Source organism: Triticum aestivum, chromosome 2A, assembly GCF_018294505.1.
Source record: "Triticum aestivum cultivar Chinese Spring chromosome 2A, IWGSC CS RefSeq v2.1, whole genome shotgun sequence".
In the NCBI taxonomy this organism is placed as follows: Eukaryota; Viridiplantae; Streptophyta; class Magnoliopsida; order Poales; family Poaceae; genus Triticum; species Triticum aestivum.
Window position 1 is genome coordinate 715688547 of NC_057797.1, and position 72089 is coordinate 715760635.

A 72089-nucleotide genomic window follows, 5' to 3' on the forward strand; every position below is an offset into this window, starting at 1 on the left:
TCTTCCAACAGCATTTCGGGCATCAAGATGAGCTCAAATGGAAATGATGCAATGAGATGAAATGATGTACTCGTCGAGACGAACATTTTGATATGCTACACGCACGAACGGAGCCACGATGAGAAAGTTATGATGCGATGAAGATAGCAAAACGTTACTGGAAATTAGGGCAAAAGTTAGGTCAACCTCGAAAACGGATCTGGATCTCGCCAGAGGCTTCGCCGGAACCGGGACCGGAGAGAGATGGGGAGGACGCCGGCAGGCTCGAGGGCGGCGGAGGAGGACGAGGCCGGAGGGAGACGGCGGTGGGGAGGCGCGCCGGAGCGGCGAGGCGCGGCAGGGAGGCGAGGCGGTCCGGCAGCCGCGTGGAGGTCGCCGGCGGCGAGCTTGCGGGCGGCGCGGCCGGCCGGTCGGGGCGCGGCAGGGAGGCGAGCACCTGGCGGTGGCGGGGAAGACTAGGCGCGGGACGGCGAACAGGCCAGGCGGCGGCGCGGATTTGGGCCTGCGCGGGCCCGCGGCGGCGGAGGAGAGAGAGAGGGGCCGGCGGCGGTGATGTGGCGACACGTGGTTGGCTGTTGAGGGCGGCGCGGACATGTCCGGTGCGGTGAAGAAGTGTCCAGTGGCGCGAGGAGGACGAAGTTAGGGTTTCATCCGCGAATTTTTGGAGGGGAACACATATTTATAGGTAGAGGGAGCTAGGAAGCTCCAAATGAGGTGCCGTTTGCGGCCATGCGATCGTGATCGAACGCTCTAGATGATGGAGAGGTCTTAGGTGGGTTTTGGGCCAGTTTGGAAGCGTGTTGGGCTGCAACACACACGAGGCCTTTTCGGTCCCTCGGTTAACCGTTGGAGTATCAAACGAAATCCAAATGGTACGAAACTTGACAGGCGGTCTACCGGTAGTAAACCAAGGCCGCATGACAAGTCTCGGTCCAATCCGAAATCGTTTAACACCCGCACACGCAAAGAGGTAGAAAGGGACACCGGATGACATAGGAGCGCCGGATTGCAAAACGGACAACGGGAAAAATGCTCGGATGCATGAGACGAACATGTATGCAAATGCAATGCACATGATGACATGAAATGAGATGCATGACATGCAAGCAATGACAAGGCAACAACAGCGAATAACTGGAGGACACCTGACACATCGGTCTCGGGGCGCTACAACGTACCTCCACAGATGTCTTTTCGAGGCGAAATTTTGCAGAATGTTAGAAAATTTGTTGATGTTCAACCGCAAAAACAGTCAGATTTTTTGATTGTTTTACTTTATTTTTTGAAATTTACTGTCGATGCGAGTGCATTTGTATTCGAGATTACAGTAGCACTTTCCACCTCCTTCCTCTTTCTTGTGATCTCTCTGGGTGATTTTGCGTTTCTTTCTCGGCCAGCCGTCGGGTCGTTCCGTTTCATTTTGTCAGTACTGATTCGAAAGTAACATCTCGAACTACTGATACTGAATCAGGAATTCATGGATATATTCTGCAGCTAATCAACTCCTCCCCAGATAGATCAGCCACTTGATCAGTTCATGTCTTGTTACCTTTTTTGATTTCTCATATTCCCTATCAAACTATCCGGACGATATTCAGTTCATGTTAAAGCGTCTTCACTCTTCAGAGAAAAAACAGAGAATCTATTTCACTGCTTGGCAGACAGATGGACTGCAAACTGACAATGAATTGTTCGATCAGGGGCACGGATATAATCATGAATGTGTCCGAGTACGAGAAGCTCGCCAAGGAGAAGCTGTCGAAGATGGTGTACGACTACTACGCCTCCGGCACAGAAGATCAGTGGACGTTCAACGAGAACAGGGAGGCCTTCTCCAGAATCCTGTAAGCTATCCAAAGTAGAAGGTCTCATGCTTTTAGCTGCATCCATTGATTTTGATTTGAACTTCTTAGCAGAATGTATTTGGTAGTATGCTGCTAGATGAGTTGTACTTGTTTTTATTACAACCATAGAGGGTGTGACATTCCAGGTGAAATGGATAATTTACTTCGGACGTTGCAGATATGGTAAAAATGAGTACTTGAGTTGCGGCCAGTTGAATTGACGTGCCTGTTGATGTGGGCAGGAACGATAAGGTTTGGAAAGTAAAGCACATCAATAAAGCTCAACGGAGGCTTTGAGTGACAAATGCGGCTATTTTTCAATAAAAAAAGAAGTCATGATTCTTGAGATCCTACAGCGAAGGCAACAATATCCAGCAATGTGAAGGACAGGCTAATCCTATTGGGGAAAGTCAAATAAATTCGACCACTAAAACAAGGAAGCTGGAAACAACAAATACTACGTATTTACTTAAGAAACTTGCTGAAATAACTAGCCTTGATGGCCTCATCCATTAGGCCTTCATATGTCAGTTTTAGATCAAACTCATTTTCTGGAAAACTTGACATAATTTCATCACTTCTTGCATTGCTCTATGAGGAGGGCCTTCCACAGAGATCCCATAGCGTTTGCATAGTGACCCCAAGTCATGGAGATGTCTCTTATCTGCAGATAACAGTAAAACTCTGTAATTATGGTTATTTCTGTTGTGGATTTACCAAATGGTACAAGCTACGTAACAAACTGGGACTGCAAAAATGATATCGACATAACGACAAAAGCAAATAAACTTAGCCACTTCAACAAAAAAGGTCTTCGCATTCACAGAACCAAAGGCCAACAAGTAAATACTACTAAATAACAGCACAAACATGGGAAATGGAGTTGCATTACAAATAACATGGAGTAAAAGAAAGAACTACCAAAACAAGGTTTTAGCTAAAATTGTACTTTGAAAAGTGAGAGACAGAAAACCACCCTTGCAAGCAAAAGTGTTATACCCTAAACACGATGATATGAAGTGTTTTATACCCAACAGCTCTGGAGTAAAAATGATGTACCATTTGATGCCGAAAGCTTCGGCAACTTCCTTGCCAAACAAAGGGTGTCAACAAACAGCCAATCTTCGGGCATCTGAGCTGAACAACGGTCAAACTCTTGGTCCAAGAAAGGGCCATCAAATTGTTTTACATTATGAGCAACCCATATAACTGGTTTGCCAGGAGTTTGGCGGCTTCGAACTAACGCCAGTAGTAATGGAAGTACATCACTGAACCTACATTATTCAGATTAAGATAACACTTAGAGTAAGTTCAGTGTTAACAGAGTCAGATGTACAAAGAACCAAATTTCCATTTTAAAAACTTGCGAAGTGCACAAGATTCCTAAAAATAAAGACTTAGAAACGCCTACCATACTAGTAGTATGGATGGTTATCAAAACACGACAAAGAAATTTACTGCACAAATAGACTTACTTCCATATGGTCTTTGTGACAGCACCATGTTGAGGAATGAAAAGGTTGGGCATGCATACAGGCGTGCGAGTGCGAGTGCATCCTAATTAGTGACAATTTCTTTACATTCAGGCTCGCCGACTAATGTGAAGGGATGGGGTGTCGTGATGGAATTGGAAATAACATGAATGCATTGGAAGAGAAACACACCTCGGGACATCAGGTCGGCAGACCAAATCATTGTTGATGTTAGTGACAGCTGCAATGTACTTCGGAACATCCATCTCAGGATTGAGGAGAGTTTCAAATGTGTTATTCTTTCCTGCCCAAAGATCATGGACTGCAAACTCAGTGATTCTATTACGCTTCTGGAAAAAATCAGTGGTCTTAATATCAAAGATAAGAAGAGGCCCAGATTTCTCATGTTCAGAAGTCTGTTGAAACTCTAATGGCTGAATCCGGGAAATACATGTTCTGTCCAAACTAGCTGTCTCTTGAACCCTTGTTGAGAAAAGGCGCCTCTCATAGCTTTTTGGATCAAGCAACTTTCCAGATGACAATCCAGCATGTGGCATAAGCAACCTGGCAGGACAACTACTCCATATGCTGTTCCTCAGTTGATTGAAGCGAAGAAGCAATGCCATTTTGCGTGTCAGAAGCGTGCTTAGATATTAACAAACAGAGTGGACGTCCTGTGGCTTAGATGAACCACATCAAACGCCTGCATCAATAAAACAACCCTATATAAGAGTAGATAGCAAAGAGCCAATGAGTTGGTTTCACAGCACCAAAGTTTTAAGCTGGAAAGCACGAAATGTAATCTTTCGATTCTGATATCAGTCAGGTCGGACAGTTTGATGTCGAAACTGCCAGCTCTAATGTGGCAGATGAAAGATACACGACATCTAAAAGACAGCCCATAGATCCAAATATACCATTTTGAATGGAACCTAAAACTATGTACTACCTCTGTACCAAAATATAAGACTTTTTTGTAGTTTAAATTAAACTGCAAAAACACGTTATATTTTGATACGGATGGGGTACTTTTTAGTATCCTTGAAAGGAAAAAAATGTACTTTTGACGAACTAAAAGCACAACAACAATTATGGAACTTAGGGAGTATGTATTTATTTAAACGAAATATGTATATGGCAACCGTGTGTCAGATTGCGAAACTGCCACACGCCTCCCGATCTCCTTCCTTTCCCGCACGTCCTTCCCGATCTCCCTCCCGATTTCTTTCCTTTTCTGCACGCCTCCCGATCTCCTTCCTTTCCCGCGGGCACACCTGCTCGTGAGTTCCTAATTTTCGCAATCGTCAATTATGGCCCCATGGGACTTCCCAATTTTCGGGCAAAAATAATGGTTGGACTAGGATTTGATCTCTGGTTTGCAGGTAATCAACAAAGGGAACTAACCACCTCACCTATGACGCTGATTGTTGAACAAGCTAAGGGAAATACTATTTTTGACATGTTTTTGCCTTTAATATGTTAGCACTGAAAAACTTTTTGTTTCAAGCATCATGGTAACTTTGATCATTGGGAATAAATTTGTTGAACCCGCCCCCCGGTAATTTCTGTAAATAGCACGATAACATTCACGCCATAGACCTGATAATTTAGATACAAATATCGTGGTAACTTTAACCATTGGGAAAGATAAATGTGAAAAGATACCCGCTAATTTATGTGTAAATAGATGGTAATATACGCAGCGCACATCTGATAACTGAGGTAGAAACTGATGGGGAACGTTGCAGAAAACAAAAAAAATCCTATGTTTCACCAAGATCAATCTATGGAGTCAACTAGCAACGAGAGGGAGTGCATCTACATATCCTTGTAGATCGCGAGCGGAAGCGTTCAAGAGAACGGGGATGATGGAGTCGTACTCGCCGTGATCCAAATCACCGATGACCAAGTGCCGAACGGACGGCACCTCCGCGTTCAACACACGTACGGAGCGGATGACGTATCCTCCTTCTTGATCCAGCAAGGGGGAAGGAGAGGTTGATGAAGATCCAGCAGCACGACGGCGTGGTGGTGGATGCAGCAATGATCGCAGCAGGGCTTCGCCGAGCTTCTACGAGAGGGAGAGGTGTAGCAGGGGAGAGGGAGGCGCCGAGACTTTTTGGTGCGGCTGCCCTCCCTCCCCCCTTATATAGGACCCCTAGGGGGGCGCCGGCCCTGGAGATGGGATCTTCCAAGGGGGCGGCGGCCAAGGGGGTGGAGTGCCCCCCAAGGCAAGTGGAGGCGCCCCCCACCCTAGGGTTTCCAACCCTAGGCGCAGGGGGGCCCAAGGGGGGGGGCGCACCAGCCCACTATGGGCTGGTTCCCCTCCCAACTTCAGCCCATGGGGCCCTCCGGGATGGGTGGCCCCACCCGGTGGACCCCCGGGACCCATCCGGTGGTCCCGGTACAATACCGGTGACCCCGAATCTTTCCCGATGGCCGAAACTACACTTCCTATATATAATTCTTCACCTCCGGACCATTCCGGAACTCCTCGTGACGTCCAGGATCTCATCCGGGACTCCGAACAACTTTCCGATTACTGCATACTCATATCTCTACAACTCTAGCGTCACCGAACCTTAAGTGTGTAGACCCTATGGGTTCGGGAGACACGTAGACATGACTGAGACGACGCTCCAGACAATAACCAACAGCGGGATCTGGATACCCATGTTGGCTCCCACATGCTCCTCGATGATCTCATCGGATGAACCACGATGTCGAGGATTCAAGCAACCCCGTATACAATTCCCTTTGTTAATCGGTACGTTACTTGCCCGAGACTCAATCGTCGGTATCCCAATACCTTGTTCAGTCTCGTTACCGGCAAGTCACTTTACTCGTACCGTAATGCATGATCCCGTGATCAACCACTTGATCACATTGAGCTCATTATGATGATGCATTACCGAGTGGGCCAGAGATACCTCTCCGTCATACGGAGTGATAAATCCCAGTCTCGATTCGTGCCAACCCAACAGACACTTTCGGAGATACCTGTAATGTACCTTTATAGCCACCTAGTTACGTTGTGATGTTTGGCACACCCAAGGCATTCCTACGGTATCCGGGAGTTGCACAATCTCATGGTCTAAGGAAATGACACTTGACATTCAGAAAAGCTACAGCAAACGAACTACACGATCTTTTGAGCTAAGCTTAGGATTGGGTCTTGTCCATCACATCATTCTCCTAATGATGTGATCCCGTTATCAATGGCATCCAATGTCCATAGTCAGGAAATCATGACTATCTTTTGATCAACGAGCTAGTCAACTAGAGGCTCACTAGGGACGTGTTGTGGTCTATGTATTCACACATGTATTACGATTTCCGGATAACACAATTATAGCATGAACAATAGACAATTATCATGAACAAAGAAATATAATAATAACCATTTTATTATTGCCTCTAGGGCATATTTCCAACAGTCTCCCACTTGCACTAGAGTCAATATTCTAGTTACATTGTGATGACTCGAACACCCATGCAGTTCTGGTGTTGATCATGTTTTGCTCTAGGGAGAGGTTTATTCAACGGATCTGCTACATTCAGGTCCGTATGTACTTTACAAATCTCTATGTCTCCACTTTGAACACTTTCACGAATGGAGTTGAAGCGATGCTTGATATGCCTGGTCTTCCTATGAAACCTGGGCTCCTTGGCAAGGGCAATAGCTCCAGTGTTGTCACAGAAGAGAGTCATCGGGCCCGACGCATTGGGTATGACTCCTAGGTCGGTAATGAACTCCTTCACCCAGACTACTTCTTGTGCTGCCTCCGAGGCTGCCATGTACTCTGCTTCACATGTAGATCCCGCCACAACGCTTTTCTTGCAACTGCACCAGCTTACTGCCCCACCATTCAAAATATACATGTATCCGGTTTGTGAATTAGAGTCATCCAGATCTGTGTCGAAGCTAGCATCAACGTAACCCTTTACGACGAGCTCTTCGTCACCTCCATAAATGAGAAACATTTCCTTAGTCCTTTTCAGGTACTTCAGGATATTCTTGACCGTTGTCCAGTGTTCCATGCCGGGATTACTTTGGTACCTACCTACCAAACTTACGGCAAGATTTACATGAGGTCTGGTACACAGCATAGCATACATGATAGACCCTATGGCCGAGGCATAGGGGAGGACACTCATATCTTCTGTTGTGGTCGGGCATTGAGCCATGCTCAATCTCGTACCTTGCAATACAGGCAAGAACCCCTTCTTTGACTGATCCATTTTGAACTTCTTCAATATCTTGTCAAGGTACGTACTCTGTGAAAGACCAATGAGGCGTCTCGATCTATCTCTATAGATCTTGATGCCTAATGTATAAGCAGCTTCTCCAAGGTCCTTCATTGAAAAACACTTGTTCAAGTAGGCCTTTATGCTTTCCAAGAATTCTATATCATTTCCCATCAACAGTATGTCATCCACATACAATATGAGAAATGCTACAGAGCTCCCACTCACTTTCTTGTAAATGCAGGCTTCTCCATAAGTCTGCATACACCAAACGCTTTGATCATCTCATCAAAGCGAATGTTCCAACTCCGAGATGCTTGCACCAGCCCATAAATCGAGCGTTGGAGCTTGCACACCTTGTCAGCATTCTTAGGATCGACAAAACCTTCCGGCTGTATCATATACAATTCTTCCTTAAGGAAACCATTAAGGAATGCCGTTTTGACGTCCATTTGCCATATCTCATAATCATAGAATGCGGCAATTGCTAACATGATTCGGACGGACTTTAGCTTCGCTACGGGTGAGAAAGTCTCATCGTAGTCAACCCGTTGAACTTGTCGATAACCCTTAGCGACAAGCCGAGCTTTATAGATGGTCACATTACCATCCGCGTCTGTCTTCTTCTTAAAGATCCATTTATTTTCTATGGCTCGCCGATCAACGGGCAAGTCAGTCAAAGTCCATACTTTGTTTTCATACATGGATCCTATCTCGGATTTCATGGCTTCCAGCCATTTGTCGGAATCCAGGCCCGCCATCGCTTCTTCATAGTTCGAAGGTTCACCGTTGTCTAACAACATGATTTTCAAGACAGGGTTGCCGTACCACTCTGGTGCGGAACGTGTCCTTGTGGACCTACGAAGTTCAGTAGCAACTTGATCTGAAGTTTCATGATCATCATCAACAACTTCCTCTCTAGTCGGTGCAGGCACCTCAGGAACATTTTCTTGAGCTGCGCCACTTACCGGTTCAAGAGGTAATACTTCATCAAGTTCTACCTTCCTCCCACTTATTTCTTTCGAGAGAAACTCTTTCTCTAGAAAGGACCCATTCTTGGCAACAAAGATCTTGCCTACGGATCTGAGGTAGAAGGTATACCCAATAGTTTCTTTAGGGTATCCTATGAAGACGCATTTTTCCGACTTGGGTTCGAGCTTTTCAGGTTGAAGTTTCTTGACATAAGCATCGCATCCCTAAACTTTTAGAAACGACAGCTTAGGTTTCATCCCAAACCATAATTCATACGGTGTCGTCTCAACGGATTTTGATGGAGCCCTATTTAAAGTGAATGCGGCAGTCTCTAAAGCATAACCCCAAAATGATAGCGGTAAATCGGTAAGAGACATCATAGATCGCACCATATCTAATAGAGTGCGATTACGACGTTCGGACACACCATTACGCTGAGGTGTTCCAGGAGGCGTTAGTTGTGAAACTATTCCACATTTTCTTAAGTGTGTGCCAAATTCGTGACTCAAGTATTCTCCCCCACGATCTGATCGCAAGAACTTGATTTTCCTGTCACGTTGATTCTTAACCTCACTCTAAAATTCCTTGAACTTTTCAAAGGTCTCAGACTTGTGTTTCATTAAGTAGACATACCCATATCTACTCAAGTCATCAGTGAGGGTGAGAACATAACGATAGCCACCGCGAGCCTCCACGCTCATTGGACCGCACACATCAGTATGTATGATTTCCAATAAGTTGGTTGCTCGCTCCATTGTTCGTGAGAACGGAGTCTTGGTCATTTTACCCATGAGGCATGGTTCACACGTGTCAAATGATTTGTAATCAAGAGACTCTAAAAGTCCATCTGCATGGAGCTTCTTCATGCGTTTGACACCTATGTGACCAAGGCGGCAGTGCCACAAGTATGTGGGACTATCATTATCAACCTTACATCTTTTGGTATTCACACTATGAACATGTGTAGCATTACGCTCGAGATTCATTAAGAATAAACCATTCACCATCGGAGCATGACCATAAAACATATCTCTCATATAAATAGAGCAACCATTATTCTCGGATTTAAATGAGTAGCCATCTCGTATTAAATGAGATCCTGATAAAATGTTCATGCTCAAAGCTGGCACTAAATAACAATTATTGAGGTTTAAAACTAATCCCGTAGGTAAATGTAGAGGTAGTGTGCTGACGGCGATCACATCGACCTTGGAACCATTCCCGACGCGCATCGTCACCTCGTCCTTCGCCAGTCTCCGCTTATTCCGCAGCTCCTGCTTTGAGTTACAAATGTGAGCAACCGCACCGGTATCAAATACCCAGGTAAGGTACACATCAATTACATGTATATCACATATACCTTTAGTGTTGCCGGCCTTCTTATCTGCTAAGTATTTGGGGCAGTTCCGCTTCCAGTGACCACTTCCCTTGCAATAAAAACACTCAGTCTCAGGCTTGGGTCCATTCTTTGGCTTCTTCCCGGCAGCTTGCTTACCGGGCGCGGCAACTCCCTTGCCGTCCTTCTTGAAGTTCTTCTTACCCTTGCCTTTCTTGAACTTAGTGGTTTTATTCACCATCAACACTTGATGTTCCTTTTTGACTTCTACCTCTGCTGATTTCAGCATTGCAAATACTTCAGGAATGGTCTTTTCCATCCCCTGCATATTGAAGTTCATCACAAAGCTCTTCTAGCTTGGTGGAAGCGACTGAAGGATTCTGTCAATGACCGCGTCATCCGGGAGATTAACTCCCAGCTAAGTCAAGCGGTTATGTAACCCAGACATTTTGAGTATGTGCTCACTGACAGAACTATTTTCCTCCATCTTACAGCTGAAGAACTTGTCAGAGACTTCATATCTCTCGACCCGGGCATGAGCTTGAAAAACCATTTTCAGCTCTTCGAACATCTTATATGCTCCGTGTCACTCAAAACGCTTTTGGAGCCCTGGTTCTAAGCTGTAAAGCATGCCGCACTGAACGAGGGAGTAATCATCAGCATGTGTCTGCCAAGCGTTCATAACGTCTTAGTTCTGTGGGACGGGTGCGTCACCTAGCGGTGCTTCTAGGACATAATCTTTCTTGGCAGCTATGAGGATGATCCTCAGGTTCCGGACCCAGTCCGTATAGTTGCTGCCATCGTCTTTCAGCTTGGTTTTCTCTAGGAATGCGTTGAAGTTGAGCACAACGTTGGTCATTTGATCTACAAGACATATTGTAAAGATTTTAGACTAAGTTCATGATAATTAAGTTCATCTAATCAAATTATTCAATGAACTCCCACTCAGATAGACATTCCTCCAGTCATCTAAGTATAACATGATCCGAGTTAACTAGGCCGTGTCCGATCATCACGTGAGACGGACTAGTCAACATCGGTGAACATCTTCATGTTGATCGTATCTTCTATACGACTCATGCTCGACCTTTCGGTCTTCTGTGTTCCGAGGCCATGTTTGTACATGCTAGGCTCGTCAAGTCAACCTAAGTGTATTGCGTGTGTAAATCTGTCTTACACCCGTTGTATTCGAACGTTAGAATCTATCACACCTGATCATCACGTGGTGCTTCGAAACAATGAACCTTCGCAACGGTGCACAGTTAGGGGGAACACTTTCTTGAAATTTTACGAGGGATCATCTTATTTAAGCTACCGTCGTTCTAAGCAAATAAGATGTAAAACATGATAAACATCACATGCAATCAAATAGTGACATGATATGGCCAATATCATTTGCTCCTTTGATCTCCATCTTCGGGGATCCATGATCATCGTTGTCACCGGCATGACACCATGATCTCCATCATCATGATCTCCATCATCGTGTCTTCTTGAAGTTGTCTCGTCATCTATTACTTCTACTACTATGGCTAACGCTTTAGCAATAAAGTAAAGTAATTACATGACGTTTATGTTGACACGCAGGTCATAAATAAATAAAGACAACTCCTATGGCTCCTGCCGGTTGTCATACTCATCGACATGCAAGTCGTGATTCCTATTACAAGAACATGATCAATCTCATACATCACATATATCATTCATCATTCATCACAACCTTTGGCCATATCACATCACAAAAACACTTGCTGCAAAAACAAGTTAGACGTCCTCTAATTGTTGTTGCAAGTTTTTACGTGGCTGCTATAGGTTTCTAGCAAGAACGTTTCTTACCTACGCCAAAACCACAACGTGAATTGCCAATTTCTATTTACCCTTCATAAGGACCCTGTTCATCGAATCCGATCCGACTAAAGTGGGGGAGACAGACACCCGCCAGCCACCTTATGCAACTAGTGCATGTCAGTCGGTGGAACCGGTCTCACGTAAGCGTACGTGTAAGGTTGGTCTGGGCCGCTTCATTCCACGATGCCGCCGAATCAAGATAAGACTAGTAACAGCAAGATAATTGACAATATTGACGCCCACAACTACTTTGTATTCTACTCGTGCATAGTAACTACGCATAGACCTAGCTCATGATGCCACTGATGGGGAACGTTGCAGAAAACAAAAAAAATTCCTACGTTTCACCAAGATCAATCTATGGAGTCAACTAGCAACAAGAGGAGAGTGCATCTACATACCCTTGTAGACCACGAGCGGAAGCATTCAAGAGAACGGGGATGATGGAGTCGTACTCGCCGTGATCCAAATCACCGATGACCAAGTGTCAAACGGACGGCACCTCCCCATTCAACACACGTACGGAGCGGATGACGTCTCCTCCTTCTTGATCCAGCAAGGGGGAAGGAGAGGTTGATGAAGATCCAGCAGCACGACGGCGTGGTGGTGGATGCAGCAATGATCGCAGTAGGGCTTCGCCGAGCTTCTGCGAGAGGGAGAGGTGTAGTAGGGGAGAGGGAGGCGCCGAGACTTTTTGGTGCGGCTGCCCTCCCTTCCCCCTTATATAGGCCCCCTAGGGGGGGCGCCGGCCCTGGAGATGGGATCTTCCAAGGGGGCGGCGGCCAAGGGGGTGGAGTGCCCCCCAAGGCAAGTGGAGGCGCCCCCCACCCTAGGGTTTCCAACCCTAGGCGCAGGGGGGGCCCAAGGGGGGGGGCGCACCAGCCCACTATGGGCTGGTTCCCCTCCCCACTTCAGCCCCCTTCGGGATGGGTGGCCCCACCCGGTGGACCCCTGGGACCCATCCGGTGGTCCCGGTACAATACCGGTGACCCCGAATCTTTCCCGATGGCCGAAACTACACTTCCTATATATAATTCTTCACCTCCGGACCATTCCGGAACTCCTCGTGACGTACAGGATCTCATCTGGGACTCCGAACAACTTTCGGATTACTGCATACTCATATCTCTACAACCCTAGCGTCACCGAACCTTAAGTGTGTAGACCCTACGGGTTCGGGAGACACGTAGACATGACCGAGACGGCTCTCCGGACAATAACCAACAGCGGGATCTGGATACCCATGTTGGCTCCCACATGCTCCTCGATGATCTCATCGGATGAACCACGATGTCGAGGATTCAAGCAACCCCGTATACAATTCCCTTTGTCAATCGGTACGTTACTTGCCCGAGACTCGATCGTCGGTATCCCAATACCTTGTTCAGTCTCGTTACCGGCAAGTCACTTTACTCGTACCGTAATGCATGATCCCGTGATCAACCACTTGATCACATTGAGCTCATTATGATGATGCATTACCGAGTGGGCCCAGAGATACCTCTCCGTCATACAGAGTGACAAATCCCAGTCTCGATTCGTGCCAACCCAACAGACACTTTCGGAGATACCTGTAATATACCTTTATAGCCACCCAGTTACGTTGTGACGTTTGGCACACCCAAGGCATTCCTACGGTATCCGGGAGTTGCACAATCTCATGGTCTACGGAAATGATACTTGACATTCAGAAAAGCTACAGCAAACGAACTACACGATCTTTTGAGCTAAGCTTAGGATTGGGTCTTGTCCATCACATCATTCTCCTAATGATGTGATCCCGTTATCAATGACATCCAATGTCCATAGTCAGGAAACCATGACTATCTTTTGATCAACGAGCTAGTCAACTAGAGGCTCACTAGGACGTGTTGTGGTCTATGTATTCACACATGTATTACGATTTTCGGATAACACAATTATAGCATGAACAATAGACAATTATCATGAACAAAGAAATATAATAATAACCATTTTATTATTGCCTCTAGGGCATATTTCCTACAGAAACACCATGGTAACTTTGACCATAGGGATTTTTTTGAAAAGATACTCCGATATCTTCTGTGTAAATAGCACGGTAGTATACCTCCCTCCCCTAGCATTTTTATGTGTAAATAGCATGAAAATATACGCACTGCGATAACTAAACACCATGATAAGTTTTTGACCCGTGGAGGAGAATTTGCTGAAACATACCCCTGATAAATTTTGTGTAAATAGTATGATATCTTAAGCACTACGGGCTTGATAAGTTACCTAGAATCACCGTGATAACTTTTTGCCCCAGGAAAAAGTTGTTCAAAACATCCCCAATAATTTTTGTGTAAATAACATGTTAATATAAGCACCGCATAACTGATAACTTGCAATATAAATATGATGGTAACTTTTTTTACCAAAGGAAAATAAGTTGTTAAAAACATACACGCGCCTCGCGCGTGGGCCTCTTGGATGAACACAACACATGGCGTGCCACGGGAAAGTGACATAATGTTTAGTGTCATGAGGGGCACACGTGCTATAGGCGTGATAAGTTACGCAAAAACATCATGGTAATTTTTGACCTATGGAAAAAGCTACCGAAACACACACAGGTTTTTAGGTGTAAGTAACATGATAATATACGAACTGTAAACCCGGTAACTCATGTATAATCCCCCATGGTAATTTTGACCAGGGGAAGGTTGATGTTGATATACCCTGATAACTTATGTGTAAGTACCACGGTATTTTACACATCGAAGACCTTCTAACTTGTGTACAAAATACAGCGGTGACTTTGAAGGGTGTAGTTGTTGAAGCATAGTACCTGGTACGTTCTATGTAAATAGTATGGTAAGTTACGCAACACAGGCCTGATAAATTGCATACGAATATCATGATACCTTTGTCCTGAGGAGAAATCATGTGGTAGACGTGAAGAAGTGACAGTTTTCTTGGAGGTGGGCGCGAGATGTGCGGGAGAAGTAGGTTTCTCGGGTGAGCCTCCGAGATCGTTTGGGAGAAGGCGAGGTCAAATGACAGGGAATCGTGTGATACTTTAAAATAAAAGAAGTAGATGTGTGGCAGTTTTGCTTATATGACACACGTGTGTCAAATATCACAATCCTTATTTAAAACATACTTTCACTTGTCGCTGAATGTACAACCATGTCACCGTACCAATATAGAACAACAGAGCATCTGACCCATCCAACCTACCATCCATCCAAGTGAGCGTTATCTATTATGGACCTCGTGCGGTTCTCCTCTCAAAAAAATTGACCATGCTGTTCGCAGATCAAGAATGGTCCAGTCCAGGGAATCGACGTATAGCTTTGTGGACTTGGAGAATGTGAATGAATGGAAGCTCGTACCTCGAAAAACCAATGCCCAAGGTCGCGGGCCGGGCGGGGGCAGCAGCGACGCGCGCGAGAGGTGGAGGGGCGGGGGCGGGCGAAGCGTCGGCGGCGCCGCTAGGCTGCGGCAGGGCGCGGCGATGGTGGGCAACGAAAGGGGTGGGGTTTCATACTCAGGGCATCTCCAATGCTAGACGCCTATATAGGCGCTTGTGGCGTGAAAAATAAATATCCAAAAAATAAAAAGGGATCTACAGCCCTCTCTTCCAATGGGAGGCGCTAATAACAGGCTCTAATTACCAATTAGAAAGAAGTGCCCAGCTCTGAAAGGAAACAGCCTAGCACTCGATGCTTTTCTTTGCATCGATGCCACACTAGGCGTTGGGAATAAACAGCCTAACCGACGATCTACTGGGATTCCTTTCCTGGTGCCTTGGCCTAGCGTCTCCCATTGGAGATGCCCTCATGGCCGCATTGGGTGGAATGACATAGCGAGAGCGGCATGGGAGAGGGGCTCGATCTCGGCCACTCGTTTTCGGATCCGACGGTCCGGTCGATCATTGCAGAAGTAGTTCCCGCACGCCTTCTGCTAGCGGCCCACGACTGCACGATCTCCATTTTATTTTCCCCCCAAAAAACAATTTTTAACCTGATTCCCCCCAAAATTGTTGTTGCACACAAATCTATATCTATACTATCTATACTATCTATACTACTCTATAGTATACGAGTAACTTATGATCTGGACCGTTGGATAGTTTGAATCGAATGACTCACATTTGTTTGCTCGGGTCCTGGTGCAATATGTACCGTTGGATAAAAATGATCCTACGGCTGTCTTTCCAGGGATTCGCGGTGGTGCAGCCTGCATGCTCACATGGCATAGGCTGGCACTGAGGATGTGACATATGGGGCCCATCTTGCACCTTTCCCGTGAACTCCAGAGGATTTCCTTCTATTAAAAACTCTCAGCTACTCTGCCCGATTCTCTGCACAATCCGCAAAGGCAGGAAAAGGCCAGCTCAGTGGAAACCTCCACAAAATAAATCAACCTCAAAGTGCTTCAAGTCTCCACGATTCGGTTGGATAATAAAAGATACACACCTATTTGTGTTGATGTGTTGGTCGCAAAAATAAGTCCTGCTGGTCCATCGGCCAATATAATTTCTTTTTTCTTTTTTTTGGATTATGTGCTTCTCTAAAGTAAACATAGGTTTACTTTTCTTCTATTACATTGCTTGTCGATTTATATTTAAAGCAATATGTGTTATTTTCATGAAAAATTATTTAAGTTTCATACCTTCCAAACTACGTACGTCATATATATAGGCATAATATGAATAGCGGATGATTTTTGTATTATCAAAATCAATAATTGAACAAATATATGTTGATGATACAATTATTTCATTAAGGAACACATGTGTCTTAGATAAAATGCGAACCACATATTTGAGAACGCCTCAAACTAATTTATAATCGTTTTCGTGTTTATATTCAAGATGAGTGAGTTGTGATTATTTTAATATTGACGAAAATCTCTGTAAATATTGTTAGCATTTAGTTATGTTGAACCTGTGTACCGTTCGCATCATCTGTTGTATGGGCCTAACATAAGGATCAAGTCTACATGCAGGAAATCTTTCTAAAATAATAATCAAAAGAATGTAACACAAGTATTGGGTAAAGAGATGAATGGATTATTCGGGGTTTTATTGATATTGTGCTAACTGGGGTAAATGACAGGTCAAAATGTCTCTAGATAAAATGTCAACAAAAAGAAAATTTACAGCTTAGATGTTGAATTAAGGGAAAACCTACATGTCACATCCTAAAAATGATTTATTTCTGTGAGTTTTGTCCGAAGTCCGATTCAAGCCCAGTGGCAACAAAATCGTATTCCTCCTCATTTTGGTGTTATTCTTCCGTCTAAAACAATCACCTGATCAACAACGTACCGCTCCGCCCTCTACCTTGCTCGACTCCACCCCCTCTGCCCCCCCCCCCCCCCGGCCTCCTTCTAAATCTCACCAGATTCTACAGCCGGCGAGCTCCCAGCACCCCCATTGCACCTGAACCCATCAACCTATGACTCCTTTCCACCGACAACAATGTTGTCGCGTCGTCCCCGAGTCCAAGTCACTCCAGGCTTCAGCCTCACCAGCACACCTGTCTCGGCATCAAACACTTGGTGAAATTGATTGGTTTAATTTGCAATTCCACGCAACTAATAAGTATAAAAAATCTTTAAATTAATTATTTATCAGTTTTATTATAACATCCAAGGGCCCTTTTTTGCAATATTCATTGAAAATGGATATTGTTGTATGAATCGTGCACTGCCGAGTTATTTATTATTTATGTGCATGATTAAGTATTGACGTGCAAAGCACATGCAACTAACTAGTTTGTCAAGGAGACTCTGCAACTGTTTTTTTTTCTTTTTGCAGGAAGAGACTCTGCAACTGCACAACAGAGTACAAAATTTCTCAGTCCTGGGCAGCTCGAGTGACACGGGCCGCTTAAACTAATCATCATCACCCTGCCTATTTTGATGCCCTAGTCTACGATCAGAATTTGAGATGCGAACCGAATAATTGGCAGAATCTTTGCCCTTTACGCAGGTAGCAATGCAGTATCAGCACACAGAGATTGGATTTGGATGTATTTCCTCATGGTTGCCGGTCACATGTGGATGTTCTGTACTGTCCTGGGTTTATTTGTTTGTTCCTTTCCTTCCGAATGTCCTAAATTATTACTCCCTCCGTCCCAAAATAAATTACTCGACTTTGTATTAACTTCGTACTAAAGCTAGTACAAAGTTGAGTCACCTATTTTGGGACAGAGGGAGTATTTTTTTGCGGGTGAAATGTCCTAAATTATGAAGCTGTTCTTTGCGCAGTTCCTTCTGGATCCCCCGTCCTCAAGCTGTTTGGTTGGAAAGAAAAAAAAAACGATCAGAGAGAACAGCAGAAATGGAAAGAGCAAAAGGAGAGTTGAATGCCACAGCTCAGAACCCATAAATAAGTTCATCGGCAGTCTGCAGAAGTTAGCATTTCGAATTTGGGACACAAGTTCGGTGTTTTGAGCATGTCTGTCAACTGGAGCATAAACACTGACGGATGAGATGCGCAGCAGCCAATCTCTCCGGGACACGCGACACAACTTGCAGGCCGTTCATGTTCTCTAGCTGGCGCCATTTGATCTGCAGATAAAGATTCCATGCATGCACTTGCAAGTTGCAGAAACATACTGTTCCCGGTTGTGCCAATCAGCATAAATGGCAGGCTGCGTGAGGACGAAAATCTGAAGATGTTTTCTCCCCGAGGCAAGGGCAAAAGAACACGACTTGAGATGGAGACTGATCTTTCGTGGCTTCAACCAAGCGATTTGCATGTGACTGCTGCTGCATTGCAGTGCACGGACATGGAACAACAGTTGGTGGACAATTTCAAGATTATTTTTCAACATTAGCTTTCTAGCCTTAGCATCTCTAGCTGATCCCGAAAAAAACACGTCCCATAAAACCAGTTTCGGGTGCCTCCGAAAATTTGTTTGCGTGCCACACGGGCTTGGGTCGGAACAAATGCCGTAAACTCGCACGACAAAAACTTTGATATCAACTACAAACTTATATAGTAGATGCAATACACCGAATAAATATACAAATATCATACCATACTAGTATGATAATAGTTCACATTCAAAAGCATGCATAATATAAGAGGTAGCAAAGTTTGTCCAAAATAATGCGCAATCAAACACAATTAGGTAATCATCGCCACCACCACAGGCCATAGCACCACCATCATCAACATTGGCGGAAAAACCATCACCACCATTGCCGGAAGCACCACTACCAGCACCTTCATTGGCCGAAGCATCCCACCATTGTCGGAAGCACCACCACCACCACCACTTCCATTGGCCGAAGCACCACCACCACCGGCCATAAGATCATGAAGCTCTTGCCTCCTCCGAAATATGATCTCCATCCTTTTCAACTCCCAAAAACCATTGCCATCGGTTCCATGCCATTCAGCTTCATCATCTAGAGCCGGTCCTCCTCGGTGATCTTGTCTTCTTCCTATTTTTTGCTCCTCGAGAGCGATCTTGCGCTCCTCGAAGACACATCTTATCTCCCACTTTGTCTCCTTTTATAGGATCTCTTCTCGGCCAAGGCCACCTTAGTTTTCCAAATGCTTCTACTTCATGGGTTTTTTTAACTTCACCATTGTACTAATTTGCTCCCTCAAGCTAGAGGCTTCGTCGAACCTCTTCATACTATCTTTCTCAAACTTTCTTTCATCGGGCTTTCCCTTGTTTCTTTCTCCCCTTGGTGCATCGTCACTATCATCATCGTCTTTCAATTAATGAGTGCACCTTTCTTTGGTGGAGCTTCTTAATCCCTAAACATCCATTTCTCACTTACGTGAAGCAAGTTCCAACAATGTTGGAACAAGAATGTTTTGCCTTTGAAAGCCGACATTTGCTTGAACCTTTCATGTGCAATGCGATCATACATTTGGAAAAAAGGCAAGTATATATGAACTCAAATTGTCATCAAAGCAAACAAGACCATAAATGTGTATAACAAAATGACATCAAACTCACATAGTCATCAATTGTGCAAATACTTTGTGGTGCATTCCTCACTTGCTCCAAGCAACCACTCCAACGGCCACACTGTTTTTTGATCACATCTCACCGGGCTTAAAATGATTTTAATTAACACATAGATGGGGTTGGCATGAGCTTATAATACTTGTTCTCGATATGTTTCCAATATGTTTTTCTGGTTTGATGGTGGAGCACAAATGCCGATGGGACCGTGTCATATGTGAGATCTGGTTGAGTGTTAGGTGGTCATGGTAAATAGCCAACTAGAGCAAGGCCGCTAGGTTGGACTTCGCTGTTCATGACCCACTGCAATTCAAATATTTTTTGTGTGTGCCTAGGGTGAGTTAAAATGTTATTATCCACTACCCCTATAAAAGCACGAGAGGCGGAGATCCCGAACATCTTCACCGTTCAGACCATCAAATCCTACGCTTCACGTTGCTTCGATGTTTAACACTAACCATGTTTAGCCACACTTAATTGCCTCACGCTGCCACCAGCGACGTCAAAAAGAACAACCGCTGCCCGCTGCCCACGCGCGCACGTTCGCACGTCTCTCACCCCAACCTACTCGCTCCCGAGAAAAATCATCCCCAGTCCCCACCCGGCCTCGACTCGGCCTCCTCTTCTATGCCTCTCGGCCCGATAATCCTACATCCACTTAAAGCTACGAAGACCTCTTACGTAACCTTCCAATCATAAATAGCCACGTCGCTGATTACGTAAACTACGTAACATCCTCTACGTAGGTGTAGCATCGCTCCTCTCGGCCTCTCGCCTTCTACACGGCCGCCCGCCACACGCCGCCTGCCCACCACTTGCCCCCCACCGCTTCGAGGGCTAGCCTCCCCGCATCCCCCTTCGTTCCCGTCCCCGGTTGGGCCGCACGAGTGCCGCCACCACACCATCAGGGGACACCGCGGGAGTGCAGCCATCGCACCGCCAGGGTACGCCGCGCGTGCCGGTGATGCATGAGCCGCCGCTGGTGCTGCGCCGATTGCCGCTTTCGACGATGCAGGAGCCACTCAATCCGACGAGGACGCGAGGCGCCTTCCGCATCTGAAACTTCCGTAATGTGCTCCTCCACTCCGCTTCTAACATGTCGTTCGTCCCTGGCTCCCAGTGATATCCCTGCTCGAGGAACTCCTCTGCCTCATCAGATGTAGAGTTAAGAGTTCTTCCATCTGCCCTCACCTCGCGACCTCTCCCCACGACCTACCACGCTCCCCCTGGATTGGATCCATCATCCATGTGCTTATTGGTGATTCCAGGCTGTTGTGTGTGTATTTGGTGATGTCTTGTTACCCTTTGGGGGACAACTTTTTAGTTTCAGAAGAATTGGGGTGCCGCTGAGTAGCAGGAAACTGCAATTCGAGAAATATTACCGTGGTTGGGGCGCTTCTAATGGTGGTTACAACAGCGAGGTTCAGATCGACTGCCTAAGCTTACCTTTGTGCGATCTATCAATTTTTTTCTCTATAGATGATGCCTATATTTGTAATCCCCATAGACTTCCTTTTGCAAAATGTTTGTATCGTTCATTTATGTTAGTTCATCCTGTACCTGCTGTAATTTGTTACTGAGTTGAAGGGATTGCAATGTACAAAATGATACTTTTGCCAAGCATCTAGGAGAGAATCAACTTGTATGAAATTTTTAGCATTTACTTCTGGAGAAAATTTTAGTTAGCAAGTGCGGGTAAATATGATGTGATAGGATAGGCCTCCTGCCACGCAGCCTCTTTTGCAGAGAAAATGACAGTGTGATTAGTAATGAATGGTACAAGGTTCCGAAATTGACATGATATTGTGTTTAAATTTTCTTTACTTGATCATGTTACTTATGGGCGATTGCCATATTTTGACTTAGGTTCCTGATTTCCTCACTTCTCCAGAGGCGAAGGCTATTGTTCATGCGCCAATGTGAAGGTACCACTGCTTTTCAATGCAAATGTGAAGGTACAACTTCTAGCCAATGTGAATTCAATATTATGTTTATTTTCTTAAAGCAATACTGGTATCCATGTTAGTACATATCATTTTATCTTTCCCTTTTGTACATTATTTCTTTTAGACTTTATTAGGACTGCTTAAATATTCAAGATTTCCTTTCAGTCTTCTTTGGATTTAGGTGGATATTTGTTCGCAGGCTTAAATATCTTCCAATTGGTTGCGTTTTTCAATTTTTTTCATTGCACACGAGAAAATAGTAACAATTTGAATTTTTTACCTTATTTACAGTTCACTCATGCAAGCTTATTTCACTAGAAATACAAATGAGTAATCAAGAAGACAGAGTTGCTCTTATGGTATATTCATGATGAACATATATATTTCTAGGTTATAGCCAATTCCAATGGTTTCTTGGTTCTTGAATGACAGGCTTTCAAACCTTTTTGCATGGTTTATTTAAGTTTTGTGTGCTCAAACCAATTACATTCAGTGAAGGAAGATCTTAATGAGGAGTCGAACGTGCAGCCCATCAACATCATTGTGACAAACTCTGAGCCTGGCGCTACCATCAACAACCAAATTTGTATGTATTCCTCATTTTTTAAGTCATCATGTATTTTACCTACTTGCCTGCTCTATTCTGCAAGGGACATTCGATTTTTTTTGTAGCATTTCATCTGTGTACTCGCGAGCGCATCCATGCCGCTTTTAATGCTGAAACATTAAAAAGTTATTTTACACCTCCTATGTACCTGCAAGCTCATTCTTCTTATTTGATAACATAGCAACTTGTTGCTCTGTTGATGGGCATTTTCTTTTTGGAGGTCCAGCAAACTTGATTACCTCTTCTATTTGATAATATACTTGCAGCTCCAAGGTCTTCACAGCTCTTTTAACTCATGTATATGTGTTCTGTGAAGAGGTAGCTAAAGTTTAGTACATTCAGAAGTTAAGCTCCTGATTTGCATTCATTTCTACTACATCAACGTAATTTTGGAATAGATAGCTCATGAGTGCCAAAAAGATGAGGTTGAATTTGGTTATCCAGAACATGATTTGGTCTTCTTATTGATAGCAAGGTGAACCTCAAGAAAAAATGTTTTATAGTGGACGTGGAATATTTGTGTGGCCTTTTTCCTGAGTGACTTTCGGGTTATGTAGAGATTTTTAGATATTTTTTCCTCGGTCAGATTTTGTGTGAGATGCCCTTTATCTAATGTGTACCTTTAATTCTATCTTATGTTGTTAGATGCTAATTTTGTGTAATAGTTTTCGACTGCAAGATCACCATAACGAGGCAGCTATCTTGATTTCATGTGTGTTCTTTCGGCACAAATGTACAATGTAACTTTTCATAATAATGATTCCATGCATCGTTGGTACCTTTTAGCATGCTTTTGGAGTTGAGAGATGATTTCCTGGTGGATTTGGCGGTGGTGATGCTATAGGTTCAACGATGTGGGTGCTAGAAGAAGTGCAACTCTTATCAACAGCGAAAGTCTACTCTTGACAAAGGCCATGGTTGGTAGCTGGATCCAAAACGCAAAGAATAAAGGTTTATTTTCCTGGATCTCCTATGTCGCAGCTGATACTATTGTGTTATGTTGAAGTTTTATTTTCACTGCTTCCCTTCATCATGTGTGAGCTGAGGTACATTTCACTTCCACCCCCTTCTATGCTCAATACTCTTTCTAAATCTAACAGGGTTCTTACCTGGAGTCTATATGTATGTAGGATTTTTGATTGGGAGGGGGCCAGTGTTTGATTAATTTATAGAATGGTCAAACATTTCAAGGATGTCTGTTCCAATTAATTTCTAGAATGCTCTGAGAGACATAGATGGAAATTGCAATTCTTTACTGTCATTGTACATTATGTAGATATATATATTTCACAAATCTCTGGTCGAATGTTTGATCAGGGTTGAGACTCCATCTCCTTTTGTTTTCTCATCTAACATTTTTGCTTTTAAAACACAGAAACTTGGCAAGAATAATTGAGATGCACATCCGATTGTGTCAGCGGATTGTTCCCTGATTATATGGACCTAACGGATTCATCTGTAATAATGATGCGGAAAGTAGTCATACTCAGGAACCTAAAAGAAAAGTAGTCTCTTCCTGAACCATTCATGCAGTCATGGATGATGCTATGATGCATGTTCCTGCTTGATATAAATCAGTTTGCATGCTCTTTTATTTTTATATACGGCCCTGTATTGTAGTAGTACAAGTATGTCTTAATCCTTTTGTTTTATTTATCAATTTTTTATCCAGGGATACAATTTACTTCTACTCTCATTATTTTAAAGCTTATCTATTTCCATGGCTCTACAGTTCCTTTGGAATTCGTAAACAATCTGAGCAGCTAAAATAAAGTGGATGTTGATTCTCAATAGTAAGGACCCATTTCCGAAATATTAGTTGACGTGAATCATCTTATGGTCCGCATATGCATGTAACAGTATCATGGTAAGCTAGCTGTACCAGCACCGATTACTTCCTTGACAATCTTTATGTGGATCTCCTTGTGAAACAATATTTGTTAGTGGCGTCCCTTATTCATATTATGTTCTTTGTAGAATTTTATGTTGCAAACTGAACAAGAATAGATGACAACAGGACAGGAACCAAAATATATCGACACGTAGCTTTGTTTTTGTTGAGTCACATGTTTGAAAAACAACTGAATTGTTCAAATTTAACAGAGTTGTTTCTGTACTGCTTTTTTTACCGACCATTTTCTATAGAACGTCTTTCTCTAACCCTTAGTTTTTTATTGGAATATACTGGAGTTATATTGGAAGCCACCTTTTGCTTTGGTAATTTCATGAAGTTCAGATTTTGATTTATCACTGTTCAACATATTCGGTGTAGCAAGGGTTATGATGGGACACTGACGGGAGTGACATCATGTGAGTTCTTAGTGTGGTCAAACGTGCTAACGTGCTCCTCAACTTTAGCCTTGTGGTGTGGACGCTAACGTGGCCGCCGTAACGGCCACCACTTGTGGAAAATGCAACGGACGTCGAGAGATGCTCTTTACCCTTCCACTGCTTTCTGAACGTCGATGACCATCACTCTCCCTTTTAGCGCATATTTCGTTGTCTCTTCTTTTCCGCTCTCAATCCTTGGATTTTGTTCACCATCACCCCTAATTTGGATCGCGGATGACTCGAGCGAGCTTATAAACTTGGCCAAGAGTATCCTGTGGCATGCTGATGAAATGAGCCGACTTTAATCGCACAATCCGTTTTGTGACTTGGGATATGCTAATGATTCAGATTAGTAAGTTTCTTATCCTAATTCCAAGATTGATTATTTAGGACTCAGATCAAACCATCCTTACAAGTTCAGGGATTGCAAAAAACTTTACTCAAAAAATTCCAAAGATTATACGTGCATTGCACGTTTATGTTACTAGTTTATTTATAGTGAACATTTTTACTTCGTGATAATTAAATATATTCCATCCATCTAAACATATAGGATGATAATTTGTTTTTAAAGTTTCTTTGACCATTCGTAAAATTAATAATATATGAGATGTATCATATAAAACGTATGTCTTTGAAAATTTCTTTCACATACGATTTGATGGTATACTTTTTTGTAACACACACATCACATATTTGTTGCACTAACTCGTGGTCAAAGGGAACCTCAAAAGATGTATTATACCCTATATATTTGAATGGAGGGAGTATGATTTTTTATATACATCATTAAATAAATTATTCTTAATATTATTTGGTATAATAAGCGTAATGAACAATGGAAACACTCTCATGTATATTAGATAATATTGTTGTAGGCTTCCAATATTTGTCACTAGAAATATATTTTCTAGCAATAAGTAGAATTTCTAGTTTTATACAAAAAAATGCATTTAGTTCAGGATGTTTAAGAAATTTTGTTGTTACAATAGTTCCAATCAAATTATATGTTTGTACGCATCATTTTTCATAGGATTGCTAGATATCTACAAAACCTGATAGAGTGTTTTTAGACTGTATGTATCTTGCAAGTACATTGCCAAAGGTTTCTAGAGTACGAGAATATCAAGATTTTATGAGAATAAATGGGCACTTCTAGATTATAAGAAATGTCAACTACTAGATACTTCTCAAATTCAAATTTCTATAAAATTGTTGTGTTGTTCGCTAGATTTTATATTGATTATTTTTAAAAGAAACAATGCAACGCGTGAAAGTTGTCTGCCTATTACAGAAATAGTGGATACTTGGGCTCTCATCAACTCACTTGATACTAATTTTAAACAAACCCAACTATTAATTAACTACTTTCAAATTCTCATATTGCGAGAAAGTACATCAAATCAGGAAATACAGACACTAGTGGTGAAGCTAGACGAAAATTGTTGGAGGGGGTGAAAGATAAATCATCAATGTTGGGGGGGGGGGGGGGGGGAGGGGGTTGCAAATGGTAAAAAAAATCTAATCTAAGACCTCGCAAAAAATATCTTCATGGCTTGATCCAAGGCGTGGCCCCCCCCCCCCCCCCCTCCCTAAGATGTACATGGCTCCGCCTCTAACCGGCACAAAAATGAGAACAAAGATTAGTGATACAAAATGCTACATCAAGGTTAGTCGAAATCATCATCTTGAGCTTCAACTTGTACATTTCAACGTTCCACCATGAATTCGATGAAGATATTGTAGCGGACCAAACCTACACAAGCTAACCTTGATGATTTTGGAGGAAAAAATACTCATGAACCTCCCACGCCAAACATGCAAATAATATCCTACTTAATATCTACATGCACTTAATATACTTCTAAATTAATGTGCATTGCACGTATATATTGACTAGTGAAAATGGGGGGTCCATATGAGTTCAACCGACTTTGACTTCATATTGAGCCATAATCTAAGAGGTACCTTTCAGATACTCGGATTTGCTCCCTTCAACCATGGAAAGCAGAGACACATATTCATGGAGGATTCTAAGGCCTACTCCACTGCGCGACCCTATTCTGTCCGGCCCCGTCCGTTTGGGGTAAAACGGACAAACAAGGCGGCTCAGCGCGCGACGGCCTGAATCCATCTTGTCCGTTTTGTGTCTGAGCCGACCCATTTCGAGCGTAAACTTGCATCGGGTTTGGGTCGCGACGGACACCAAACGGACGCGCGCCTCGTCCGCGCCGGGGCCGCGTGGCAGGTGGCCACCTACCTCCCACCCGCCCACATCAATGCCCACGAGCGGGCGGCCCCACCTATCATCCGCACATCGAAAGGTCGCCGTCCTTCTTTAAGTGAGAAGCGTGGACGGGTCATCGTCCACACTGCCCCACGCCGCCGCGGCTCGGTGAAGAAGGAGGAGTCCGTGTCGCCATCGCCACCACGTCGGGCCCCGCGCCGCCCGCGTTCTTCATCGCGCCCACGGCCGCCGGCGAGCGCGACCGGCACTACATCGAGGCGGCCGTCTGCCGCCGTTATTGGGAGACAAGGACGCCGCTACCCTGGAGCGACGTCCACCTCCCCAATAACTGGCACTTGTCGGCCGACCGCGTGCCGATCCCGCCCGTCCCGCAGAGCGGCCGTGCGTGCCACCAGGAGATCGAACGCCGCCGCCTCCTCCTCCCGGACGACCTCTACTACGACGAGAGGTACGCCGCTGACTCGACATTGTGGGACACGTGGCTCCGTGATGAGCACGACGTGCGGCGGGCGTCGTTCTTCACCGGCACATCGACGGGGCCGCGGCGACCACGTGAGCCCCGAGCGGCTCCCCAGGCGCGCGGGCGTACACGGGTGCGCGACCTGACGCCCACGCCGTCGCCGTCGCCATCTCCATCGCCACCCCCACCTCCTCGCATGACGGCGGAGGAGGAGGCCTGGCTCATGATGCGTGTGCTGAAGCACTCCATGCACACGCATGACGAGCGCCAATTGGCAGACCTCGAGGCGACGATGGCCCTCTCCGCGGCCGGCGATGTTGCCATCCCCGAGCTAGAGATGGCGCCTCGGGAGGAGGTGGTGGAGGAGCTGCCGATGGCCGCGTTCCACCCTGACCTGGTGGCCAGGGGTGGAGCTGGTCGTGCTCCGCTGAGCAGATGGCGGCCGTCCTGGGGGCCGTGAACTGGTGCCCCACGCCGTCGCGGTCGCCGGAGCGGGAGGCCTCGCCTCGGGAGGAAGTGGTGCAGGCACCACCGGCCACCTTGCAGCCCGCCGCCCCCATGCACCACGGACCACCGGCCCACCCGTGGACGCCAGCGGAATACGTCGACCTCGTCAGCGACGACGACGACACCGGCGGCCAGTGAAGACGGCGACGGCCACGGCATCGACGGGCGCGGCAGGAGCGCGCGGGAGGCTTTTTTTATTTTGGTTTTATGTTAATTATGAACCGGGTCGTTTAAGTGGACTGATAAACTGGGCCGTTTTGTGGCCGTAACCCCTATATATATGTTTTATGTTTTTTTAACTGCGTTTATTTAATTTTTTAGTCATTTGATTTAAGTTTTTAATTTTTTTATTCACGTCCACCTCGAACAGGTTTTGGGTGCGGCCGCGCGTTGGGCGCACCCACGATCCATCAGACAAACGCGGACGGCGCCTTAAAGGGACAAAATCCGGCTAAACCGGACGTTCATTTAGGGTCGCGCGGTGAAGATGGCCTAAGTCTCACACCACCTCTCCAACCCCTATATAAGGAGGCCAAGGTCCCTACAAAAAAAGAGAGGTTTAACAAGGCAAACTCCACAGAATGGCCGTTTTGGTTCTGGGGAGCATATGCTCTCGGATGAATAATAAATTTTAAAATAATAGTAAATAAATACTAAAAATTCTGATTTTTCTTTTGTGCCGATGTTCATGTTAGTGTGAAAACCGTGCTTGACAATTTTCATGCGAAACGGGATATCAGTGCTTTACCGATGAAAAAAACAAAATCAAGCGTAACATTTAGCATACAGACTCGTTCTTTTTCTGCACAGGTCAAAATGCTTAAAGTTTCTTTCTAAATTTTTGCAAATGGCATTTGAGTGTGACAATAAACATGTCTTTTTTTTTAAAAAAAAGCAACATTTGCACAAAATCATTTTTGGTGCGTGACAAGAGCCGAATTGGATTTCTGAAGCTCCACAACTTATGAGAGCCACAAGTTGAAGTCGTAAATCCTATCCCCATCAGTCTAGTGCATCTCGCCTAGTTTCGTCCACCATAGTGCAGCTATCCAACTCATGAGATTCCCATATTTGTAACCTACATCGTACTCTAACTCCATATAAAAATTGTCACTTTGGCACAACTTGTTTGTAAAAATGGAATCTATTCATCCCTAATAAAAATTTATAGAGAATGAGGCATATCTCAAGGGATTGATACCAGTATCCTATTCCACCATCTCAGCCTGCAAAAAACACTTCATGCTAACAAAAGACTAATAATAATACAAAAGCTGATCACGTTTACATGCTAGAATCTGCTTTAAGTACGTAGGTATAATGACACAAACAATACCATCATTATCTTCCTTCCATTATTGATTTTTTTAAATACCATTTTTGAACATGCCTCTGAGCTATAGATGGGCTGCCTCATCAGAAGGAGTTCAGAACAGTGACACCAGTCTCACCACCAAACCACATTCATTTGCTGAAAAAAAGCCTTTAAATACCACACCCCGGTGACACCACGGGTGACGGGACCTCCTCCCCTGTTCCGCTTCCGCTCCAGGACACGGACGAGCCGCCGTCGCGCAGCCCTCCTCGTGCACGCAGCCTGCCTCCGTTCATCGCTCCTCCCCCTTCGAGCCATGTGAGTCCTACTGGTTCCTTTCCTCTCATTTCCCTTGGATTACCCGCCTCGTTCCTCTTTCTTGTGATCTCTCGGGATGATTTTGCGCTTCTTTCTCGGCCGTCCGTCGGATCGTTTTGCTTTCGATTTTTCAGCACTGATTCGAAAGTAACATCTCGAACTACTGATACCGAATCAGGAACCCATGGATAGATTCTGCAGCTAATCAACTCCTCCTCGGATAGATCGGCCTCCTCGTTTCTTCGTGCTGTTCTTGCCTTTGTTGATTCATCTCTGTCAAATTATCTGTGCGAGAGCGGTCTTCAGTTTATTCATGGTGTACTGTCTTTGAGACAAAAAGCAGAGGATCTGCTTGACTGCTTGCTGTGTTCATAAAGGCATGGACAGATTGAACTGGGGACTAATAATGAGATTGTTCGAGCAGGGGCATGGAGATGATCACGAATGTGTCCGAGTACGAGAGGCTGGCCAAGGAGAAGCTGCCCAAGATGGTGTACGACTACTACGCCTCCGGCGCAGAGGATCAGTGGACGCTCAACGAGAACAGGGAGGCCTTCTCCAGAATCCTGTAAGCTATCCTCCAAAGTAGCAGGTCTCATGCTTTTAGCCGTATCTATTTATTGTATTTTCAACTTCTGTGCTGTGTCTATTTGGTAGTATATGCTGCTAGATGAACTGTGCTTGTTTTTATTGGCATCAGCAACTAATAATTCAGAAAAAAGTAAGGCGGTAGAAAGAGCTTCAGCATTAGTTTTTTGCAAGGATGACATAAACTTCTTTTACAATGTATAATGGCAAGTGTCGGCGTCAATCGAAACTTTTTGCGTTATTAAAATAATAAAATCTTTGGAGATGGCGTAGGATAAGTCTCAGATGAACCCTTGTGGAAAAATTTACAACCCCACTGTTATGAGTACAAGTTTAGTCCTGACAGGCTGCGCGTAGGTGATTGGTTTGCATTTTGATTAGTATATAAGTAGATGGCAGCAGACCTGGACAAATAATATTGGATCTCATGGCATTGAGTAGAGGACAAGGGATCAGACGAGTCTTGTTGTCATATGTGGTTCTGATGGTCAAAGTAGATGACAATTTCGTCAGGAACTCTCAGAGAGGATAAATGACATCATCATACATACATACATGCATGGGCAGAAGTGCCCCTGTTGAAAATAGCTCATCAAAATTCAAACTTCTACCTTTTGGGTGGGACTTGGAGAATTTTTGGGCATGGACTAGAGATGCCCTAAGGATCATACGCATCTATCTTATTGTAGACTTTGATTTCAATTTGGTTTCAGGTTCCGACCACGCGTACTGATTGATGTGTCCCATATCAACATGGCCACAAATATCTTGGGCTTCGACGTCTCCATGCCGATCATGATCGCTCCCACGGCCATGCAGAAAATGGCTCACCCTGAAGGTTAATTCAAACAAATTTGCAGTCACCATCTCCTTGCTATTTCCAGAGCAATGTTCTCATAGAGAAGTTTATCTGCCATATATGCAGGAGAGCTTGCTACTGCAAGAGCAGCGGCATCTGCAGGGACCATAATGGTTTGGAAGATCACCTGACTCTTGTAGCAGCTTTGATCTTTCCCAATAATTACTGTGCTGATGCTAGCTTTATATGGTTTATGCTTTTTTCAGACATTGTCTTCATGGGCTACTTCTAGTGTGGAAAGGGTTAACTCAGTAGGACCCGGGATTCGTTTCTTCCAGCTTTATGTATGTGTCATCTTCAGCCTCACAAACTATGAGACTAATAATAACATGTGAAAATTGTTTCTTGTTCTTTAACCTGACCAACTGACCAAGGCGTGGATCATTGTCTTCGTCAGGTTTACAAGGACAGGAATATAGTTCGGCAACTCGTGAAAAGGGCTGAAATGGCGGGGTTCAAGGCGATCGCCCTCACCGTCGATACTCCAAGGCTCGGCCGCAGGGAAGCTGATATCAAGAACAGGTCCAAATCCAACAGATGTGCACATTATCATGCCAATTTACTCAATAAATGGTCTATTCCATTTTACTAGGAACTGCACAATCTGCACCCTGAAATCTGAATTTATGATTACTTTTGACAGGTTCAACTTGCCTCCACATCTAGTGCTGGAGAACTTTGCGGCGCTGGACCTCGGCAAGATGGACAAGGTTAATTGCCTGACAACCAAGCCAATCGTATCGCAGAAATCGCCTAAGTAGAATGTTTTTTTAGAGAGCCTAAGTAGAATGTTATTATCAGACATCTTACCATGTCCTTTGTGTCTTGCCAGACAGATGATTCTGGGCTGGCTTCCTATGTTGCTAGCCAAGTCGACCAATCTCTTTGTTGGGAGGTACTTTTTTTTCCTCTATTTTTTTAATTTAAAATGCTGTTGGAAGGTATCGTAGCACCTACTGAATGGAATAATGAACACTGATGATGCACAAATGCAGGACGTCAAGTGGCTGCAGACAATTACCTCGTTGCCGATCTTGGTGAAAGGTGTCATGACTGCAGAAGACAGTAAGTTTTTTCAGCACGCCTCCGTTCCCAAAATGCTGCATCTCTTTTTGCTATGGCGGCATATCAGTCCATCAAGAAACTTGTGCAAAATGCAGCTAGGATTGCCATCGAGTACGGCGCGGCCGGCATCATCGTGTCCAACCATGGCGCTCGGCAGCTGGACTATGTCCCTGCAACCATCAGCTGCCTGGAAGAGGTATGTGTGCCAACCAGTCGCAAGCCGCACCTGTAGTACTACGAGAAGGAATATGGGAAACTGCAGATAAAGTTCAGGAAGCTTCAGTAAAAAAAATCTTCATGCATGCATATTGACCAAAAGTGTGTAAAAAAAATCAGGTGGTCAGAGAGGCGAAGGGACGGCTGCCGGTGTTCCTGGACGGCGGCGTCCGGCGTGGCACCGACGTGTTCAAGGCGCTGGCACTCGGAGCCGCGGGAGTGTTCGTAAGTACAGACACACTCGATCTGCGTGTTTCTTTCTTGGCCGGCGATGCTGACGCTTGCTCGATGTGTGGGTTTGGTGTGGCGTGCAGATCGGTAGGCCGGTGCTGTACTCGCTGGCGGTGGACGGCGAGGCGGGGGTGCGGAAGGTGCTGCAGATGCTGCGGGACGAGCTGGAGCTGGCCATGGCGCTCAGCGGGTGCCCGTCGCTCCGGGACATCACCCGCGCCCACGTCGTCACCGACGGCGACAGGATCCGCCGCGCACGCCTCTAGATTGGGAGGCGCGCTGCATCCGGCCTACTAGTAGTACGTCTACTTGTGCGCGCGCGCTGGTCGATTTGAGATGCCGCTCGTTCTTGCGCCTCCATTTGATCGATCGATGTATCGGGCAATAAATTCGTAGAAATAAAGATTGGAGAAGGCTGCATGCGTTCTCGTGTAGTCTGCCGGCGAAATGCTGTCGATCACGTTCTGATTTTGGCGACTACTCCCTGTCTGTCGTGTTTTTTTTTTCACCAATACACAAAGCTTGCGTACCATTTTTTATTAATAAAAAAAATAAGAAAAAGTTTAGATAATGATACAACACATGACTCGAATGCAGGAGGCGTGAACATGGCGTTCGGAGCATATAAAACATGGAATGCTCAGCCCAAATAGAGAAAAACACGGCTAAACTCGCCGCCCCAGGACGCAGCCCAAACCAAACCAATAAGACGACCAACATCTCGAAATCCACCATCGAGGACTCCACGACCAACAAGACGACGCCTTCATGAGAAGAATGACGCCACGGCGCCGTCGTCGTCCGATCTGAAAAAAAAGAGACCTAGAGTTTTCCCTGACGCTCGAAGAAAGGCACATATAGAAACCATGGCATCGCCTCCAGTAAGGGAACGACACCCGTAGGTGTCGCCGCTGCCAGCATTGAAAGGTCGAGCAAGGATTTCGGCCTGGCCGAGTCTAAGCAATCCCATGCCGTCGGGGCAAAATCCGAAGATGAGGAAGTCTGACCGTAGGCCGGAACCACCACTACATGAAGAGGAGCTACCGGAAGAACGAGCTGCAGGACAGGTAGATGGGCAGATGGGCACGGAGGTGTTTCGTATTGTTATCATTTTGAAAAGCGTCCCTAGCAAAAGGCTATAATTGAGCCCTATATGCCTACTCAAACTGAGTTAAAAAATATGGTTCCTAGCCGAACTCTCAAATTTAGCTCCCTAAAACATTTTTCTCACATAAATTTGAACATAGATATCACAAGTCCATTCAAACTACATTGCATAATACAGATTAAAACTTGTCGATTCGAACAAAATAAAAACTTAAAAAAACTAATCTTCTTCCTCGATTCAAACTTAAACTATGTGTTGGCGTCAGAGTCGTTTTCGCCCAGGATTTTCTCCCAGTCCACGGGTGCATGGGCTGGAGCCATTGGACGAAAGATCGATTACTTCCAGTGTCCTCTCCCCCCCCCCCCTCCTTGGGTGTCACTGAAGGATCGGGAGGAGGCGAGCCAGTGAGTGCTCGGGGCTGTTGTGCGCATAAAATCACAAGCGGTGAACCCCGACAGCTAGATCTGGCCATTTGGTGGGAGTCAGGGGTTGCGATGGTCGATTGGGAGTGCCGACGTGGCTGCAGTGCTGGTGGATTTGGGCGACACCCGAGTGAGCCCAACCCGAAATCAAGCTTCAAAGTCCCAAGATTGCATTTTAAGTGCTTACGTGTGAAAGCCCAACACAAAAATCTAAAAAAAGATAGAAGTCCGAGCCTAAGCCCCATTTGAATTACCTTTTGGGTTGCAAACAAGGCCCGAGCCCGCCTCATGAGACAAGCCCGACCCGGCCCAACTTAGTTATTCAACTTTTCAAGCCTAATCTTCTAACAAACTCTCACCTTTAAAATCTCATTCTCTTGCCCAAATATTGCTAAACATGTTTGGTATAGTCAATGACATAAGAAGGAATAGTATACTCTTCGGTTTTATTTACTCTGTATATTATAGCTTTATCATAAGTCAAACTTTCTATGTTTTGATCAAATTTATAAAAAAAAATATCATTAACTTTTACGATACCAAAGATTCCTCACGGAATATATTTTCACATCATATATATCTGTTAATGTAAATGTTTATGGTTTGATCAAATTTTATATTTTTTGATTTAAAACACAATAAATACGGAGAATAAAAAAAAGAGTGTCATGCTTATCCCGTTCAGCCCAAGCCCAAGGAACCGAATCACGGCGTTTCTGCCTCTCTTCCCAAGTTTTTTTTTTGACGGTCCTCTCTTCCAAGTCGGCGTCACCGTTTCCCGTCGAAAAAAAAAGTCGGCGTCACCGTTCCGTCATCCAGTCCAAGGCTGCCTTCACAAGTTCACAGCCCCTGCCGTCCCACCCGGCCACCTTATCCGTCAGATCTCTCCCGTCCCGTGATCTCCCCCGTCCGTCCTCCCACAATACCCCACCCTCCCCTCTCCCCCTCCCCCTCCCCCATCTCCGACCCGAACCCCAGCGGCGGAGCCGACGAAGAGGAGAGCAAGGCTCGGCGGACAAGGGGAAGACCTCCGCTCCCCCGGCGATCGCGAGGCCACCCTCCTCAAGATGGTAATCCCCTGCCCGATGCTCTGTTCCTCCGATCCGCGCCGTGTTTCATGCCCGTCCCGCCGAGAATCGCGATCTGGCGAGAAGAGCTCGGCGGAGAACCAGATCTCCCGGTGTTTTCGCCCTAGAATTTGGAACCGATCCGGCCGCTTCCACCAGTCCCGGGCGTCGCGTAGTTCAGATCGATGGTGGAAAACTGAGCGGAAACTCCGCCCTGCTTTGTCGAACTGGTTCTGACCATGTCTACTCGCGGCATTGCGTGGTCTGTGCAGGTGCTGATGCAGGCAGATCCGTTCCTGAGCGAGCTGACCAACATGTACGAGCGGAGCACGGAGAAGGGCTCCGTGTGGGTCACCATGAAGCGATGTGAGTCCTCTTCCCTTACGGCTCGTTCGTGTGGTTTGGGTTGTGGATTTGATGGGTTCAGCAAGTCTGATGTGACGAGTTGTTTGATGTGTGCAGCGTCGATGAAGTGTCAGGCTAGGTTGAAGAAGATGGCGAGTAAGGGGGAGCCTGTCGAGTACCGGTGCCTTGTCCGCGCCTCCGATGGCAAGAGGAACATCTCCACCTCGGTACTATTCACTTTCTTCCTGCTGCTGGTTCGGCATTATGGCTGTGAGATGTGTTTTGCATTGATTCTGTACCTGGTGGTAATCAGGCCGCTGTTAGTCATTGTCATTAGCCCCTGTTCTGCTAGGATTGTGAATCATAGATCAGACATTTGCATATTTCCTCTGGATATGAAGTGAAACAACTCGGGTTTGCACACATGCTGATAGAATGTTTGTTGGTTGTTACTTCGAGGTGAGGATGGTTTGTTCGTATTGAGAAATTGATAGGTAGGTAAATCAACAGAATTACCTGAATATGTAGAGAGGATACACTGTATATATGATCATTGTGTCATATCGCGATCATCCCAGTGCTGGGGGATATGCAGTAACTTTGAGTAGCATAATGACAAGTATAAAGTTAGGACTGAAGCACTTATGTTTGGTACATTCTGATCATAGTGGTGCAAGTCTTTTATGCAGTAACCTCTCGTATTGCTACAGCTGTAGTTAAACTAATAGGGCAGTGGGGAGACGGGGCCATCACTAATGAGTTGTCCTGATTACCAATCTTATTACTGAATGGGAAAGAGTTAGAACTTACCAGTGTTAAGATGGTTCAGCAATTGGTGCAAATTTGAAGGATGGGACAGATTTTCTTGCTCTTGCCAAGTTTCAATTGCATGAACCAGTGACGACCCGCATTAATTGTTTCATCTTACATCAGTTGAACTCCATTTATCAAAGTGTATACAATCTATTTCCACTTTGCAAACACCTGAATGATATTTTCCCAAGATCATGTTGTAGCACCTCATGATATCACCTTATCTAGCTTTTGTGAAAGCCCTCATCAAGGAGCATTTACCATTGACAAGGATATGCATCGATGTGAACCCATGCATTTTTCTTTCCATGCATTTATGCTCTCCGATGAAACAATTGATTATGTGCATCTTTTTCCACAAGACACTGTTGCTGGCAATCTGTGCAAGTCTTAGTAATGAAATCACGGTCTATCTAAAAAAGGAGAATTGACATGTTAAGACTCCTAATTCCCATGACCTAAGTTTTGGTAACAGTTTTACTTCTCCTTTTAATTTTGATGGTTGAAGTGGTGATGTAAGGCGTCCCTATTTATGGCTACAAAACTGTTGTTTATTTCTGTTATCTTATATTTCCTTCATTTTCATGTAGAAGGGTTACTAGCTATCCTAATTAGTAATGATGTCTGCTGTCAATTTGGAAACATGCCTTCCCATTTCATATCCTGACAACACAAAACAAATACTCACATGAACTAATCTGTTTATCCTTGTGCATACCTATTTGGCCCCAGCCATATCAAATTTTTGCAACTCACCTAAGTAGGGGCATTTTTTCCGCCAAGTGCTTTAGCTTAGGGCTGGATAAATATGTGCACTTAGGGCTTATGGTAAATGTTCATGCTATATTTCTGATATGTTGGCAATACTATGAATATTTTCTGAAATGTCATCAGAGAACTGTAATCTGCAATATTGTTTTGGTTATGAGGACTGAGGACTTATTTTATTTTCATTTCATGGTGGCATTATTGAACATATCTGTCCTGGCACTTTCATTGCATTTCTGGACCAATCAGTGAATCTTACCGTGCTTGCCATGCCTTTCAGCTGTCTGCAAAGGAGTATCTGAAATTCCAAGCTTCATATGCCCTGGTTCTTAAAGCCCACATGCATGCTTTGAAGAAGAGGGAGAGGAAGGACAGGAAGAAGACGGTCGAGGCAGAGAAGATACCCGAGAAGGAACCGAAGAAGCAGAAGAAATCATCTTCGAAGAAGTCTGCAGGGTCTAAGTAGTGAGGTACATGCAGAATTTACCGAGACCTTTTTTGCCCACATGTGCGGTCAAGACGTTGTCACCTGTTTTACCCTTAATTCATGTCCGCGAGATGAAGCCTGTGAATACCTATATAGAGACGCGTCGTCGCCTGGCATTTTGAAGCAGCGTTTTGATCTGGTTGTAAGCCTCCCTGGATGGCATGGGCATGCTTTCTTGAACTGCTAGATCTGACCACCAAAAGTCTTAGTTCAGTTTGGAATGGTTCATCGGTTTGATGGTTTTAGGCCTATGATATGAATGAAGAATCTGTCGCTTGGTTGTTGGAAAGGCAATGCTGGTGTGTTTTTGTTTCGTGATCCCATGTCAAGTGGTTGCCAGAATATTGTTATTTGTGGGTTAGGTACGTTACCTCCCTCCTCTGCTGCTGAATCAATAACATGCATCTGAGCCTGGTCGGGCGCTGCCATCCTCCTATGTTTGTCTATAGTCTTGGATGCCGTATTTGCATGGCCTCAGCGCTGTTGCTTCCTGGCCAGTTGCCCTGCCATGATGCCAATGCGTACGCGGATCCTCGGAATGATTTTTTCGTTAGTCTCTGCCCAGTTTTGCCGTTCAGATCAGAATGGTTTTTATCTCAATCTGTCTGCGATTTGGACTGTTTTACCACTAGAAAGCAAGAATCTGTGAAGTGTTCTTTTTATGGACTCGCACACGATCTTTGCCCGGTGAGGGAGAGCCGTCACCATCCACCACCAAAGCCGGACAAAAACCCAACAAAAAATAATCCGAAAGCCAACAAGACGGGCACTGACGCGCCACTGATCGCTCACTGATCCATCATCACCAAACCCCCTCCGAGCTGAGCTCGCGCCGAGGCAGCGGCAGCCACCACCCACTCCCGATCCGCCGATCGCCTCCCCGTCGCCACCCACCACCACCCCTCAAAATCTCATCTTTTGTTTTCCCATCCCACTCCCCCACCACCACTCCCCCCTCTCAGCCCCACCCCGCCACGATGAGAGGCCTCCTCGCGTGCGCCACGCTGGCCCGCCGCGCCGCCGCCGCCTCCTCCACGGGCGGCGCCTCCACGGCCGCGCGCCGCCACCTCGCGGGCGCGGCGGAGGCGGCCGAGGCGGAGCTCAAGAAGACGGCGCTCTACGACTTCCACGTGGCGCACGGGGGCAAGATGGTGCCCTTCGCCGGCTGGAGCATGCCCATCCAGTACAAGGACACCATCATGGACTCCACCCTCAACTGCCGCGCCAACGGCAGCCTCTTCGACGTCTCCCACATGTGCGGCCTCAGCCTGCAGGGCAGCCAGGCCATCCCCTTCCTCGAGTCGCTCGTCGTCGCCGACGTCGCCGCCCTCAAGGACGGCACCGGCTCCCTCACCGTCTTCACCAACGACAAGGGAGGCGCCATCGACGACTCCGTCGTCACCAAGGTCAACGACCACCACGTCTACCTCGTCGTCAACGCCGGCTGCCGGGACAAGGACCTCGCCCACATCGGCGCCCACATGGAGGCCTTCCAGAAGAAGGGCGGCGACGTCAAGTGGCACGTCCACGACGAGCGCTCCCTCCTCGCCCTGCAGGTCAGCTGGCCCTTCCTTCTCTGCTCTCTTCATCTTGATTGGTTTTCTGAACTGTTTATGGTTAATTATTGATTTCTGCAATGGGTTGAAGATTCCCAAGGTTGGATACATATATTTATTTCTAGGATTAGCGAATGCTGTAGTATTTGGAGGAGCTACAAGGGTACTACCATAAATAAATGGCCCATTTCTGCCAGGAAAGGTTTTGGAATGTACATTATGATAGAGTGTTGACACATGGCGATTCGGTTCATTGTTTGTGAAATTGAGTTTCAATGTGATTAGTTCAGAGTAACATTTAGCTTTACTAGGGAAAAGACATTATTAGTATCATTGATGATGTCAGTTTATGGTTTGTTGTTCATATTGTATAGACTATGAGTTCAGCTAATATGGCAGAATTTTCTTTTGATGGTGTGCAGACGCCAAAATCTAGGGATTTTTTTTTCATCTTGCTGCTTGGTGAGATTTCTTGATTAGCAATTGTGCTTGCTTGGTCAAGTTTTGGCTTCTTAGTTCTTACAAGATGCAATGCTCTATCTGAATTCTGAGGTAGTAGTTGAGCAGGTTTGCGTGTCTTTTTCTCGGTTGGTGGACTCTCGAGCTAAAGTTTCTTATGTGGTTTCACTTTGATGTAATCCAGTGGTTCCTAGATTGGATTGTGACAGCAGACATTTCTCCTAATAGAAAAGGCAGTTGCTCCTGCCAGTTTTCGTCATAAGCACTATGAAATTATGAAAGCAGTTCATAACAACCCAATTCAAGTTTCAGCAAGAGGAGGATAAATGTTTGCACATCGATTCATAAAATAGAAATGACCTTCACAACGTAGGATTTTTATTCTCGATTGCGGGGGAAGTGATTTTCTATTCTGAACTTCTTGGCACTATTTGTGTGGTTTTGTTGAAGTATTAAATTTTACTTTTATGTCGATTATGTATATTTGATACTTCCCCAACATATGTACTATTTCCCGAATTTATACAAAGACATCATTGTAACTCTGTTCCTTGACATGAGCAGGGTCCTCTTGCTGCACCAACTCTCCAGTTGCTGACAAAGGAAGATTTGAGCAAAATGTACTTCAGTGATTTCAAGATGATTGACATCAACGGATCTGCTTGCTTCCTCACCAGAACTGGGTATAATCCTTTTCATCCATTATTATTACTTCCAGTTTCAATATTATGACTCGCTCCTTTCTTTAATACCAGGACAATTCCTTAAGAGCATCAGTACTAACTTTTTTACATTGACCAAGCATCACTTGTCCATCATAATTCATAAATACTGAAATCACTTTACTGTTCAATCTGGCATGCCAAAAGTGGGTCTATGGGATGTTATTTGGTTACTGTTGCTTAAAGGCAATCGATAAAGTGCCATCTTATTTTAGCTTTCAAATTCTATAGTGAAGCTTCTTACACCAGTCCTTTATGTGTCTATCAATTGATGATGTTGTTTTGAACAATTTGCTTCTGTCTCTGAAACTCTTCTCATTTCAGTTACACCGGCGAAGATGGATTTGAAATCTCCGTCCCATCTGAGAACGCGGTTGATCTCGCAAAGGCCCTCCTGGAGAAATCCGAGGGCAAGGTGAGGCTGACCGGCCTGGGCGCCCGCGACAGTCTCCGGCTGGAAGCTGGCCTCTGCTTGTACGGCAACGACATGGAGCAGCACATCACGCCGGTCGAGGCCGGCCTCTCATGGGCGATCGGCAAGCGGAGGAAGGCTGAGGGCGGCTTCCTGGGCGCGGAGGTGATCCTGAAGCAGCTCAAGGAAGGCCCCAAGATCCGGCGCGTGGGCATCTTCTCGCAGGGGCCACCCCCGCGGAGCCACAGCGAGATCGTGAGCGGCACGGGGGAGAACATCGGCGAGGTGACGAGCGGCGGGTTCAGCCCGTGCCTGAAGAAGAACATCGCCATGGGGTACGTGAAGAACGGCCTGCACAAGGCCGGGACCGAGTTCAAGGTGGTCGTCCGCGGCAAGCAGTACGACGCCGTGGTCACCAAGATGCCCTTCGTGCCCACCAAGTACTACAAGGCCCCTTAGGTTGTGTACAAAAGAGAAACAATGGATGCTCCATGGACTGCAAATTTTCTCTCGCGACTCTGCCATGGCGGCTTGTTCATGGCAGGCTGCCGCAGCTGTAACCTCTGTCGGGCTTCCTCTTACGGCTTGACATTTCTCCTCTATCCTTCTAATAATAATATATGCCGGTGCGTTGTTTGCTATCCCAGAAGCGATCATGTCATTTGTGCTGAGGCATAGATCTATCAGACATACCACGGACGAGCTTTCGACCTGTGGCCCTTTGAGATGTCATCTTATAAAGGTTAAGTGAACTACTCGTTTGTGGTAACCTTTCATCCATATTGCTAGTACTGTATTATCTAGGGGTCACTCTATACCTTTGTAAGGGCATCTCTAGCCGATCCCCTAAAAAATATTGATTCTAACACGACGTGCGTGGCACGTGCATACTTACTAGTTCTCTAAATTAAGTTGGCAAAGCGCGGAAGTTCGCAGCCAGCCCACTAGTCTAGCCCAGGTTGGTCTCGTTAAAGAGAACTGAGTAGCTCAGTTGGCAAGGCGCGGAATTTCGCAGCCAACCCACCAGAGTTCAAGTCTCGGCTTGAGCGTTTGATGCTCACGGAGTCTTCTTCTATAAAAGAATACCAACGGGCTAGTCACACCACTGATGCGAGTCAGCCACAGCGCTGATCGATGTGATGGCGACCTGGCAGCATAGGCGCTGCTTGCTTCACTGAAGAGAACGTTGCAGCCCTGATTAATTTGCAATGGGCTGTAGCTGAAGCAGAGTACTAGCAGAGAACGTTGCTGATGCACTACACCTGATTATGTAAGCTCTTGTGTTATGTGGCTGTGAGGTTCCTGCCGTCCAAGCCTGTTTGTTTTTGTTGTTGCAGCCCTGTAATGCATCTCTTCTAATTTCTGATGTAATCCTTTGGTGCATGATATTCTATATTGAATATAATTTGATTTTGTTTGATTCTGTGGTTGCAAATTCGTTGGAGAAAATTACCAAACTGATGGATCTTGCCATGATCAGGTTTATGCAAATTAAAGATTCAACTATCATAGGATACGCAAACAAAAGCTTTGGCAATCAGACTCACAACGTCCAAACTTACAAAAATACCAAGGCAAGACAGAACAATACGACTTCTCCGTAACAATTTGAAGATTGGCTCGCAACGCAAGTAGCGGCAAGAAAGAAGAGCAAGACTTCTTTTTCTAAAATAAGAAAGAACTAGACTTCTATAAGAAGATTTTCATAATCGTAGAAGGTCTAAATGCGATGAATATTACTGAATACAACCAAACAGTGCATCATAAAAAATAAGCATAATTTAACAGTACACCTTGCTGAACATCATCAAGTCCAAATCACATTAGGATAAACATAGTGTTGGGGAACGTAGTAATCTCAAAAAAAATTCTACGCACACGCAAGATCATGGTGATGCATAGCGACGAGAGGGAAGAGTGTTGTTCACGTATCCTCGTAGACCGTAAGCGGAAGCGTTATGAGAACGCGGTTGATGTAGTCGTACGTCTTCATGATCCGACCGATCCAAGTACCGAACGCACGGCACCTTCGAGTTCAGCACACGTTCAGCTCGATGACGTCCCATGAACTCCGATCCAGTAGAGCTTCGCGGGAGACTTCCGTCAGCACGACGGCGTGATGACGGTGATGATGTTGCTACCGACGCAGGGCTTCGCCTAAGCACCGCTACGATATGATCGAGGTGAATTATGATGGAGGGGGCACCACACATGGCTTGGAACAATCAACTTGTGTGTCTTGGGGTGCCCCCGTATATAAAGGAGCAAGGGGAGGTCGGCCGGCCTCTCTAGGCGCGCCAAGGGAAGGAGGAATCCTCCTCCTAGTAGGAGTAGGATTCCTCCTTTCCTAGTCCTACTAGGAGGGGAAAGGAAGGAGAGGGGGAGGAGAAGGAAAGAGGGGGTGCAGCCCCTCCCCTAGTCCAATTCGGACTAGGCCCATGGGGCGCGCGTGGCCAGCCCTCGTGGCTTCTCCTCTTTCCCCCCTAAAGCCCACTAAGGCCCATATGTACTCCCGTATTCCCGTAACTCCCCCGGTACTCCGAAAAATACCCGAATCACTCGGAACCTTTTCGATGTTCGAATATAGTCGTCCAATATATCGGTCTTTACGTCTCGACCATTTCGAGACTCCTCGTCATGTCCCCGGTCTCATCCAGGACTCCGAACTACCTTCGGTACATCAAAACACATAAACTCATAATACCGATCGTCACCGAATTTTAAGCGTGCGGACCCTACGGGTTCGAGAACTATGTAGACATGAACGAGACACGTTACCGGTCAATAACCAATAGCGGAACCTAGATGCTCATATTGGCTCCTACATATTCTATGAAGATCTTTATCGGTCAAACCGCATAACAACATACGTTGTTTTTTTGTCATCGGTATGTTACTTGCCCGAGATTCGATTGTCGATATCTCAATACCTAGTTCAATCTCGTTACCGGCAAGTCTCTTTACTCGTTTCTTAATGCATCATCCCGCAACTAACTCATTAGTTGCATTGCTTGCAAGGCTTATAGTGATGTGCATTACTGAGAAGGCTCAGAGATACCTCTCCGACAATCGGAGTGACAAATCATAATCTCGATCTATGCCAACTCAACAAGTATCATCGGAGACACCTGTAGAGCACCTTTATAATCACCCAGTTACGTTGTGACGTTTGGTAGCACACAAAGTGTTCCTCCGGTATTCGGGAGTTGCATAATCTCATAGTCATAGGAACATTTATAAGTCATGAAGAAAGCAATAGCAATATACTAAACGATCGAATGCTAAGCTAACAGAATGGGCCAAGTCAATCTCTAATGATGTGATCCCGTTAATCAAATGACAACTCATGTCTATGGCTAGGAAACTTAACCATCTTTGATTCAACGGGCTAGTCAAGTAGAGGCATACTAGTGACACTCTGTTTGTCTATGTATACACACATGTACTAAGTTTTCGGTTAATACAATTCTAGCATGAATAATAAACATTTATCATGATATAAGGAATTTTAAATGACAACTTTTATTATTGCCTCTAGGGCATATTTCCTTCAGTCTCCCACTTGCTTTAGAGTCAATAATCTAGTTCACATCGCCATGTGATTTAACACCAATAGTTCACATCACCATGTGATTAATATCCATAGTTCACATCACCATGTGTCCAACACTCAAAGGATTTACTATAGTCAGTAATATAGTTCACATCGCCATGTGATTAACACCCAAAGAATACTAAGGTGTGATCATGTTTTGCTTGTGAGAGAAGTTTAGTCAATGGGTCTGCCAAATTCAGATCTGTATGTATTTTGCAAATTTCTATGTCTATAATGCTCTGCACGGAGCTACTTTAGCTAATTGCTCCCACTTTCAATATGTATCCAGATTGAGACTTAGAGTCATCTAGATCAGTGTCAAAACTTGCATCGACGTAACCCTTTACGACGAACCTTTTGTCACCTCTATAATCGAGAAACATATCCTTATTCCACTAAGGATAATTTTGACCGCTGTTCAGTGATCTACTCCTAGATCACTATTGTACTCCCTTGCCAAACTCAGTGTAGGGTATACAATAGATCTAGTACACAACATGGCATACTTTATAGAACCTATGGCTGAGGCATAGGGAATGACTTTCATTCTCTTTCTATCTTCTACCTTGGTCGGGCTTTGAGTCTTACTCAATTTCATACCTTGTAACATAGGCAAGAACTCTTTCTTTGACTATTCCATTTTGAACTACTTCAAAATCTTGTCAAGGTATGTACTCATTGAAAAAAAACTTACCAAGCGTCTTGATCTATCTCTATAGATCTTGATGCTCAATATGTAAGCAGCTTCACCGAGGTCTTTCTTTGCAAAACTCCTTTCAAAAACTCCTTTATGCTTTCCAGAAAATTCTACATCATTTCCGATCAACAATATGTCTTTCACATATACTTATCAGAAAACTGTAGTGCTCCCACTCACTTTCTTGTAAATACAGGCTTCAACGCAAGTCTGTATAAAACTATATGCTTTGATCAACTCATCAAAGCGTATATTCCAACTCCGAGATGCTTGCACCAGTCCATAGATGGATCGCTGGAGCTTGCACATTTGGTTAGCACCTTTAGGATCGACAAAACCTTCTGGTTGCATCATATATAACTCTTCTTTAAGAAATCCATTAAGGAATGTAGTTTTGATATCCATTTGCCAGATTTCATAAAATGTGGCAATTTGCTAACATGATTCAGACAGACTTAAACATTGCTACGAGTGAGAACATCTCATCGTAGTCAACACCTTGAGCTTTGTCAAAAACCTTTTTTGACAAGTCTAGCTTTGTAGATAGTAACACTACTATCAGTGTCAGTCTTCCTCTTGAAGATCCATTTATTTTCTATGGCTTGACGATCATCGGGCAAGTCAACCAAAGTCCACACTTTGTTCTCATACATGGATCCCATCTCAGATTTCATGGCCTCAAGCCATTTTGCGAAATCTGGGCTCATCATCGCTTCCTCATAGTTCGTAGGTTCGTCATGGTCAAGTATCATGACCTCCAGAACAGGATTGCCATACCACTCTGGTGCGGATCTTACTCTGGTTGACCTACGAGGTTCGGTAGTAACTTGATCTGAAGTTACATGATCATCATCATTAGCTTCCTCACTAATTGGTGTAAGAGTCACAGGAACAGATTTCTGTGATGAACTACTTTCCAATAAGGGAGCAGGTACAGTTACCTCATCAAGTTCTACTTTCCTCCCACTCACTTCTTTCGAGAGAAACTCCTTCTCTAGAAAGGATCAATTCTTAGCAACAAATGTCTTGCCTTCGGATCTGTGATAGAAGGTGTACCCAACTGTCTCCTTTGGGTATCCTATGAAGACACATTTCTCCCATTTGGGTTTGAGCTTATCAGGATGAAACTTTTTCACATAAGCATCACAACCCCAAACTTTAAGAAATGACAGCTTAGGTTTCTTGCCAAACCATAGTTCATACGGTGTCTTCTCAACGAATTTAGATGGTGCCCTATTTAACGTGAATGTAGCTGTCTCTAATGCATAACCCCAAAAACGATAGTAGTAAATGAAGGAAATATGCCCTAGAGGCAATAATAAAGTTATTATTTATTTCCTTAATCATGATAAATGTTTATTATTCATGCTAGAATTGTATTAACCAGAAACATAATACATGTGTGAATACATAGACAAACATATTGTCACTAGTATGCCTCTACTTGACTAGCTCGTTGATCAAAGATGGTTATGTTTCCTAACCATAGACATGAGTTGTCATTTGATTAATGGGGTCACATCATTAGGAGAATGATGTGATTGACATGACCCATTCCGTTAGCTTAGCACCCGATCGTTTAGTATGTTGCTATTGCTTTCTTCATGACTTATACATGTTCCTATGACTATGAGATCATGCAACTCCTGTTTACCGGAGGAACACTTTGTGTGCTACCAAACGTCACAACATAATTGGGTGATTATAAAGGTGCTCTATAGGTGTCTCCAAAGGTACTTGTTGGGTTGACGTATTTCGAGATTAGGATTTGTCACTCCAATTGTCGGAGAGGTATCTCTGGGCCCTCTCGGTAATGCACATCACTTAAGCCTTGCAAGCATTGCAACTAATGAGTTAGTTGCGGGATGATGTATTATAGAACGAGTAAAGAGACTTGCTGGTAACGAGATTGAACTAGGTATTGAGATACCGACGATCGAATCTCGGGCAAGTAACATACCGATGACAAAGGGAACAACGTATGTTGTTATGCGGTTTGACCGATAAAGATCTTCGTAGAATATGTAGGAGCCAATATGAGCATCCAGGTTCCGCTATTGGCTATTGATCGGAGATGTGTCTCGGTCATGTCTACATAGTTCTCGAACCCGTAGGGTCCGCACGCTTAACGTTATGAGACAGTTATATTACGAGTCTATATGTTTTGATGTACCGAAGGTTGTTCGTAGTCCCGGATGTGATCTCGGACATGACGAGGAGTCTCGAAATGGTCGAGACATGAAGATTGATATATTGGAAGCCTATGTTTGGATATCGGAAGTGTTCCGGGTGAAATCGGGATTTTATCGAAGTACCGGGAGGTTACCGGAACCCACCGGGAGGTAAATGGGCCTTAGTGGGCCTTTACGGAGAAGAGGAGAGGCGGCCAGGGCTGGGCTGCGCGCCCCTCCCCCCTTAGTCTGAATAGGACGAGGAGAGGGGGCGGCGCCCCCTTTCCTTCTCTCCCTCCTCTTTCCCCCTCTCGAATCCTATTCCAACTAGGAAAGGGGGGGGAGTCGTACACCCGATGGGCATAGGACTCCTCCTGGCGCGCCCTCTCCCTGGCCGGCCACACCCCCCCTTGCTCCTTTATATACGGGGGCAGGGGGGCACCCCATAGACACAAGAATTGATCAAGTTGATCTTTTAGCCGTGTGCGGTGCCCCCCTCCACCATAGTTCACTTCGATATTACTGTAGCGGTGCTTGGCGAAGCCCTGCGTCGGTAGAACATCAACATCGTCACCACACCGTCGTGCTGACGAAACTCTCCCTCAACACTCGGCTGGATCGGAGTTCGAGGGACGTCATCGGACTGAACGTGTGCTGAACTCGGAGGTGCCGTACATTCGGTACTTGATCGTCGGATCGTGAAGACGTACGACTACATCAACCGCGTTGTGCTAACGCTTCTGCTTTCGGTCTACAAGGGTACGTGGACAACACTCTCCCCTCTCGTTGCTGTGCATCACCATGATCTTGTGTGTGCATAGGAAAGTTTTGAAATTACTACGTTCCCCAACAGTGGTATCAGAGCCAGGTTTTATGCGTAGATGTCATATGCATGAGTAGAACACAAGTGAGTTGTGGGCGATATAAGTCATACTGCTTACCAGCATGTCATACTTTGGTTCGGCGGTATTGTTGGGTGAAGCGGCCCGGACCGACATTACACGTACGCTTACGCGAGACTGGTTCTACTGACGTGCTTTGCACAAAGGTGGCTGGCGGGTGTCAGTTTCTCCAACTTTAGTTGAACCAAGTGTGGCTATGCCCGGTCCTTGCGAAGGTTAAAATAGCACCAACTTGACAAACTATCGTTGCAGTTTTGATGCGTAGGTAAGAACGGTTCTTGCTAAGCCCGTAGCAGCCACGTAAAACTTGCAACAACAAAGTAGAGGACGTCTAACTTGTTTTTGCAGGGCATGTTGTGATGTGATATGGTCAAGACATGATGCTAAATTTTATTGTATGAGATGATCATGTTTTGTAACCGAGTTATCGGCAACTGGCAGGAGCCATATGGTTGTCGCTTTATTGTATGCAATGCAATCGCCCTGTAATGCTTTACTTTATCACTAAGCGGTAGCGATAGTTGTTGCAGCATAAGTTTGGCGAGACGACAATGATGCTACGATGGAGATCAAGGTGTCGCGCCGGTGACGATGGTGATCATGACGGTGCTTCAGAGATGGAGATCACAAGCACAAGATGATGATGGCCATATCATATCACTTATATTGATTGCATGTGATGTTTATCTTTTATGCATCTTATCTTGCTTTGATTGATGGTAGCATTATAAGATGATCTCTCACTAAATTTCAAGATAAAAAATGTTCTCCCTGAGTATGCATCGTTGCCAAAGTTCGTCGTGCCCAGACACCACGTGATGATCGGGTGTGATAAGCTCTACGTCCATCTACAACGGGTGTAAGCCAGTTTTGCACATGCAGAATACTCAGGTTAAACTTGACGAGCCTAGCATATGCATATATGGACTCGGAACACTGAGACCGAAAGGTCGAGCGTGAATCATATAGTAGATATGATCAACATAGTGATGTTCACCATTGAAAAATACTCCATTTCACGTGATGATCGGTTATGGTTTAGTTGATTTGGATCACGTGATCACTTAGAAGATTAGAGGGATGTCTTTCTAAGTGGGAGTTCTTAAGTAATATGATTAATTGAACTTAAATTTATCATGAACTTAGTACCTGATAGTATCTTGCTTGTCTATGTTTGATTGTAGATAGATGGCCCGTGCTGTTGTTCCGTTGAATTTTAATGCGTTCCTCGAGAAAGCAAAGTTGAAAGATGATGGTAGCAATTACACGGACTGGGTCCATAACTTGAGGATTATCCTCATTGCTGCCCAGAAGAATTACGTCCTAGAAGCACCGCTGAGTGCCAGGCCTGCTGCTGATGCAACTGACGACGTTAAGAATATCTGGCAGAGCAAAGCTGATGACTACTCGATAGTTCAATGTGCCATGCTTTACGGCTTAGAACTGGGACTTCAACGACGTTTTGAACGTCATGGAGCATATGAGATGCTCCAGTAGTTGAAGTTAATATTTCAAGCAAATTCCCAGATTGAGAGATATGAAGTCTCCAATAAGTTCTACAGCTGCAAGATGGAGGAGAATAGTTCTATTAGTGAACATATACTCAAAATTTCTGGATACCATAATCACTTGACTCAGCTGGGAGTTAATCTTCCGGTTGATAGTGTCATTGACAGAGTTCTTCAATCACTGCCACCAAGCTACAAGAGCTTCGTAATGAACTATAATATGCAAGGGATGGATAAGACAATTCCTGAGCTCTTCGCAATGCTAAAGGCAGCGGAGGTAGAAATCAAAAAGGAGCATCAAGTGTTGATGGTCAATAAGACCACCAGTTTCAAGAAAAAGGGCAAAGGAAAGAAGAAGGGGAACTTCAAGAAGAACAACAAGCAAGTTGCTGCTCAGGAGAAGAAACCCAAATCTGGACCTAAGCCTGAGACTGAGTGCTTCTACTGCAAGTAGACTGGTCACTGGAAGCGGAACTGCCCCAAATATTTGGCGGATAAGAAGGATGGTAAGGTGAACAAAGGTATATGTGATATGCATGTTATTGATGTGTACCTTACTAGAGCTTGCAGTAGCACCTGGGTATTTGATACAAGTTCTGTTGCTAATATTTGCAACTCGAAACAGGGACTACGGATTAAGCGAACACTTGCAAAGGACGAGGTGACGATGCGCGTGGGAAATGGTTCCAAAGTCGATGTGATCGCGGTTGGCACGCTACCTCTACATCTACCTTCGGGATTAGTATTAGACCTAAATAATTGTTATTTGGTGCCAGCGTTGAGCATGAACATTATATCTGGATCTTGTTTGATGCGAGACGGTTATTCATTTAAAGCAGAGAATAATGGTTGTTCTATTTATATGAGTAATATCTTTTATGGTCATGCACCCTTGAAGAGTGGTCTATTTTTGATGAATCTCGATAGTAGTGATACACATATTCATAATGTTGAAGCCAAAAGATGCAGAGTTGATAATGATAGTGCAACTTATTTGTGGCACTGCCGTTTAGGTCATATCGGTGTAAAGCGCATGAAGAAACTCCATACCGATGGACTTTTGGAACCACTTGATTATGAATCACTTGGTACTTGCGAACCGTGCCTCATGGGTAAGATGACTAAAACGCCGTTCTCCGGAACTATGGAGAGAGCAACATATTTGTTGGAAATCATACATACAGATGTATGTGGTCTGATGAATGTTGAGGCTCGTGGTGGATATCGTTATTTTCTCACCTTCACAGATGATTTAAGCAGATATGGGTATATCTACTTGATGAAGCATAAGTCTGAAACATTTGAAAAGTTCAAAGAATTTCAGAGTGAAGTTGAAAATCATCGTAACAAGAAAATAAAGTTTCTACGATCTGATCATGGAGGAGAATATTTGAGTTACGAGTTTGGTCTACATTTGAAACAATGAGGAATAGTTTTGCAACTCACGCCACCTGGAACACCACAGCGTAATGGTGTGTCCGAACGTCATAATCATACTTTACTAAATATGGTGCGATCTATGATGTCTCTTACAGATTTACCGCTATCATTTTGGGGTCATGCTTTAGAGACGGCCGCATTCACGTTAAATAGGGCACCATCAAAATCCGTTGAGACGATGCCTTATGAACTGTGGTTTGGCAATAAACCAAAGTTGTCGTTTCTGAAAGTTTGGGGCTGCGATGCTTATGTGAAAAAGCTTCAACCTGATAAGCTCGAACCCAAATCGCAGAAATGTGTCTTCATGGGATACCCAAAGGAAACTGTTGGGTACACCTTCTATCACAGATTCGAAGGCAAGACATTCGTTGCTAAGAATGGATCCTTTCTAGAGAAGGAGTTTCTCTCGAAAGAAGTGATTGGGAGGAAAGTGGAACTTGATGAGATAACTGTACCTGCTCCTCTATTGGAAAGTAGTTCATCACAGAAACCGGTTTCTGTGACGCCTACACCAATTAGTGAGGAAGTTAATGATGATGATCATGGAACTTCAGATCAAGTTACTACTGAACCTCATAGATCAACCAGAGTAAGATCCGCACCAGACTGGTACGGTAATCCTATTCTGGAAGTCATGCTACTAGATCATGATGAACCTACGAACTATGAAGAAGCGATGGTGAGCCCAGATTCCGCAAAATGGCTTGAGGCCATGAAATCTGAGATGGGATCCATGTATGAGAACAAAGTGTGGACTTTGGTTGACTTGCCGGATGATCGGCAAGCAATTGAGAATAAATGGATCTTCAAGAAAACGACTGACGCTAACGGTAATATTACTGTCTACAAAGCTCGACTTGTTGCGAAAGGTTTTCTACAAGTTCAAGGGATTGACTACAATGATACTTTCTCACCCGTAGCGATGCTTAAGTCTGTCCGAATCATGTTAGAAATTGCCGCATTTTATGATTATGAAATTTGGCAAATGTATGTCAAAACTGCATTCCTGAATGGATTTCTAGAAGAAAAGTTGTATATGATGCAACCGGAAGGTTTTGTCGATCCAAAGGGAGCTAACAAAGTGTGCAAGCTCCAGCGATCCATTTATGGACTGGTGCAAGCCTCTCGGAGTTGGAATAAACGCTTTGATAGTGTGATCAAAGCATTTGGTTTTGTACAGACTTTTGGAGAAGCCTGTATTTACAAAAAAGGTGAGTGGGAGCTCTGTAGCATTTCTAATATTATATGTGGATGACATATTGTTGATTGGAAATGATATATAATTTTTGGATAGCATAAAGGGATACTTGAATAAGAGTTTTTCAATGAAAGACCTCGGTGAAGCTGCTTATATATTGGGCATCAAGATCTATAGAGATAGATCAAAATGCTTAATTGGACTTTCACAAAGCACATACCTTGACAAAGTTTTGAAGAAGTTCAAAATGGATCAAGCAAAGAAAGGGTTCTTGCCTGTGTTACAACGTGAGAAGTTGAGTAAGACTCAATGCCCGACCACTGCAGAAGATAGAGAGAAAATCAAAGATGTTCCCTATGCTTCAGCCATAGGCTCTATCATGTATGCAATGCTGTGTACCAGACCTGATGTGTGCCTTGCTATAAGTCTAGCAGGGAGGTACCAAAGTAATCCAGGAGTGGATCACTGGACAACAGTCAAGAACATCCTGAAACAACTAGAAAGGACTAAGGATATGTTTCTCGTATATGGAGGTGACAAAGAGCTCATCGTAAACGGTTACATTGATGCAAGCTTTGACACTGATCCGGACGATTCTAAATCGCAAACTGGACACATGTTTACATTGAACGGTGGAGCTGTCAGTTGGTGCAGTTCTAAACAAAGCGTTGTGGCGGGATCTACATGTGAAGCGGAGTACATAGCTGCTTCAGAAGCAACAAATGAAGGAGTCTGGATGAAGGAGTTCATATCCGATCTAGGTGTCATACCTAGTGCATCGGGTCCAATGAAAATCTTTTGTGACAATACTGGTGCAATTGCCTTGGCAAAGGAATCCAGATTTCACAAGAGAACCAAGCACATCAAGAGACGCTTCAATTCCATCCGGGATTTAGTCCAGGTGGGAGACATAGAAATTTGCAAGATACATACGGATCTGAATGTTGCAGACTCGTTGACTAAGCCTCTTCCACGAGCAAAACATGATTAGCACCAAGGCTCCATGGGTGTTAGAATCATTACTGTGTAATCTAGATTATTGACTCTAGTGCAAGTGGGAGACTGAAGGAAATATGCCCTAGAGGCAATAATAAAGTTATTATTTATTTCCTTATATCATGATAAATGTTTATTATTCATGCTAGAATTGTATTAACCGGAAACATAATACATGTGTGAATACATAGCCAAATAGATTGTCACTAGTATGCCTCTACTTGACTAGCTCGTTGATCAAAGATGGTTATGTTTCCTAACCATAGACATGAGTTGTCATTTGATTAACTGGGTCACATCATTAGGAGAATGATGTGATTGACATGACCCATTCCGTTAGCTTAGCACCCGATCATTTAGTATGTTGCTATTGCTTTCTTCATGACTTATACATGTTCCTATGACTATGAGATTATGCAAGTCCCGTTTACCGGAGGAACACTTTGTGTGCTACCAAACATCACAACGTAACTGGGTGATTATAAAGGTGCTCTACAGGTGTCTCCAAAGGTACTTGTTGGGTTGGCGTATTTCGAGATTAGGATTTGTCACTCCGATTGTCGGAGAGGTATCTCTGGGCCCTCTCGGTAATGCACATCACTTAAGCCTTGCAAGCATTGCACTAATGAGTTAGTTGTGGGATGATGTATTACAGAATGAGTAAAGAGTCTTGCCGGTAACGAGATTGAACTAGGTATTGAGATACCGACGATCGAATCTTAGGCAAGTAACATACCGATGACAAAGGGAACAACGTATGTTGTTATGCGGTTTGACCGATAAAGATCTTCGTAGAATATGTAGGAGCCAATATGAGCATCCAGGTTTCGCTCTTGGATATTGACCGGAGACGTGTCTCGGTCATGTCTACATAGTTCTCGAACCGTAGGGTCCGCACGCTTAACGTTACGATGTCAGTTATATTATGAGTCTATATGTTTTGATGTACCGAAGGTTGTTCGGAGTCCCAGATGTGATCACAGACATGACGAGGAGTCTCGAAATGGTCGAGACATGAAGATTGATATATTGGAAGCCTATGTTTGGATATCGGAAGTGTTCCAGGTGAAATCGGGATTTTACCGGAGTACCGGGAGGTTACCGGAACCCCCCGGGAGGTAAATGGGCCTAGTGGGCCTTTACAGAGAAGAGGAGAGGCGGCCAGGGCTGGGCCATGCGCCCCTCCCCCCTTAGTCCGAATAGGACAAGGAGAGGGGGGCGGCGGCCCCCTTTCCTTCTCTCTCTCCTCTTTCCCCCTCCCGAATCCTATTCCAACTAGGAAAGGGGGGGGGGGTCCCACTCCCGGTGGGAGTAGGACTCCTCCTGGCGCGCCCTCTCCCTGGCCGGCCGCACCCCCCTTGCTCCTTTATATACGGGTACAGGGGGCACCCCATAGACACAACAATTGATCTTTTAGCTGTGTGCGGTGCCCCCCTCCACCATAGTTCACTTCGATATTAGTGTAGCGGTGCTTAGGCGAAGCCCTGCATCGGTAGAACATCAACATTGTCACCACACCGTCGTGCTGACGAAACTCTCCCTCAACACTCGGCTGGATTGGAGTTCGAGGGACATCATCGGACTGAACGTGTGCTAAACTCGGCGGTGCCGTATGTTTGGTACTTGATCGGTCGGATCGTGAAGACGTACGACTACATCAACCGCGTTGTGCTAACGCTTCCGCTTTCGGTCTACGAGGGTACATGGACAACAATCTCCCCTCTCGTTGCTGTGCATCACCATGATCTTGCGTGTGCGTAGGAAAATTTTGAAATTACTACGTTCCCCAACAGTAAATCGGTAAGAGACATCACAGATTGCACTATATCCAATAAAGTATGATTATGACGTTCAGACACACCATTACACTGTGGTGTTCCAGGTGGTGTGAGTTGCGAAACTATTCCGCATTGTTTCAAATGAAGACCAAACTCGTAACTCAAATATTCTCCTCCACGATCATATCGTAGAAACTTTATTTTCTTGTTACGATGATTTTCCACTTCACTCTGAAATTCTTTGAACTTTTCAAATGTTTCATACTTATTCTTCATCAAGTAGATATATCCATATCTACTCAAATCATCTGTGAAGATGAGAAAATAACGATACCCGCCGCGAGCCTCAATATTCATCGGATCACATACATCGGTATGTATGATTTCCAACAAATTTGTTGCTCGCTCCATAGTTCCGGAGAACAGAGTTTTAGTCATCTCGCCCATGAGTCATGGTTCGCAAGTACCAAGTGATTCATAATCAAGTGATTCAAAAAGTCCATCAGAATGAAGTTTCTTCATGCGCTTTACACCAATATGACCTAAACGGCAGTGCCAAAAATAAGTTGCACTATCATTATCAACTCTGCACCTTTTGGCTTCAATATTGTGAAATATGTGTATCACTACGATCGAGATCCAACAAACCATTTTCATTGGGTGTATGACCATAGAAGGTTTTATTCATGTAAATAGAACAACAATTATTCTCTAACTTAAATGAATAACCGTATTGCAATAAACATTATCAAATCATATTCATGCTTAACTCAAACACCAAATAACATTTATTTAGGTTCAACACTAATCCTGAAAGTATAGGGAGTGTGCGATGATGATCATATATCAATCTTGGAACCACTTCCAACACACATCGTCACTTCACCCTTAACTAGTCTCTGTTCATTCTGCAATTCCCATTTTGAGTTACTACTCTTAGCAACTGAACCAGTATAAAATGCCGAGGGGTTGCTATAAACACTAGTAAAGTACACATCGATAACATGTATATCTAATATACCTTTGTTCACTTTGCCATCCTTCTTATCCGCCAAGTATCTAGGGCAGTTCAACTTCCAGTGACTATTTCCTTTGTAGTAGAAGCACTCAGTTTCAGCTTGGGTCTAGCTTTGGGCTTCTTCACGGGAGCAACAACTTGCTTGCCATTCTTTCTGAAGTTCCCCTTCTTCCCTTTTCCCTTTTCTTGAAACTAGTGGTCTTGTTGTGACGCTCCCGATTCAATCGTACACTAATCATACATGCAAATGTGTACGATCAAGATCAGGGACTCACGGGAAGATATCACAACACAACTCTACAAATAAAATAAGTCATACAAGCATCATATTACAAGCCAGGGGCCTCGAGGGCTTGAATACAAGAGCTCGATCATAGACGAGTCAGGGAAAGCAACAATATCTGAGTACAGACATAAGTAAACAAGTTTGCCTTAAGAAGGCTAGCACAAACTGGGATACAGATCGAAAGAGGCGCATGCCTCCTGCCTGGGATCCTCCTAAACTACTCCTGGTCGTCGTCAGCGGCCTGCACATAGTAGTAGGCACCTCCCGAGTAGTAGCAGTCATCATCGACAGTGGCGTCTGGCTCCTGGACTCCAACGTCTGGTCGCAGCAATCGAGTATAGGAAGGGGGAAAAGGGGGACCAAAGCAGCCGTGAGTACTCATCCAAAGTACTCGCAAGCAAGGAACTACACTACATATGTATGCATTGGTATCAAATGGAAAAGGGGTAACATATGTGGACTGAACTGCAGAATGCCAGAATAAGAGGGGGATAGCTAGTCCTATCGAAGACTACGCTTCTGGTAACCTCCATCTTGCAGCAGAAGAAGAGAGTAGATGGTAAGTTCACCAAGTAACATCACATAGCATAATCCTACCCGATGATTCTCCCCTCGTCGCCCTGTGAGAGAGCGATCACCGGTTGTATCTGGCACTTGGAAGGATGTGTTTTATTAAATATCCGGTTCTAGTTGTCATAAGGTCAAGGTACAACTCCAAGTCGTCCTGTTACCGAAGATCACGACTATTCGAATAGATTAACTTCCCTGCAGGGGTGCACCACATTTCCTAACACGCTCGATCCCCTTTGTCCAGAAACACTTTTCTGGGTCATGCCCGGCCTCGGAAGATCAACACGTCGCAGCCCTACCTAGGCAAAAACAGAGAGGTCAACACGCCGGTCTAAATCCTATGGCGCAGGGGTCTGGGCCCATCGCCCATTGCACACCTGCATGTTGCGTACGCGGTCGGCGAGCAGACCTAGCCTCCCTTATACAAGAGCAGGCGTTCCAGTCCAACCCGGCGCGCGCCGCTCAGTCGCTGACATCACAAAGGCTTCGACTGATACCACGACATCGAGTGCCCATAACTGTTCCCGAGTAGTTGGTTAGTGCGTATAGGCCAGTAGCCAGAGTCAGATCAAATACCCAGATCTCGTTAAGCGTGTTATTTTGAAGTAACCGCGAATGCCGACCAGTGCCAGGCCCACCTCTCGCCTAGGTGGTCTCCGCTTGCCCTGTCGCTCCGCCTCAAAGTAACAGTCAAGGGCCGTCAGGAACCTAGGCCCACCACTACCTGGGTGGAACCACCTGCCCCTTCAGCCCCCAACATCGGAATCACTTGCGGGTACTCAACGAGCCGACCCGACTTTAGACACAACATGTATAGTATGTATGTATAGCATATACCCGTGATCAACACCCGACGTGATCACGGCCCGATAGTATAGCATGGCAGAGTGACAAGAGTGTAGGGCCACTGATGATAATCTAGCATCCTATACTAAGCATTTAGGATTGCAGGTAAGGTATCAATAGTTGTAGCAACAATGACAGGCTATGCATCAGAATAGGATTAACGGAAAGCAGTAACAGGCTACAGTACTCTAATGCAAGCAATAGAGAGAAGAGTAGGCAATATCTGGTGATCAAGGGGGGGGGGCTTGCCTGGTTGCTCTGGCAAGAGAGAGAGAGGGGTCGTCAACACCGTAGTCCTACTGGGTAGCAGCGCGTCGGTCTCGGTGTCTAGCGAGAGAAGAGGGGGAAGAAACAATAAATATTAAGCAAACAGATGCATAGCGATGCATGGCATGACAAGTAGTGGTGCTAGGGGTGCCCTAACGCGGTATGAGGTGGTACCGGTGAAGGGGGGAAACATCCGGGAAAATATCCCCGGTGTTTCGCGTTTTCGGACAGATGAACCAGAGGGGAAAGTTGCGTGTTCGCTATGCTAGGGATGCGTGGCGGGGCGAACGGGCTACGTATCCGGATTCGTCTCATCGTTCTGAGCAACTTTCATGTATAAAGTTTTTCCATCGGAGCTACGGTTTATTTTCTATGTTTTTCTAAAGTTTTAATCATTTTCTGGATTTCCTTTATCTAGTTAATTCAAATATTAAATACGAAAGATTACATTTTATACCCACTAGTGGTAGCCAAAGTGTATGGCAGTGGGGGCCAGGAGTCCAGTCAGCAGGCCAGTCATATAGTTGACCAGTCAAAGGTCCAGTTAGCAGTCAACTAAGTTGACTGTTGACTTCGTCAAACCGACATGCGTGGCCCAGTTGTCATTGACACAAGTGTTAAAAGAAAGGTTAATTTAGCTTGGTTAATTGTGGGGCCCATCTGTCATTGTGGTTTAGAGAGAGGGGGTTAGTGTTAAGTGGGGGATTAGCCCCCACTAATTAGCCGACAATTAGGGGTGGGTGTGCACCCACGCACGGCCTCAACGGAGGCCCTGGGCACAGCCGTCGTGACCTGGGCGAGGCCAGCAGGTGCTGGCGTGCACACGCGCACGCAGGTAAGGGCCGGTATCGGTGTCAAAACCGGCGGATCTCGGGTAGGGGGTCCCGAACTATGCGTCTAAGGCGGATAGTAACAGGAGGCGGGGGACACGATGTTTTACCCAGGTTCGGGCCCTCTTGATGGAGGTAAAACCCTACGTCCTGCTTGATTATTCTTGATAATATGAGTAGTACAAGAGTTGATCTACCACGAGATCGGAGATGCTAAACCCTAAAAACTAGCCTATGGTATGAGTGTATGTTGTCCTACGGACTAAAGCCCTCCGGTTTATATAGACACCGGAGGAGGCTAGGGTTACACAAGGTCGGTTACAAAGGAGGAGATATACATATCCGTATTGCCTAGCTTGCCTTCCACGCCAAGTAGAGTCCCATCCGGACACGGGACGAAGTCTTCAATCTCGTATCTTCATAGTCTAACAGTCCAGCCAAAGGATATAGTCCGGCTGTCCGGAGACCCCCTAATCCAGGACTCCCTCAGTAGCCCCTGAACCAGGCTTCAATGACGATGAGTCTGACGCGCAGTGTTGTCTTCGGCATTGCAAGGCGGGTTCCCCTCCGAATACACCACTGAAGAGTTTGAATACAAGGATAGTGTCTGACCCTGAAAAATAAGTTCCACATACCACCGTAGAGAGAATAATATTTCCACAAATCTAATCTGCTGACATGTTTCGGTGGCATGACATCACGCCACGGCCCGGTAATTATTTGAACCGTTTTTCTTTAACCAGCCCCGCACATAACGCGAGGCGGTTTCTTGACACGTCTTGTCAAAACAGAGATCGTGTTCCCTTTATTATGGGATTCTCATTAATACGGACGTGGGTAACCCAACCATGCCTAGGACTCCTAGATTTTAGGCAAGTCCCAAACGGCCACGAGGAGGACACTTGATATTCACCCTCTTTATAAAGGGATAAGGCTTTTACTTTTTTCCCTCCCGTGCTCAATCGAATCCTTCCCCCGCCTCGAGTTCTAACACCCAAAGCCCAGGTCAGGTGCTTCCGACCTTCAATCATGTCCGGATCCAGCCTTCAAGGCCGGTGGATGCCTTCCTCCGTCACGGAGGAGGATATCAAGAAGTTGAGGGAGGCCAGATATCTGACCGCTGACATTTCGCATAGGCTGCCCGCCCGAGGGCAAGTCATCCCTACTCCCGAACCCAACGAGAGCGTTGTGTTCGTCTCCCACTTCCTCCAGGGACTAGGCCTCGCTCTGGATCCCTTCGTTAGGGGTCTTATGTTCTATTACGGGCTGGATTTTCACGATTTGGCCCCAGATTCCCTTCTTCACATCTCGTCATTTATTGTCGTTTGTGAGGCCTTCCTCCGCATTACCCCTCACTTCGGCCTGTGGCTCAAGACCTTTGATGTGAAGCCGAAGATGGTCGAGGGGCAGTACGCAGTGTGCGGAGGTGCTCTAATAAGCAAGATTGCTAACGCTCCATGGCCAAAGGGTTCCTTTCCAGAGGTGTCCGGATTGTGGCAACAGGAGTGGTTTTACGTCACAGCTCCCCGAAGTGCCAAGTGGGTAGCTGCCCCCACCTTTCGCTCGGGCCCTCCACCACAACTGATGTCATGGATCAGCAGGGGGCTGAGCTGGGGTCCAGCCAAGGACGTGCCAATACTGCAGAGCCGTATCCGAGATCTCTTCGAGGGAGATTTTAGTCTAGTTATGGTAATGCAAGTTATGCTGGTACATCGGGTCCAGCCTTGCAAACGCCGGCCCCTCCACATGCGGGAATTCAACCCGGAAGGACCGCACACTATTCAGAATTTCCTCGGCATGACACACAAGGATATGTACAAATCGTTCTTCGGACCCCAAATAGAGTGTCCGGACACTACCGAGGACGTGGGCCTGAGCAGCAACTGCACCGCTGCCCAAGTAAGTAATCCCATGGCCGAACACGCTATCCTTTTACTTATCATGACATCATTCTGAAGAATCGCTCTTTGACCAGGACTGGATAACAAAGTCGAAGATGATCCGATGTTCGCATCCCCTTCCTGAAGGCTTGGACAATCCGGTGATGGAAAAGATGCTCGAGCCAGCACCTTGCCCGGTGCCCTCAAAGGAAGATGAAGGGGGGGGGGATAAAGAGGGCGAAAGCGGGCCTCCATCGCTACCTATTCCAACCGAGGGAATGAGTGCCTCCGCGAGGGAGGATAACCAAGGGGAAGAATCTGACATTCTCTCTCCCCGGGGAAGGAAGAGGACTACCTCTGAAGATCCGGAAACCAAGGTTTCCAAACAGGAGAAGAAATCTCCGCCAGAGGGTCCTGCCTCGGAGGGTGTTCTTGCCACACAATGTCCGCACGGGGATCAGCCCTCTAACGAGCTGTAAGTAATCAAAAAGTACTTAATAGTGAAGATATCCTACCTTACTTCTGAGGAAAATAACCGAAGCATTTATCTTGCAGTTTGGATCTTAGCCCTTCTCAGCAGAGCTCGTCTTTGGGGGATCTTCTTCGAGAGATGATGGAGAGCGAAACGCCTCCCCCTGCCACACCGCCTCACGAGGCGGGCGACCCCGAGGTGTCGTCACGGAGGGTTTCTCCTGATCCGACAAGGCCAGAAGGTAATCCTATGGCCACCGAAGTCCCCAGTATCCGGCTCTTGAAGAGAGCAATCAAAAGAGTCCGACCCCATCTGGTATGTGGTCGGACGTACTGAGGGATCTGCTAAAGCGAGCGACTATCTCAGAAGAGCACCGTACGTTGATGGGTACTGAGGGAGTCCTGGATTAGGGGGTGTCCGGATGGCCGAACTATATCCTCAGCCGAACTCCTGGACTATGAAGATACAAGATTGAAGACTCCGTCCCGCGTCCAGTAGGGACTTTCCTTGGCGTGGAAGGCAAGCCTGGCGATACGGATATGAAGATCTCCTACCATTGTAACCGACTCTATGTAACCCTAACCCTATCCGGTGTCTATATAAACTGGAGGGTTTTAGTCCGTAGGACAACATACACATCAACAATCATACCGTAGGCTAGCTTCTAGGGTTTAGCCTCCTCGATCTCGTGGTAGATCTACTCTTGTACTACCCATATCATCAATATTAATCAAGCAGGACGTAGGGTTTTACCTCCATCGAGAGGGCCCAAACCTGGGTAAAACCTCGTGTCCCTTGTATCCTATTACCATCCGGCCTAGACGCACAGTTCGGGACCCCCTACCCGAGATCCGCCAGTTTTGACACCGACATTGGTGCTTTCATTGAGAGTTCCTCTATGTCGTCGCCGTCAGGCTCAATGGCTCCTACGATCATCGATAGTGATGCAGTCCAGGGTGAGACCTTCCTCCCCGGACAGATCTTCGTCTTCGGCGGCTTCGCACTGCGGGCCAATTCACTTGGCCATCTGGAGCAGATCGAAAGCTATGCCCCTGGCCGTCAGGTCAGATTTGGAAATTTAAACTATACGGCTGACATTCGCGGGGACTTGATCTTCGACGGATTCAAGCCACTGCCGAGCGCGCCGCACTGTCACGATGAGCATGATCTAGCTCTGCCGCCGAACAGTGCCCTGGAGGCCGCACCTGCGTCGGCTTCGACCCTTAATTCGGAGCCAACTGCGCCGATCGAGGACGGGCGGTTGGACGCCACCTCGGGGGCTGCAACCCCAACGGCGATTGAGCCAAGCACCAGCCCCGTACTCTGCGAGACCCGTGACTCCAAGGAGCCGGACTCCTCTCCAGACTCCGAGCCCCCCGTGCCCCTACCGATTGAATCCGATTGGGCACCGATCATGGAGTTCACTGCCGCGGACATCTTTCAGCACTCGCCTTTTGGCGATATCCTGAAGTCACTGAAGTCTCTCTCTTTATCAGGAGAGCCCTGGCCGGACTATGGTCAGCAAGGTTGGGGTACGGACGATGAAGAAATTCAAAGCCCACCCACCACCCACTTTGTAGCCACTGTCGACGACTTAACCGACATGCTCGACTTCAACTCCGAAGTTATCGACGGTATGGATGCCGATGAAGGAGATGATGAAGAACCATCGCCTACTAGGCCCTGGAAAGCCACCTCGTCATATGACATATACATGGTGGACACCCCAAAAGAGGGAGATGGCGATGGAATAGCGGAGGATGACCCCTCCAAGAAACAGCCTAAGCGCCGGCGTCAGCGGCGCCGCTCAAAATCCCGCCAAAACAAACACGGTGATTCTAGCACAGGAGATAATAATACTCTAGAAAGCGCCAAAGAAAACCCCCTCCAGCAAGATTTAGCACAGGAGGATGGAGAAACCAGCCCTCATGAGAGAGCGGCAGACAGAGAGGTCGAGGACAATAATTATATGCCTCCCTCCAAAGACGAGGCAAGCCTCGACGACGACGAATTCGTCGTGCCAGAGGATCCCGTCGAGCAAAAGCATTTTCAACGCAGGATTATGGCCACGGCAAGAAGCCTCAAGAAAAAACAGCAACAACTTAGAGCTGATCAAGATTTGCTAGTCGACAGATGGACTGAAGTCCTTGCGGCCGAAGAGCATAAACTCGAACGCCCCTCCAAGAGCTACCCAAAGCGCAGGTTGCTACCCCAATTATAGGAGGAAGCACTTGATGCGGCCGACCGGCCACCTCGTGGTTGCGACAGAGAGGCCTCTCGGCCTTCCACTCAAGCCGCACCCCGTACCAAGGCACGGGAATATGCGCCGGACTTACAAGACATGTTGGAGGACAAGGCAAGGCAAACAAGATCGATCTACGGATCGCATGGGCGCCCCATGGCTCGAGACGGTAACTGTCATGCCAGCCACAAATTCGGCGGGGCCGAACACAGTAGACAAGGCTCATTGGAGCTACGTCATGATATAGCCTAGTACAGAGGCGCCGCACACCCACTCTGCTTTACAGACGAAATAATGGATCATCAAATCCCCGAGGGTTTCAAACCCGTAAACATTGAATCATATGATGGCACAACAGATCCCGCGGTATGGATCGAGGATTATCTCCTTCATATCCACAGGGCCCGCGGCGATGATTTCTACGCCATCAAATACCTCCCACTCAAACTTAAAGGACCAGCTCGGCATTGGCTTAACAGCTTGCCAACAGGATCAATCAGTTGTTGGGAGGACCTGGAAGCCGCATTCCTCGACAATTTCCAGGGAACTTACGTGCGACCCCCAGACGCCGATGACCTAAGTCACGTCATTCAACAGCCATAGGAATCGGCCAGGCAATTCTGGACACGGTTCCTAACAAAGAAAAATCAAATAGTCGACTGTCCAGACGCTGAGGCCCTAGCAGCCTTCAAACACAATATCCGTGATGAGTGGCTGGCCCGGCACCTTGGACAGGAAAAGCCGAAATCTATGGCAGCACTCACGACACTCATGACCCGCTTTTGCGCGGGAGAAGACAGCTGGCTTGCTCGTAGAAACAATATGACCAAGAACCCTGGTAATTTGGACACCAGGGACAGTAGTGGCAGGTCACGTCGCAACAAGCAGAAGCGCCGCATTAACGGCGACAATGCTGAGGATACGGCAGTTAATGCCGGATTCAGAGGCTCTAAATCCGGTCAGCGGAAAAAGCCATTCAAAAGGAATCCTAGGGGCCCGTCCAGTTTGGACCGAATACTCGACTGCTCGTGCCAGATACATGGCACCCCCGAAAAGCCAGTCAATCACACCAACAGGGATTGTTGGGTGTTCAAGTAGGCAGGCAAGCTAAACGCCGAAAATGAAGACAAGGGGTTGCATAGAGATGATGACGAGGAGCCCCGGCCACCGAACAACAGTGGACAGAAGGGTTTTCCCCCACAAGTGCGGACTGTGAACATGATATACGCAACCCATGTCCCCAAAAGGGAGCGGAAGCGTGCGTTAAGGGACGTATACGCGGTAGAGCCACTCGCCCCAAAGTTCAACCCATGGTCCTCCTACCCGATCACCTTTGATCGAAGGGACCATCCCACTAGCATCCGTCATGGCGGATTTGCCGCATTGGTTCTAGACCCAATTATTGACGGATTTCATCTCACTAGAGTCCTTATGGATGGCGGCAGTAGCCTGAACATGCTTTACCAGGATACAGTGCGGAAAATGGGTATAGATCCCTCCAAGATTAAGCCCACCAAAATGACCTTTAAAGGCGTAATACCAGGTGTAGAGGCCAACTGTACATGCTCAGTCACACTTGAAGTGGTCTTCGGATCTCCGGATAATTTCCGAAGCGATGAGTTAATCTTCGACATAGTCCCGTTTCACAGTGGTTATCACGCACTGCTCGGGCGAACTGCATTCGCTAAGTTCAATGCGGTACCGCACTATGCATACCTTAAGCTCAAGATGCCAGGCCCTCGAGGAGTAATTACGGTCAATGGAAACACCGAACGCTCCCTCTGAACGGAGGAGCACACGGCGGCCCTTGCAGCGGAAGTACAAAATAGCCTCTCCAGGCAGTTCTCCAGTCCGGCCACTAAACGACCGGACACCATCAAGCGCGCCCAGAGTAACCTACAACAAGACCTACTGGTACGATCCGAGCAGGCGTAGCAATGCGGCCCCAACCCCAACCCTCGCAAAAAGGCGATGCCAGTACTTCGCGTACATAACTACGCTCTAGAGATACCATGGGAACAGGGGGAGGGGCACCATCACGGCACGCCCAAAACACGGCTTAAACCGTACCAGGGGCTGCCGATTTTTTAGTTTTCTCTTACTTTCAGGACTTCATCCTTCGGAAGGCCTGTTCGGCAGTTCAATTGCCGCACAAACGATGCAAGAACCAGGGAAGCAGACAAGCCGCGCCGCACTACAGAACTCCCAGGTGGTCTCTATCACGAGCAGTATACCCGTTCCGCATACTATTCCGCAGCTTGCCTGTGACGCCCGGATAGTTAAGCTACAGTGAACCTCCGCTAATGATGCCACGTCACCTCGGATTACTGTTTATAAACTCGCGCCAGTTCGAAACCTAGTTCAAACTTTAAAAATTAAGCAAACAATAAAAGTTTTCAAATCTTAAAACTAAAATGTTCGGGGTGAACCAAATATTACATAGGTAATTATGATGGAGAAACCATACCTTTATAAGATAGTTAAATACTATAAGATATTTGAAACAATAGTGAAAACTATTATTTATATACTTTTAAATATTAATTAATTACGAAAGTAATTTAGCTTGGGTAGCAAGCTAATGTGGCAGTGGCATATTTGTTAACAGCAAATAAGGCGCCATTATAGTATTTTACAAAAACAAAAATAAATGGAAACTAAAAGAAAACATAAAAGAAAATAAAGAAAAAAGGAAAATAAATAAAAGAAAGAAACTAACAAAAAAAAAGAGGGAGCCCCCTCCTGCGGCCCACTGGCCCAGATGGCCTTGGTGCCAAATAGGCCGGCCCAGCCAGCGCCTACCTGATTCTCAAAAAAAAAGCCAGCGCCTACCTAACGCCCTGGGGCGACCGAACCCTAGTGGTTCCTCCCCACTCACACCCACTCACTCCCCCCCTCGATCCACTCCTCCCTCTCTCCTCCCACTGGATCGGGCCGACGCCCCGCGCCCCCCACGACGCCGGCGCCCCGTCCCCATCGCCAAACCCGCCGCCCGCCGGCGACGACCCCCCTCCCTCGCGCCCGTGCCACGGCCTCCCCCTCACCGGACCCCGCCACCTCCCGTCGCCCCGTGCTGACGCCGTCGCCAACTACCGCCACCCCCGACGCCTTACACCCGCGCCGCCGCCGAACCTCACCGGACGTCATCGCCCCTCTCCTTCGCCCATTCATTCCAGATCGGGACCATGCCTCCCCGACGGTGCGACGTCGCCGGATCACTGAGGCCACCTCGCCCCGCCGTACCCGGCCGCGGTCGTCGCTGCTTCCGGCGAGCCGCCCCGTGCCGTCGCCACCAACGGGCCCCCCTTGCTGGCCCGCATCGTTCTAGATCGAGGCAACCGCCTCGACCTCGTCGCCGGACCACCGCGTCGCCGCCCGTCGCCGCCTAGTCCTCCACCTCCCCGAAGGACGCCTTCCCCCACCTCCTCCCCGCCGGCGCCATCGCGCTTCACCGCCGAACTCCCCTACAACGGGGGTGAGAACCCCATCCCCCTGCTACCCTCTCCCCCCGTTCCGCTGCTGACCCCTGGCCGCCTCCGGCGCCGGCCCGCGCCCGCGCTGGCCGCCGTGGCCTCGCCGCCGCCGGGCACAGCCCTGGCCGGCCTCGTCCCCCTCGCGTGGTGGGCGCCTGGGTGCGCCCCGCACCCACACGCCCGTAACCGCCCGCACACTCACGGGGCTCCGCCCCAGCAACCACGCCCGAGCCCGATAGGCCCCTCTGGGCCCATGACAAACGGGGCCCACGCCCTAGAACAGGAATTAAAAAAAAGATTTAAAAATAAATAAATAATTAATTAATTAAAATAATTAAAATATTAATTAATTAATTAATTAACTTAATTAATCCTGATTAGACTAATTAATCATTTAATTAACCTGACTAATCTACTAATTAGATTAATTAATTTAGTTAGTTAGTTATCAGTCAATGACATGCGGGACCCACCGTCAGGTTGACCAGTCAACCCTGTTGACTGCTGACATCAGCATGACATCATGCTGATGTCATTAATCTATTTTTCGAATTAATTTAAATAATTAATTAAATTCTAGAAATTAATAAAATCTTTAGAAAATCATATCTTTTAATCCGTAACTCGGATTAAAATATTTTCAACATGAAAGTTGCTCAGAACGACGAGACGAATCCGGATACGCAGCCCGTTCGTCCGCCACACATCCCTAGCATAGCAAACACGCAACTTTCCCCCTCCGGTTCATCTGTCCGAAAACGCGAAACTCCGGGAATACTTTCCCGGATGTTTCCCCCCTTCGTCGGTATCACTTACTACCGCGTTAGGGCACACCAAACACCGCATATTGTCTTGCTACGCTTTGTGATGCTTTGATTGCTTTGTTATTTATTGTGTTCCCTCTCCGTTACTTCTTTTCGATAGACCCCGAGACTGTCGGCGACCCCCAGTTCGACTACGGTGTTGGTGACTCGTCCTTCTTGCCAGAGCAACCAGGCAAGCCCCCCCCCCCCCCTTGACCACCAGATATCGCCTATTCTCCTCTATACTGCTTGCATTAGAGTAGTGTAGCATGTTACTGCTTTCCGTTAATCCTATTCTGATGCATAGCCTGACATTGTTGCTATATCTATTGATACCTTACCTGCAATCCTAAATACTTAGTATAGGATGCTAGTTTATCATCATTGGCCCTACATTCTTGTCAGTCTGCCTTGCTATACTATTGGGCCGTGATCACTCGGGAGGTGATCACGGGTATATACTATACATACATACATACTATACAGATGGTGACTAAAGTCAGGTCAGCTCGATGAGTACCCGCAAGTGATTCTGATGAGGGGGCTGAAAGGACAGGTGGCTCCATCCCGGTAGAGGTGGGCCTGGGTTCCCGATGGCCCCCGACTGTTACTTTGTGGCGGAGCGACAGGGCAGGTTGAAACCACCTAGGAGAGAGGTGGGCCTGGCCCTGTTCGGCGTTCGCGGATATTTAACACGCTTAACAAGATCTTGGTATTTGATCTGAGTTGGCTACGAGCCTATACGCACTAACCATCTACGTGGGAGTAGTTATGGGTATCCCGGCGTCGTGGTATCAGCCGAAGCACTTCAGACGTCAGCGACGGAGCGGCGCGCGCCAGATTGGAACGTAAGCCTGCTCTTGTATTAAGGGGGCTAGTTCTGCTTCCGGCCGCCCTCGCAACGTGCAGGTGTGCTATGGGCGATGGGCCCAGACCCCTGTGCGCTTAGGTTTAGACCGGCGTGCTGGCCTCTCTGTTTTGCCTAGGTGGGGCTGCGACGTGTTGATCTTCCGAGGCCGGGCATGACCCAGGAAAGTGTGTCTGGCCAAATGGGATCAAGCGTGTTGGGTAAGTTGGTGCACCCCTGCAGGGAAGTTAATCTATTCGAATAGCCATGATCTTCGGTAACAGGACGACTTGGAGTTGTACCTTAACCTTATGACAACTAGAACCGGATACTTAATAAAACACACCCTTCCAAGTTCCACAGACAACCCGGTGATCGCTTTTCCACAGGGCGACGAGGGGAGGATCGCCGGGTAGGATTATGCTATGCGATGCGACTGGAGATGCTACTTGGAGATGCTACTTGGAGATGCTACTTGGAGATGCTACTTGGAGGACTTCAATCTACTCTCTTCTACGTGCTGCAAGACGGAGGCTGCCAGAAGCGTAGTCTTCGACAGGATTAGCTATCCCCCTTTTATTCTGGCATTCTGCAGTTCAGTCCACCGATATGGCCCTTTACACATATACCCATGCATATGTAGTGTAGTTCCTTGCTTGCGAGTACTTTGGATGAGTACTTACGGTTGCTTTCTCCCTCCTTTTCCCCCTTTCCTTTCTTTCTGGTTGTCGCAACCAGATGCTGGAGTCCAGGAGCCAGACACCACCGTCGATGACGACTACTACGCTGGAGGTGCCTACTACTACGTGCAGGCCGCTGACGACGACCAAGAGTAGTTAGGAGGATCCCAGGCAGGAGGCCTACGCTTCTTTCGATCTGTATCCCAGTTTGTGCTAGCCTTCTTAAGGCAAACTTGTTTAACTTATGTCTGTACTCAGATATTGTTGCTTCCGCTGACTCGTCTATGATCGAGCACTTGTATTCGAGCCCTCGAGGCCCCTGGCTTGTATTATGATGCTTGTATGACTTATTTATGTTTTAGAGTTGTGTTGTGATATCTTCCCGTGAGTCCCTGATCTTGATCGTACACATTTGCGTGCATGATTAGTGTACGATTGAATCGGGGGCATAACATTGCCCCTGGAACGGACATGTTAACTAGTCCAACCTTCCACTTATCGCATTATTTGTATTGTTCTGCTTTGATCGCAGCTATTTTTAATGAACAATGCATAGCTTTTGTCTATTTTGCATTATCCTTTTATAAATATATGTTCCTTAATGACATGTTGCACCCGTACAATTTGGTACGGCCAAAATACGCCAGGGGCTTCAGTACCCCTCAATATGGTGTGATAAGTCCGAACACTTTCACAAGTGCGGCACCCCGAACTTATAGCATTATATGCATCGGCTCCGAATCATGTCAAGGTTTGCCCGGCTCCTATGTTTTGGTGCCTTACGTTCCGCTATATCGGCTAAGGTAGCACTAGGAGAACCACTGCGATTGTGCCCCAGTTGAGCTGGGCCGAGCACCTCAGTGGAGAAAGCTAAAACTGACTGTCATGATGAAGCGAGAGCTGGTTGCTGTTCGAGAGGTTTTTTCGAGTCCCTAAAGACTTATGACGCTTAGGGCGAGGAGTCGGCTTTGTCCGGCCAAGGCGTGGATAGCGCCCGAACTCGGTCTTCCGAATACCAGGGGCTTCGCCGAAATTTAAAATTATAGAATTCTATGGCTAAGTGAGAGTGTTCACGCATTATAGTCCGATTGCCTTGTCCGTTGGGCTGAGCGCCTCCCTCGAAGGACCCAAACATGGGAAAAAGAGCGCTCAGGTTTATCCTCGAACACCCCAGCACTAGCGGCATGGGGGCAGAAGCCGACGACTCGCCATCTCTCAGAATTGATAAACAGCCGCACAGAAGGTAATATTTTAAATTCCAACAGCATTGCTTAGCGCATATAAACAAGTTTTCAGCGCACAGGACAAAACGAGCAAGTTTCACTCAAAATTACATCCCTAGAACATTCATCCGCCATAAGGCGGACACCCTTCAGAACATCCTTATAATAATTTTCGGGCTTGCGATGCTCTTTCCCCAGCGGTCGCCTGTCCTTCACAAGCTTCTCAGCATCCAGCTTGCCCCAGTGCACCTTAGCACGGGCAAGGGCCCTACGGGCACCTTCAATGCAGATGGAGCGCTTGATGACTTCAAGCCTTGGACAGGCCTCCACCAACCGCCGCACCAGCCCGAAATAGCTCCCAGGCAGGGCCCCTCCAGGCCACAGCCGAATAATGAGGCCCTTCATGGCCTGTTCGGCTGCCTTGTGGAGCTCGACCAGTTGCTTCAGCTGGTCGCTCAGGGGCACGGGGTGTCCGGCCTCAGCGTACGGAGACCAGAACACCTTCTCCGTCGAGCTGCCCTCCTCGGCTCGATAGAATGCGGCCGCATCGGATACACTCCGGGGAAGATCTGCGAACGCTCCTGGGGAACTCCGGATTCGGGTAAGTAACAAGTAACTCACATTTATGTGTTTGCTTTGCATAAAGAATGCCTTACCGGCCGCTATCTTCTTCACCTCATCCAACTCCTGGAGGGTCTTCTGGGATTCGGCCTTGGCAGACTTGGCATTTTCAATAGCCACTGTGAGCTTGGACGCTCGCGTCTTTGAGTCAAGCTCCAAACTCTCATGCTTTTCCATGAGAGCCTAGAGCTCTTGCCGCACCTTGCCAACTTCGGCCTCATACTTCTCCCGCTCGGTGCGCTCCGAGGCTGCCCTCTTCTCGGCCTCGTCCAGAGCTTGCTTAAGGGTCGCCACCTCAGACGTGGCCCCTACAATAGCCATGATAATCCTGTCATTTTTTGCAATTGCACCTTTTTTATACATATTCAAACAAGGTATTTCTTACCTTCCTTCTCCTCGAGCTGCTTCTTGGCACGCCCGAGCTCTTGCTCGGACTTCTCGAGGCTCTGCTTCAGCGTGTCCACTTCCGCAGTCAGTGCGGCGGACGCCAGCAGAGAAGCCTGCATACACATATTGATTCCTTTGTTAGACTCCTGCGAATTTTTGATCCTCTATTCGGCTTTTATTCGCGAACGCCCAACAGAGCATCAGGGGCTACTGTCTATGCGGTAATAACTATTTTCACATTATTTACTTACCTCAAAGCCTGTCAAAAGGCTAGTACAAGCTTCAGTCAGTCCGCTCTTGGCGGACTGAACCTTCTGGACCACCGCACTCATAATGGCACGGTGCTCCTCGTCGATGGAGGCGCCTTGGAGTGCCTCCAACATATTGTCCAGCGCCTCCGGTTGGACGGGGGCCACCGGCATGGCGGACTTGCTCCTATTGGAAGGAGGTCCCCCGCCGGACTCTGGAACCTCTGAAGGTTCCGGAGCGGTGTCCGGCCTAGAGCCAGACTTGGAGCCCCGAGGGGTTTCATCCCCTTTACTCCTGGAGTCCGGGAGGTCGCCTTGCGGCGCCTCCAGGACCACCTCCTCCCAGCTTGGAACCTGTTGAGACAACACTTCGGTGTCGTCCGTAGGGTGGGGGGAGGAAGCCGTCGGAAGCGAGTTCACATCCGAAGAGTCCAGTGAGCCGCTCGACGACGCGTCGAGCCGGTCTTTGGGCGGGCTACATAAACATATTCGACGTAAGGAAAGCTGTGCAATAAACGAATACTATGAATTACTCTGGTATCCAGATACTTACGATTTGGCCAGGGGCTTGGCCCTA

The 72089-nt window shown here is 46.3% G+C and overlaps 3 protein-coding genes, 1 long non-coding RNA gene and 1 pseudogene across 8 annotated transcripts; 4 read left to right on the forward strand and 1 right to left on the reverse strand.

The window, feature by feature from the left end:
* Positions 1–2309: 2309 nt before the first annotated feature.
* On the reverse strand, positions 2310–15132 carry LOC123191899 (exonuclease DPD1, chloroplastic/mitochondrial-like; annotated as a pseudogene).
* Positions 15133–20449: 5317 nt separating this feature from the next.
* LOC123190481 (uncharacterized) lies at positions 20450–25569 on the forward strand. Of its 5 annotated transcripts, none has more exons than XR_006496362.1 (4): positions 20450–21639; positions 22063–22216; positions 23024–23283; positions 23368–25569. It is a non-coding gene; the product is annotated as an uncharacterized lncRNA (long non-coding RNA). The 5 variants fall into 5 exon arrangements; XR_006496364.1 differs by having other exon boundaries at positions 20450–21105; positions 21551–21639; positions 23024–25569; XR_006496365.1 differs by having other exon boundaries at positions 20450–21105; positions 21576–21639; positions 23024–25569.
* Positions 25570–29193: 3624 nt separating this feature from the next.
* Positions 29194–32840, forward strand: LOC123190480 (peroxisomal (S)-2-hydroxy-acid oxidase GLO3). The gene is made up of 12 exons (XM_044603129.1): positions 29194–29416; positions 29841–29984; positions 30718–30842; positions 30930–30976; positions 31070–31147; positions 31261–31385; positions 31507–31573; positions 31696–31758; positions 31859–31928; positions 32024–32124; positions 32265–32369; positions 32459–32840. Coding segments are annotated over exons 1-12 (1110 nt in total). The 5' UTR covers positions 29194–29414; the 3' UTR covers positions 32642–32840.
* Positions 32841–34804: 1964 nt separating this feature from the next.
* Positions 34805–37679, forward strand: LOC123190484 (signal recognition particle 14 kDa protein). Its single transcript, XM_044603131.1, has 4 exons — positions 34805–34975; positions 35245–35338; positions 35435–35544; positions 37179–37679. Exons 1-4 carry the CDS (start codon positions 34973–34975, stop codon positions 37362–37364), a joined length of 393 nt encoding a protein of 130 aa, XP_044459066.1. The 5' UTR covers positions 34805–34972; the 3' UTR covers positions 37365–37679.
* A 501-nt stretch (positions 37680–38180) lies between these two features.
* Positions 38181–41183, forward strand: LOC123190483 (aminomethyltransferase, mitochondrial). Its single transcript, XM_044603130.1, has 3 exons — positions 38181–38941; positions 39965–40083; positions 40447–41183. The coding sequence occupies exons 1-3, from the start codon at positions 38363–38365 to the stop codon at positions 40991–40993; spliced, it is 1245 nt and encodes a 414-aa protein (XP_044459065.1). The 5' UTR covers positions 38181–38362; the 3' UTR covers positions 40994–41183.
* The last annotated feature ends 30906 nt before the right edge of the window (positions 41184–72089 follow it).

Coding starts and splice junctions, on each gene's coding strand:
- LOC123190480 (XM_044603129.1), top strand. Junction 31,929..32,023: donor TGTCATGACTGCAGAAGACA/GTAAGTTTTTTC, acceptor TGCAAAATGCAG/CTAGGATTGCCATCGAGTAC. Junction 32,125..32,264: donor CCATCAGCTGCCTGGAAGAG/GTATGTGTGCCA, acceptor AAAAAAAATCAG/GTGGTCAGAGAGGCGAAGGG.
- LOC123190484 (XM_044603131.1), top strand. Junction 35,339..35,434: donor GTGGGTCACCATGAAGCGAT/GTGAGTCCTCTT, acceptor TGATGTGTGCAG/CGTCGATGAAGTGTCAGGCT. Junction 35,545..37,178: donor AGAGGAACATCTCCACCTCG/GTACTATTCACT, acceptor CATGCCTTTCAG/CTGTCTGCAAAGGAGTATCT.
- LOC123190483 (XM_044603130.1), top strand. CDS start 38,363: ATGAGAGGCCTCCTCGCGTGCGCCACGCTGGCCCGCCGCGCCGCCGCC. Junction 38,942..39,964: donor GCTCCCTCCTCGCCCTGCAG/GTCAGCTGGCCC, acceptor TGACATGAGCAG/GGTCCTCTTGCTGCACCAAC. Junction 40,084..40,446: donor TGCTTCCTCACCAGAACTGG/GTATAATCCTTT, acceptor TTCTCATTTCAG/TTACACCGGCGAAGATGGAT.